The 72,089-nt window shown below is 42.6% G+C and overlaps 1 protein-coding gene and 1 long non-coding RNA gene across 3 annotated transcripts; one reads left to right on the top strand and one right to left on the bottom strand.

Annotated features, from left to right (window-relative positions):
* Positions 1-8,022: 8,022 nt before the first annotated feature.
* Positions 8,023-13,259, bottom strand: CDKN2AIP (CDKN2A interacting protein). 2 transcript variants are annotated; one of them, XM_081045973.1, is made up of 3 exons: positions 12,744-13,259; positions 12,192-12,291; positions 8,023-11,726 (listed from the first exon to the last, which is right to left on the bottom strand). In XM_081045973.1, exons 1-3 carry the CDS (start codon positions 13,013-13,015, stop codon positions 11,718-11,720), a joined length of 381 nt encoding a protein of 126 aa, XP_080902099.1. In that variant the 5' UTR covers positions 13,016-13,259; the 3' UTR covers positions 8,023-11,717. The 2 variants fall into 2 exon arrangements, with proteins under 2 accessions (XP_080902099.1, XP_080902098.1); XM_081045972.1 differs by having other exon boundaries at positions 12,161-12,291; positions 12,744-13,220.
* Positions 13,260-31,460: 18,201 nt separating this feature from the next.
* LOC308496650 lies at positions 31,461-47,725 on the top strand. The gene is made up of 3 exons (XR_013993209.1): positions 31,461-31,924; positions 32,820-32,913; positions 46,735-47,725. It is a non-coding gene; the product is annotated as an uncharacterized lncRNA (long non-coding RNA).
* The last annotated feature ends 24,364 nt before the right edge of the window (positions 47,726-72,089 follow it).

Below are 72,089 nucleotides of genomic sequence, written 5' to 3'. Positions count from 1 at the left end.
CTGAAGGACAGAAGCCCTCAGGCCTTCGAGCCATCAGGGTCTTAATCTTAGACTCTCCAGTTTCTTTCTAAGTTTGTTTTTATTCATTCCCTTCATTGTTTTGGATAACAGAAAATAAGTATAGATTGAAGTGAATTCAAAACCGTTTTGGATATATACAGTACTGCGTTACTCTTTGAGTTGTGTTGGCTTTCTATCTAAAAACATGGAAACTTCAGCATTTAGAAAAGCAGTTACTGTCGTTATTTTTTTGCAGGAGGGGTGTGTGTGTGTGTGTGTGTGTGTGTGTGTGTGTGTGTGTGTGTGTGTGTGTGTAATTGGCTCATATGGTTTTGGAGGCTCAGATGTCCGAGGATCTGCAGTCAGCAAACTGGAGACCCAGAAGAGCTGATGGTGGAAGTTCCAAGTTCCAGCCTAAAGGCAGGAGAAGACTTTTGTCCCAGTTTGAAGACAGTCTGGCAGAGAGCAAATTCTCTTACTCCACCACTTTGTTTTATTCATGCCTTCCGTGGACTGGATGAGGCCCACCCACACTCTGGAGAACAATCCACTTTCAAGGTCTCCCAATTCAAATGTTAATTTCATCCCGCACAGGCTGTCATGCGGGGCGGCCTGCGGGGTCTGTGCTCCGCTGCCCACAGATATAGGAACCCAGATATGGTGAGGCCAAAAAGGAACACCCACGGAGCCATAGATAGGGGAGTCATACCACTATATTTTCGCTGGTGGCTGGGTTGGAGACATAGGAAGCAGGAGCCACATGATCTGCAACCTGCTGTCCGCTTTTCTCTGCCAACCAACGTCACTTGCTAACTGCAATCCACCATGCGAACTGCAATCCGCTCTTGCTAGCTCAGCCACCATCTTCTTGCTAGCCTCCACTTTTCTGCTAGCGTAGCCACGGCAGTTATGTTAGTGGCCAATGGCTCACTGGTTACAGCTGACGGCCACCTAGCCACAACTGATGGCCACCTAGCCACAGCTGATGCCATCCAATCCCAGTTGATGGCCATTTACTACCTGAGCCAGCACCTTTCCACGTGAGGCCGAGAGCCTGGAAACTGCACTCCTGGCTCTGTCCCCACATAGGCACACCCAGGATAATGTTTAATCCAATATCTGGACACCCCATGGCCGAGGCAAGTTGACATATTAAATTAAACATCACAACATTATTATATATATTATTCCCAAATTTAGTTGATTATCTTCTCACTGTGTACCCTTGAACACTTAAACATGTTTTAAAAGTGGTAGAATAATGAAATAAAGATATTCTTTCCAAATAAAGATATTCTTTCTTTGAACTACACAAAGTTGGGATTTTTAAATTTGGGGTTTTTTTAAAATCTCTGATTTTAGAATTATACATGTTATCTGGAGTGAAATATGCTGTCATATTCCTCATGAACACTTCCCTTTGATCTCTTTAGGACACTTGTCATGCAGGGTGTCACGTGGGCTCTCGGCTCCCTCTCCCCACATAAGAACGCAGGATATGGTAAGGCCTAAAAATAACACCCACGGAGCCACAGATAGGGGAGTCATACCACTACATTCTCACTGGCGGCTGGGTTGGAGACACAGGAAGCAGGAGCCAGAAGATCCGCTATCTGCTGTCCACTTCTCAGCCAACCAACCTCACTTGCTGGCTGCAATCCGCTGTTCTAGCTGCAATCCACCATCCGCAATCCACAGTCTGCGCTTGCCAGTCACAATCCGCTGCTAGCGTAGCCACAGCAGTTATATTAGTGGCCAATGGCTAACTGGTTATAGCCGACTGCCACCTAGCCACAGCTGATGGCCATCCGATCACAGTTGATGGCCATTTACTACCTGAGCCAAGTGAGGGTGAGAGCCTGGAAACTGCACTCCTGGCTCTGTACCACAACACCTGCAATGAAATTTTAGACATTTAACATTAATGTGATTTTTTAAATGCCTAGGATGTATTTAACTGTTATGTCTATGAAGAACGTACAATTGTTTTAATAATTAGATGTCCCTTGGCTATTTGTCCAGCTATACTTGAGAGCTATAAATTCAAGATGTGTGTTGCTCAGCAGTGAGAAGTTGACACCTAATGTGTGAGGTCAGTCAGGTAACAAGTAAATGAAGTTAGCCATGGAGCATTTATTTCATAGCTATTCCCACACCCTCTTGCCTCATTATGGCAAAGTTGTGCTTCTACTGTCTTCTGTGCCCCAAAAGAGGTCTTGAAAAACTGTCAACACCTTGTTTGCCATTGCCTTTGATATTTCACTAGTATTACTTCGCACTTAAGAGAAAATTTTTCTTATTGAAGGATATCCGGACTAGCAGGAGGCTCCCTTATTAGACCTTTAGGATTACATGGCAGAGACTATTGGTGATCTGACATCATTTAAAATAAGTGTAGACGTCTTACAGCAATTATCAAGCTGCATTATAGAACTCATTTCTAAGCTGTTATCACTTTTGCTAGTGTATCTTCCTTAGTAGCAGGGCAGTCTACACTTGTCATTTATGGAGTTAGAAAGCCAACATTCTTGATATAAATGGTGGTGCTGGTGGTGGTGGTGATCTTGGTGAATTCAAACCTCTATGCAGTAAGCAGGATGATGGATTCCCAGCGGTATGTATCCACATCCTAATCCCTAGAACCTGCGAATATGTTACTGTCACACGGGGCCGGCATGCGGGGTCTTAGCTCCCGCTCCCCACATAAGAATGCAGGATATGGTGAGGCCAAAAAGGAACACCCACGGAGCCATAGGTAGGGAAGTCATACCACTATATTCTCTCTGGTGGCTGGGTTGGAGACACAGGAAGCAGGAGCCACACAATCCACAGCCCTCCGTCCACTTCTCTGCAATCCGCAACCCACACTCCGCTGTGCTAACTGCAATCCGCACTTGCCAGTCACCATCTTCTTGCCAGCCCCCATTTGCTGCTAGCGTAGCCACAGCAGTTATATTAGTGGCCAATGGCTCACTGGTTACAGTTGACGGCCAACTAGCCACAGCTGATGGCCATTCAATCACAGTTGATGGCCATTTACTACGCGAGTGAGCACCTTTTCAGGTGAGGATGAGAGCCTGGAAACTGCACTCCTGGCTTCGTCCCCTTACCTTACATGACAAAGGAGAATTAATGTTGCAGACAGAATTAATAAAGTTGATCAGATGACTAGCTAATCAGGTAACTTTCAAATAGGGAGATTATCCCTGTGAACCCAATGTAATCACAGGGGTCCTTATAAGTGGAAGAGGGAAGCAGAAAAGTCAGGGTCAGGAAGAGATGTGACAGAAGTAGGATCAGCGTGGTACAGTTTGCAGCCTAGCATTGCAGATGGAGGAAGAGGGTCGGGAGCCAAGGAATGCAGGCAACCTCTGGAGTCTGGAAAAGGCATGGAAACAGATTCTCCCTCAGTCTCTTGAAGGAACACAGAGCTGCCAACACCTGCATTTGAGCCCAGGGAGACGTACGTTGGACTTTTACCTACAAATTTGTATTGTTGAAGCGACCAAATTTGTGGAAATTTATTACAGCCGTAATGGAAAATCAATACGTTGTTAGTTATTTTAGTTTGTCTGCTGTAGGTCAAGACTCAGTAGGGAAGCTTTGCTTTGATATATGGTAGCATGAATTCCCTTAGAACAAGAAGAGAGAGATTTTTAAATTCTAAAAAACCACCAAAATCTACAAAAAATTCATAGATCTGTTTCATGGGAACAGAGTTGAGCTGACTTTGTATTATTTTCTGTGTACCACTCTTTCCCTCTCCTGCTTTATACTGACAGAGATCAAAAGGGGTCAGCGATTTTTTTTTTTGCACTGTTCTCCCAGAATCAAATCACACTGAAATTTATACGATATCTGACTTCTGAAGTACTATCTGCCATGGTTTCAGAAAGTAAAAATCTTAAAATCTTTACTCATTTATGTTAGCTCACATCCGCAAAAGGTAACAACCAAGAAAAAAAAAATGAATGGAGCAAAGAAAAAGATGAAAGGGAAACTGAGCATGAGGGTGGATTTAAATCTAATGTACAGGAGCAAACTTGATGTAATTAAGGGACTTTATCTGTAGGAGAGAACACAAAGCAGACTCTCTGTTTTATTCCACACCTGAGCTGACATAATTCTTCACCTGCCTAGTTCCTTGAATTCCCCCCAAGGTTTGTGAATAGAGACAAATAAATTCTTAACCTAACCCAAGTAGCCTTACTTCAGCTGATTATGATTTGATTTTAGGCAATTGTCTTGAAATAATGCCTCCTACAAAATGGCAAAGTAATTTGTGACAAAGTATAGTGCCCCCAGCATCATCAAATAACTTTAGCGTATGCTACCCCCAAGAAGGTTGTTAGAATTTATATGCTACCCTTCCTTCATAGAACCACTAATATTTATTTCAAATTATTTCTTAAAGTAAGTTTTTCCTACTGAGTTTACTCATACAACCATCGCAGGGATTCCAAAAAGGGCCACCTTGTTCCACAACTCCAAGGGACATCATTCATTGTATTAAATGACATCCATTATATTCCATGTGAATGGCGCCCCCTTGTGTTGTGCAACTCAGTGCTCTGTATTTAAGTCCTGATGCCTCAAGTGTTTCTTACTCAAGCTTCTTAGTTTTGATATCTTGGACCTTCCTACTGAGTGATGCATTTGTTTAGTCAGGGGGTAAATAAGGCAAGCTCATTAAATGAAAATTGTCATTACTCCCACCGCTGCAATTCTAACACAGTTCACGTGAAGTTCGTGCTTTCAAGGGCGGGACCCACATCTCAAATGCGTTTTCCTTCTTTACCCACCTCTCAAAATCTACCAGTCCTGGAATGAGGGGATTTTTCCTTCCTTGCTATTCCTGATAGGGACTTTTGTAAAGTCACACCGTCCTCTCTCCTTCCCTATACAAGCCATAATGGCAGAATTACTGCTAGAGAATGTGAATTACAGGGGAAAGGAATGAATATTTTCAAAATAGTATTATATATTTTTCTTGTTAATTGCATTCAAAATTTTGAAATGAAACAAGGAGAAAGGTGCACATACTTTATCCCATACTGATTCTCAAATTTCAGGTTACTGATCATGTGTGATAATTCCCTTATTAAGTATGGCACTCTAAAGTGCACACAGGTAAGATAAACTAGAAATGCTTCCATGGACCTCTATTAGTTTTGATTTTATGATAACCATTTTTTCCTTAGATACTCAAGGAAAAAAATAATATACAAACGGTGATAAGTAATGAGACAGAATTCATCTTTGTTTCAACTACTGATTACATCATTGATTATATCATTCATTGCTTCTGTAAACTGTCCTTTTGCATTCTACAAATAGAATATCTAGAAAATATTTTCCCTTGATTATTTCAGATATATTTGAGCAGTTCCCTTTAAAGTTTACTTCTTCAGAAGCTTCCTAATTTAAATAAAATTTATCAAATTTTCCTCAGAACGTTATTACAGTTAGTATTTTCTGGAACATAGGAAACAAATATGTGACAGCATGTCTCATTGGTGTTCACACATTCAGTGCCTCGAATTAGTCTTCTATAAGAAGACTAGGTTTGAGTCCCTGCTTCAACATTTACCAACAGGTTTCCCCGAAAATAACTGGACCATCAACTCGACTACATCTTTTGAAGGAAAAATTTATGTCTTATTTTTTTATGTCTTATTTTAATGTAATATATGACTGGATCTTACCATTTTTGCTCCAAAAGACGCATTGGAGCTGATGGTCTGGCTAGGTATTTTGGGGGAAACACAGTTCTGTGACTTGAGGGAAATAATTCATAAGGGTCATCAGTTTTCTTATGTACAACATAGGATCAATACTAACCCACCTGTTTGTGGAAGCTTACATAAGACATGTAAAACCATCAATATATTGTAGGTACCCAATAAATGGTAGCTATTCACAGTGAGTTCTTGCAGTGCTTATAGCTCTATTTTTTGACCTAGGTAAACATTATGCGGGCAATGAATAATTATTGGTCTTATATATATGGGCTTCCTGGACTATAATACTTCATTAAAAAACAAATGGCAGCTATTTTTAGTGTTATTTTAATGTTAATTTATGTGATGGTCCCTTAAGTCTGACCTGAATCCCTACTAACAAATTCTAATATGGCATATTATCTTAAAAATAGGTTTCATTATGTAGTAAACAGGCGGCTTTCTGCCTACACCCACTCGAATACCTGTTACAGGAGGAAACTGACTATCTACACTGGGCCTCCTAGTTGCTAACCCCCTTCTGCTCAGTCCAAAGAAGTGCAGCAGGAATTTGGGAAAGTAGAAGGAATTCAGTACTGGGGTGTGGTCACCCTTCTACGAGCGGAGGTCTGCTCCTACCTGTTTTACACACACAGTGCTTCCACTTTTCTTTAATGAAATATGGCTGAAAACCACTGATCACATATTCAGAACTCAGTCATGAAGAAAACACTAGGTGATTGCTCTTTTTGTGCATTTGTCCTTACATTCCGTTCAAGTTACACATATTATATATAATAGTTCCACTTCTACAGTAATATAGTTCAGCGTTATTTACTGTTGATGTTGTTAGTTTGGTTGCTTCCTAACGACTTCCAAGGATTGTGATTCCACTCATTTCAAAAATCACCTATTGCTTCCTGTTAAGTGTTGACATATAAAATATCTAGGTTTTACAAAAAATAATGTCCTGTAGGTAACTCTTCCTGTTTAGTATTATTATTTTTTCCCTTCCAAGTTTTGTTTGGGACCTTGTCCACTAAATACTCGTACACTATTTTTCTTACTGTATAAATAGCAAAGAAAAAGAGAACTTTAAAAACTGATATTCCTTTTGAGACAGTGATCTTTCGTTTTTTTAAAGAAGGGAAACAGAAAACTGGAGAAATATTAAAGCTGGTATTAGGATGGTGTAAAAGTAATTGTGGCTTAAAAGGTTAAAAATTGCAAAAACCGCAATTACCTTTGCACCGACCTAATAAGTGGAATGGTTCTAGCTGGGATAGCAAGTAAGTTGTGTTCAGAAAAGCCAGGAAATGTGAAATTTTTATTAATGTTTTTCTTGCAGAGGGATAGCGGTAAAATAGCTTAACCCCCCTGTACTTAGCTGTTTTTGTTTAAATAGTAGAAAGCTACGAAGGACTTTTTAATTCATCAATCACAGAAACATTTAAAAGTCACGCTGAAATTTGCACCCATAGACTTGCCAGTATCTAGGAAGTGAATCAATACAGGACTCGAGCACAATTTTTGAGGACAAAGTCTAATTCCCCTTAAACTGCAATAATACAGTTGTAGGACTGACTTGTTCCCTAGTTGATGCTTGCTTTGGGTTACCTTCTCACTGCCATTACTTAGGAATCCTAACAGCAAGGGGAAAATAGTCCTTTCATACATAAACTGGAGCAGGCTGTTAATAATACATTATCAAGTCTTGGAATTATACATATTCATATGACAATTATCCTAGCAGCACAGCACCTACAAGGCCCAAGAATTTGGGTTAAAAACTCATGACAATACCAATTCTTCAAAATCCACTTTCTAACTTTACCATAAAAAAGAAAAAAAATCCCAATTTTAGTCCATTAAGAAAAATTAGTCTAAGGACCTCATCTCATCTCGATTGGAAAAAAAAAAAATCAGGGACCCGCCCAGTGGCTCAGGCAGTTGGAACTCTGTGCTCTTAATGCCAAGGGCTGCCAGTTCGATTCCCACATGGGCCAGTGGGCTCTCAACCACAAGGTTGCCGGTTCGATTCCTCGACTCCCACAAGGGATGGTGGACAGCGCCCCCTGCAACTAGCAACAGCAACTGGACCTGGAGCTGAGCTGCGCCCTCCACAACTAAGATTGGAAAGACAACTTGACTTGGAAAACGTCCTGGAAGTACACACTGTTCCCGAATAAATTAGTCCTGTTCCCCTTGCCCAATAAAATCTTAAAAAAAAAAAAAAAATCAGTATTTCCCATCTTGGTAATATATTTTATTCACTAAACTTGATTGTAAACTTTTTTTTTTTAACAAACTTCAACTGCACCCATGTGGGATAATTCTCTTGTTGAGAATATTCAAGACATGCAACTACAAAGAGAAACATTAAACAGAAGAGCTCCCGATGTGACTCATTTCAAGCAAATGAGGCTTTGGAAAGATGTGGTCACTTAATAAAACTGGTTGAAAATCAGTCTGAGGGGGAATTTTCAGAAATTTTAGTATTTGGAGAAGTGAGAAAAATAAGCAATACAACACAGTTAAGGGCTCAGATTCTGGAATCAGGGCTTGAATTTTTCCAGATTCTTCATCTGAAAAATGAGCCAAATGGAGAACAGCTAATCATAAGGCTGTGAGGAAATCAGAACACATATAAAGTTAATAAACTACGGTATATTGCACTATACCGAGCATTTTAACTGTATTATCTTGTTTAATCTTCACAGCTCTCTGAGGCAGCTATCAGTCCTATTTTACAGATGAAGTTAAAAAGTTAAACTTTCAGAGGGAGCCTAGATTCTCTATCAAGTCACAGATTCCAAAGCTTTTCTTCTGCAGTATACTATCTTGAAGAATTGTAAAATACACATTTCTTTTAAATCATAGATCTTTAAATTTTGATTATTTTGTAAGCTTTTAATAAGTTTATAGCAAATAAGTGTTTATAAATTAAACAGTATTTGTTTTTTACACTAAGCAGCTTCCTCCAATTCTACCGTATCAAAATTACAATAATTAAAATATTTTCAATAACCTTTACATTAACTCAAAACAAGCCAATTTAGGAAATTACCAAACTACCTAATTAGATACATTATAGAAATGTATTCATCCTTTGTAATATTTGGCTCCCTTTTCTGGCAATCATTATTCCACAAAATTTACATTCCAAGACTGAGAAAGGTGAGTATTAGCTAATTAAGAGTGCTTTCACAACATTCTTGTTATTGCTTCTCAACCCATTTACAGAAGATGACTTAACTTTGGTACTCAACTTAACATTCTCAAAAGTCACTCATTTCTAAAGGTTATCTGATGAAATAAAAACTGATGAAATATTTCAAATAAATAGAAGTATCCTTGTCAATTTCTAGAATATAAAATAGAAATAATTTCTACATACTTAAATTGTACCACTTATGTTCAATTTTCCTATTCCAATACAACTGACATGTGAAAGGTCATTTCTTAATCTATGTAATCACCATTACTGCTCAATATGCAGCATCTAGAAAGCCAGGAGAAACACTAGAAAGATAACGAAACATCTTGGGTCAGAGTCTGAAGAAAAATGGAAGAGAATATACTACAGTAGAGTAATGCAATCAGAATCACACAAGACACAAAAACAGGATTCCAGGTCATTACTCATAAATATAATTCAATTGAGCAGGCTCATTAAAGAGCTAAGCATGGCTCACTATTCTTCTGAGATTTGTAACCAAAAATCCCCATCTAGATCTTGATTTGCAAACCATATCTTCTCTATCCACTAAAAGTTGTATGTAAAGTATGCAAAATTACTTCGTTGTAATTTACAATGACTAGTATTAAGAAGCCTATTTGCAGGAACTGGTTCTGCATTGGGGGAAAAAAAACACAACTTCTTGAAAAGGTAAAATAGCTTAAAGCATTTAATATCTAAACAAATCAATCTGTTAACAGCAGTAGTCACAAAATATGCTTAATATAGAAACCCACATTTATGTCTTTTAAGAAAAAGTGTAAATTGTATTTTACCTCAAAACATAAATTATTAACCCACTTAAAGAATCTGCAATGGTCAAAATCATGGTGAATTTTAAACAACTTCAGAATAAAATAACCTTAAGTACTTTATACTGCTTTGTATCTTAAAAATGCTTACAACTTCTCATAAAAATAGTCTGAAGCAACTATTTTTTCTTTTATTCTTTAACAGACAGGTTCAACATTATGGGCAACATTCTTAAAATCTTAAGTATCACAGACTTTCAGATAGTCAAATACTATGGTCCCCATTTCTTTTGATGTGGTTTATTCCACTAGGAAAAAGAAAAGCATGGTAGACAACTTAATACGTTTTTACCAAATCGATAGTACAAAAGTTTTAAGACTCTACAGAACTACACATCGTACCTAATGTATCATTAAAAACAGAAGACAGTATTTTCTTCAGCAAATAAAACAGCATACTGCTATGCTGTTAATGCCTATCTTTTAATGTGTACTGTCATTCATAAATTATTTACAACTTCTACTCTGTGAAGAGGACTAGAATGTAAATTTTCTGCAAAACTGGAAAAAAGCAATACAAAATTTGTGAAAGCCTGTGTATATTATACAAAAGTAAGCCAGTTTTTCTCTTCAAATATCAGATATTGTATGAGTGATATTTTGCACGTTATTATAGTAATTCTTGAGGATGTTTTAATGCTGGAGGTAAGTTTACAGGCCTTGATTCTTCATCAAGGAGTACTAGGTCTTCTATTTCACTCCCTCTATATTTCCTTTTACATATTTTTACTACCACCTTTTTCTTGAGAAATAGCTTCAGTGCTTCTCTTGATGCAACTGCTTTTGCATTTTCTTTGCTTTTCCCACAGCCAGTGCCCAAATACACAGACTTGCATCTCAATTCACAAACAATACTTTCTTGAGAGCTCTTATTTTGAGGCAGATCTGCCAGTTCTTTTAGTGGGACAAAAAACACATCCAGTGTTGCTTTCAGAGCCTCGATAGCTGCATTCAGGAGCTCTCCATGATTCACATTGGGACTAAAGCCACCTACGGCTACCAACTTCCATGCTACTGTTTTATACAGTCTATTGAAAAAAGGTTGCTTCTGTTTCACATCTTCATTGGTTAACTTGCAACAAGAGAATTTGACAGAACTCTCACTTGACTGGGAAGTACTTTTAGAAGGCAACTGCGATGTGCTAGATTGAGAACTACCCTTAGACGCCAGCTGGGACACACTTGCTAAGGAAGTGCTTTTGGAAACCAGAGATCCACTGGTCTGGGAGCTGCTCTTGGAAGCTAACAGTGATGCAGCTACCTGCGAAGTGCTTTTGGATGTCAGCATTGGTGTATTTGCTGATGTGCTGCTCTTGGGAGTTAGTAAGGATGTGCCTGATGAGGAACTGTTCTTAGAAACCAATGATGAAAGACTTGCCTCTGAACTGGTTTTGGAAGTTAACCCACTTGAAGTTGTCTCTGAACTAGGTTTAGAAGACAACAATGGCAACTCTACTTCTGAGCTTCCTGAGGAGCCCAACAAGGGCACCTCAATCTCTGAGATGCTTGGAGAAGCTGAGACTGAAGAACCTTCCAAAGCACTTTTAGGTGATCCACTTTGTTGTTTGGAGTCAGTGGACTGGCTCACATGACTATTCATACTGGATTTCAACAATGAAGAAACAAATAATGCTGAACCATGTTTATCTGGGGCTTCTGATTCAGAAGCTTTTCCAGATCCTGCTGTTGTTACCTGAGAGGAAATGCTGCTGCTGTTTTGGTTGGAAACGGATCGATCTCCATCACTTGTAGAGCTATTCTGACTCGAGGTGCCAGAGCTCCGAGTAGAGTTCCCACTACTCTCTAATTTGGTAGATGACCCGGTACACGATGAGCTGTTTTCCTGCTGAGCTGATGCACCTTCTGTTTTGGCAGAATTTTTTGCATGATCTTGCTCAACTGCAGAATTGTTTTTTCCTTCTATAACTCGTTTTTTCGTTGGCTCTTCTACCCCTTCTAAAAAGAAGAAAAACAGGTACATAACTAAGTCTACCTCATACATATTAGCTGAAAATTTACAAGACAGACATTCATTAAAATAAAGGCACAAGGCAAAAATATTTCAGGACTAGTAGTTTCTTTAAAAAGTGTGGAATAACTTCATTCATTTCTTAAAAACAGCATTGAACAACATCGTTAATTTCTAATATTAAAAAAAAATCAACAGCATACACAACATCTGATACATGAAAAGCAAAAGCAGTTAAAGGCAACTGTTAAATTCAGAGGCCAAAACACAGACACACACTTTAGGTTCAACATTCCAACTTGATTAATAACATTACACAAATTCCAGCTCGTTAAAAAAAATTAGTAGTAACAATAATTCCTAATTACATCAAACTTATATTCTAAACTCCTATGTATGTTCACATCTATGATCTGCTAACCATTGCTACTTGATATCCCTCTTTTCTTCACCTTGGCAACCAGTTCGTCTCTTGTTGTATGGACTGGCGCATCTGTCACTTTGATGCCTTCGGCCATACTAAGTATTTTGTCCATAACTTTTTGAGGATACCTGAAAAAGAAGGAAAAGCCATTTTTTAAGTGTTTTTTTTTTTCCCTAAGCTACTACTTTTGGTACGAGAAAACGGGCGGCCAGAAGCTGCGTTTCCCGGTGGTAACCAAGCACGTGTACCAACCGCCAGGAACTGCTTCCTGGAACCCCAGGCACAAACGCCCCAGGATCTGGGGGCGGGGTCCCGCCTGGTCCCCCATCAATGTAGTGTCCAGCCGCAAGAGCGCTGTCCGACGTCAATTCCACCAGCAGCGCCCCCACCCGAGGGGGGCACCCAGACCGTAAATCATGTCGGCTTCCGGTAGAGACGCCCTCCGCACCCTTAGAGGGCGGCCGGTCCCCCGATTCCCGCGCTTCACGGCTTCCCCTCCCGGGGAGAGTTCCGGGCCGCAGTCCCGGGGCCGAACACAAAACCCGGAGACGTGCCTGGGGACGCTCGCTTCCTCACTCACCGGCAGCCGAGGAAGACGTGGTTGGCCCAGGCCATGGAAAAGGAGACGAGCTGCTGCAGCTGCCTACTGCGGGTCCCGCTCTCGGCGTCAGCAGCTTCCTCCGTATCAGCGGCGTCGGCGCCGCCCGGGGGGGCCAGCTCCCCGGCGTTACGGAGCAGAAACTCTCGGCGGTGGCGCCAGTGTTTGTCAGTCTCGCCGTCGCTGCGCAGCGCTTCCACCCAGGAGGCCACCCGCGGGTTCTGGCTCAGGTACTCCGACACCTCCTGCGCCATGTTGTGCCCGCAGGTCGCGGAGGCCGCGAGCAGACACTGCACCGGGGAAGAGAAGGTGCGCCGGCGAGCGGCTCTGTCACTGCGGCCTGCAGCGGCGGCCCTCCAGAAGACGCCCCTCGGGAGGCCCAAGACCTAAACAACAGCGCCCCGAGCAGCTGAACCGCCCACTTCCGCCCGCCGCCGGCTCCTTCCCTTTTATAACCTCGCCGCCGCCCAGCGCCCCCGCGTCCTTCCGGCGCGGCTCTCCCAGGTCGCTTTGCGGCGCCCGAGCTGCCGCGACGCTGCGGCCCCGCCGGGCGGCTGGGGGCGCGTCCTCCGGGGGAGGGGACGGGAAGGAAAGGAGGGGGTACTTGCGCCTCCCGCCCCAGAAGGGCGGGCCGCGAGTGGGTGCCCGGGGCGCCCCGGCCCTCGGCGGGCCTGCGGACGTTCCAGTTCGAGTCTGTGACGCCGGGCGCGCTGCCGCCGTCGCCCTCCGCCTCCCGGGCCCGCCGCAGCGCCGTGAGTCGCGGCGCGGAAGGCCCGACGGAGCGGCGGGGGGCAGTGGGACGCCCGGCGGCTGGGTCAGGACGTCTGCGGCCGCGGCGCGTCCTCTCCGACCCGAGCCTCCGAGCCGAGGCGAGGGCGTCCTCGCCCCAAACGCTTGTTTTGAGTTGAGCCAAAATAAACAAAAGCTCGCCTCCATCTTTTGTGTCGGGAAACAGCTTCCAGCGCGGTGTTTGAATGCAGACCCGTGAAGCTCTCTGAGGCCGTTCAAGTCTCTAGGCATGTAGGAAGGAGGGGGTGCGTGCCCATAGTGGTAACAATAATAAAGACAAGGAAGTGGAGCGCTTAAGCCAGTTCAGGGTTGCCCTGCGGAGCCCAGTCTTTGAAACTCGTTACCCCGCCGTGCAGCCCAGGCGACCCCTGCGTCCTCCGGTGGGTTTTGGTCAAGAACACACCGCGCCCAGGACCTTCTGCACCTGTCGCATTTCCTTGAATTCACAAGAATGCCCAACTGGACAAATAGCCAGGAGAGGCGGCGTGGCAAAGAACCAGTTTGTCTTCATCGCCCCAAACCTTTAGCTCTGAACTATTTTTTTCCTTGCATTTTTTTTTTTTCTTCCCGCTTTAGAATGTCCACACATAATACTGCCGGCTTGGTTATTGTTTTGTTCCCAATTTCAGGTACATGTGTAATTGAAGTTTAATACAATTTAATAAGCTAAAATAAGTGATAATGATAAATGACGAAATGAAGTATGATCATGATAAAAATGAAATATGATCATGATAAAAATGAAATGATGATAAATTACGAAATGAAATCGTTTCTCTAACGATTTTGATTTTAAAAGGCTTGAATCAGAATAATCAAGAAAAAAGGTCACTTTAGATACGATTAAGAAACGAAGCCATGTAACTGATATACGTGCTGTAACAATAAAAATGTAGTATGTGAAAATAATACTGCCCACTTTCCTGCAGTGCCGATCAAACTGCATAAAAACATAGGCATAAAGAAATTTTGAAGTTTGGGGTTTTGTTTCTAGTTTATCTCTTCTTTTCAGGGAAAATTGCTGAAAAATTGTAGAGGGGCGTGAAAGGGTGCAGAAATCCGGCAATTTAAAAGACCGAACAAATTTTACGATCTTTCACGAATTCTTTGGCAAGGGGGAGATAGCAACTAAAAGAATCGGATTACCTACCTAGATATTTGCATTTTCAACCAAGAATTTTCTTTTTTTCTTGTTGCATTGTAGCCTTCCCCCCCTGGGCTTCATTGCCCTGAAGGGAGAGTAACTAGAACCTGAATTTCAAAATTATGATTATGATTATGATTTTAAGTCTTTTTCCAGGACCCATCAGCTCCAAGTCAAGTAGTTGTTTCAATCTAGTTGTGGAGGGTGCAGCTCACAGTGGCCCACCGGGGGATCAAACCTGCGACCTTGCGCTCTAACCAACTAAGCTAACCAGCTGCCCCTCAAAATCATTTTTTAAAGTAGGATAATAGCAATATGGTCTGAAAACTGGAGTACTTACTTGCAAGAACCAGGTGCCTGACAGAAAAGATGTGTATTTTTATCTTTGATTCTTATAAAGTTAACTTTGTATGTAAAGATTTAGGGTACAGACCTCAGACCACATAGTAGAGAAAAAGAGCATTTATTAAAAAAAAAAAAGACAAATACCTTAATTTCTTTCTGGGTTGGAGGGATTCAGACAGAAAAGGTGAGAGGAGAACTTGTGAAAAATCAATGGGAGTGGGGAGTGGGGAGTGGGGTGGAGTGGGGGAGGGAAGTGTTGGCTCTGCCTGGACAATTTTGTTTTAAATTAAGCCTTAACATTAATAACTGTCAATATGTTTGCTGCTGTGAGAATTAAATAAGATTGTGAAGTTATATCTTTCATGGGGTTTGTTTCTAAAATCATGTAAATGAAAGATACAATTCCACTGTATAGGCTCACCTCATTTTATTGCACTTTGCTTTATTGCACTTTGCAGATACTGCATTTTAATCATTGAGGCAAGACCCTCTGCTAACAAAAAGATTACGACTCACTGAAGGCTCAACTGATGGTTAGCATTTTTTAGCAATAAAGTATTTTTTAATTAAGGTATGTACATTTTTATTAGACATGATGCTATTGTACACTTAATAGACTACAGTATAGTGCATAACTTTTATATGCACTGGGAAACCAAAAATTTCATGTGACTTGCTTTATTGCAACATTCGTTTTATTGCGGTGGTCTGGATCCAAACCAGTGTCTCAGAGTTATGCCTGTACCTTCTTTTCCTGTGGCGTAGTGATTACCTGAATTTTAGAAAAGCTTCTTGAACAGCTGATGTGAAGAAGTAGAGAACTATGGACTTGATAGGTTCGCAAATGCTAGTTTGATTAATTTCAGTTGCAAGTGACGATTTAAAATGGCTTTTGGTTAAAGGAGGAATTTATTGGCTGTGTTATTGACAGTCCAGGGAATAGACTGTGGAATCCAAGGACCCAAACAACACACTGTATTAGGAAGTCTGTTTCTCTTAATCTCTAGACTTTGCTTTCTCTGTGTTAGCTTCAGTCTCCAGCAAGCTCTTCCTACCTAGTGGCAAGGTGATTCCTAGTAGCCCATGGCATATGTCCTCCATAGCTCAGCAACCACAGCAGAAACAAAATTTATTTTTCCTGAGTTTCTACCAATGTCTTAAGGTTCTGTTAAGAATCCGTTGGTTCTCATATGACTTCGCTCATTTTTGGGATATAAAACTGAAAGCAACAAATGGACGAAATAAGCAAACAAACAAGAAACTCAGATAACAGTATAGTGGTTATGGTTACCAGAAGGAAAGCGAGAGGGAGGGAGGTAGAAAAGGATGAGGGAGTCAACTATATGGTGACAGAAAGAGATTTGACTGGGTTGTGAACACACAATGCAATCTACAGATGATATAGAATTGTACACTTGAAACCTTTATGATTTTATTAACCAGTGTTACCTCAATAAATTTAATAAAACTAAAAAAAGTCCACTGGTTCTGTTGGATCATATATGTAGCCCTTAAATAAGCTTTATAGCCAGGGCCATGAAGTATTCTGATTGTACAGGTCTGAGTCATGTGTTCGCCCTAAGAATAATAAAAAATCTGAATAGGGTCAATATCATGCAAGGAAAATAACAAACTCAACAAAGCGAAGAATTTACACTCAAGGAAATGGAGACAACAGACATGTGAACAGAAGAGTCACCAAATACTGGAAAAGATTTTAAGGTATCATAGTAAGCAGTTTCACATGACACAAGACAAATTCTCCTGTGGGAGAGGTGGTTAATCAGGATGATTTCTTTTTTTCCACATTTTTAGCCAAAGTGATAAATCTTTTTATAGCACTTCTTATATTTATATAGTCACATAAAGAGCCTTCCTAAAAACAATTTCATCTTTAGTCTTCATGTCCTTCCTAATGCCAACAAGATAAGATACTCTTATATGTACTTTCCCATTCCTTTGTGAAACTCCACCTGTGCGTCCCAGAAGGTGGGATATTTAAATCTAGGAGAGAGAGACAGAGATTAGAGAAGAGTTACTGTTTGGAGAAGTAAGTACAGTTTAAGTTCCCATAAACAACTTGATCCTGGCTCTTCAGAATCATGGAAAGTTAGAGCTGGAAGGGGACTTTAAGACTATTTTGTAGATGAGGAAGCTGAGATCAGAGCCGTTAAGTGATTGCCTAAGGTCAATTGTTTAATGGAAGAGCAAGAATATGAAACCAAGGAATGTAGTCTACTGACTTATGGTCTAGAATTTGTCTCCTCTCACATTTTGCTCCTTGCAGTTTAATCAGCAATATTGATTAATTCACAAGGTGTAGTGGCTGCAAAAGAAATAGGAACTGAGCTAAAACTTAAATCCAGGCACTAAGATTACGACATCAATAATCCATTTAATTATTGGGCAATTTGGAAGTTAGGAGCAGAAAGGATAGGAAATTTGTCTTTCCGTTATACTTAGGGCTCCTGTACATAGGTATATGATTATGTAACAGCAGAACCTGCTCAAAATGGCCCTATCCTGTTTAACGAGATGCTGAGTTGCTTTTCAGAGACAGCAGACCAAAATCGCATTATCATGCAGCTGAAGCATGTGCAGAGCTGAGAGCTTTGACCTCCAGCTGTACCTGGAACCAAAGTCTCAACCCCTCCCCACACATGGAACCAAAGGACCAGGATATAACTAGAACTTGAACACTGGAACCCTTTCAGAAGCAAGGCTGCCCATTGTCTAGGAAGATCTGGGGTTGATGCTCCTTTACCATAAATGGCCAAGTTCCAAGATCCTCCAATTACCGTGTTTCCCCGAAAATAAGACCTAGCCAGACAATCAGCTCTAATGTGTCTTTGGAGCAAACATTAATATAAGACCCAGTATTATATTATACCTGGTATTACATTATACCTGGCATTATACCTGGTATTATATTTATTATATTATTACATTATATATTATATAAGACCCTGTCTTATTTTATAGTAAAAGAAGACCAGGTCATGTTAATTTTTGCTCCAAAAGACACTTTAGAGCTGATTGTCCGATTAGGTCTTATTTTCGGGGAAACATGGTAAAACTTGACCGACCAGCAGTTCTGCTGGTTCTCACTGGTTCACACCAGTGATACTAATGTTATAAAATAAAATGGAAAAATAAAGCAGAGGGACAGAAAAGTGTTCAGCAAGTGGTCTAAACAAAAATAATGTGCTGAAAAACCTTTGATGGGCTACCAAAGGCAATATTTTAAAACCGCTATCTTCTGTACAACTGTTGGTTGAATAGGATGAGTTTTCAAAAACCTCAATTAATTTTAAAGAAGGAAACAAAGTAAGTGTTTTTCTTCTCATCAGGGAAGGCAATTTTGATGTTAAACACCTCATTGGTGGTGGTAATACTATGCAGTTAATTTTAAAGATGGGAACAAAAGAAGTGTTTTCATTCTCACTAGGGAAGGCAGTCTTAAACACCTCATTGAGGGTAGTACTGCCAGGCTCATCTGGGAGTTGATAATAGCTCCTCCTGACAAGACAATACCGAAAACACAGGGTGAAGCCTACCAGCCCTCAGATGAGTTTTCACCCCCACCTACTAGCGAAGGCACATTTTCTCTATTTCCTGAAAAGAGTGTTAGAGTGCAACGCAATCCAATTATTTTTACAATGTCAAGTCCCATGGAAATGAATTCAGGAGCTTACTCCATTGATTTCAGCGGGACTTGGTGTGGTAAAATTGATTCCACAGGGCTTTGATACAGAGCGAAGAGAGCAGCGAATTTTTATTCACATTTATTTATTTTTCCAAGCTAGAGTTTAAGAGGATCAGAATGCTCCTTTTATCCCTGCCATATGAAACTAGAACTAGGAAATAGAAAGGGAAAAAAACCATATTACCTCCATGGCTGTGACTTTGCTCGTTATTGTGGGGAAAAATATGATTGCTCTTTTCAGTAGACACGTGAGCGGCATCAGACACTTGCTGAAGGCTTCAGCTTTGAATGACGACAGGAGCTTGAAGTGTCGGGCTGACCCACTGCCCAAAGTGGGCACTGTTGTTGCCTCAGTGGCTCTGGACCTTGTGTCACTTTTGGTTGTCTTGAAAGACAGAGAACGTATGAGAGCATTGTGGTTCAGAGAGGAGATGTAGTCTACCCATTTCTAAAAAATCATTAGCGAATTACTTCAATTCCCTATGACATCATAGTTTCAAGGAATTCTGTTACTGGCAGACGCTTAGGGATCACTGAGGCTGTTTCCTCATTTTTAGAAACTTTGAAACGATCAGGAGACTGAAGCTCGAAGAAGCCACCGAACAGTGTCTAACACTTGATTTCCAGGCAGGCATTCTGTCTCCAGCCTTGGTTTCAAGAAGAGAGGAGGTTAGCGTCTTACACTTGACATCTCTGGGTCAGACCCAAAGAAACCCCATCACTTCCGGGTACAAGCTGATTTATAGTTAACTTCATGTTAAGAATTCAAGTGCCTGAAAAGGTGAGGAGAAAATGGAGTACAAAGCTGCACACAGCATAGAGCAGAGGAGCACGTCCGTTTACAGTGACAGTGGCCACCCAATGTGTAACGCCCTTCCTTGTGCCTGAACACCTGGTGTGGATGACACCCACTGCCTTGAGATTCCACAGTGAAACCCACCTGAGCCCATTGGGGAGAGAGTGTGCTGCTGGGAACTCTACTGGAGTCCCCTTCCTTCAGGGGGGCTTTCACATCCAGGAACTTGATTCTTACCAAGGCATCCTTGAGTCGTTCTGTAAGCCAGAAGTAGGGTTTGAATATGTTAAGGGGAATTTTTATACAGGAAACTTGGCAAAGCAATAAGGCCAAGTGCCCTGGTATTGAAATCTTCAAAAAATAAAAGCACACTAGAAATATAAAGTATATTATTCTATTTATTTTGTTCCAGAATAATATGTAATAATAATATATTACATTAGCTTTTGCCATATTAGGCCATTTTTTTCCTCTGGGTGTAGTGTTATCTCTCCCAATGCAGCTGAGAACGAACTTCAATAACTTCAAATGTTAATATAATTTTTCTGTGAACTTTATCACATTACTGCCTATAGGATCTGCTCTTGGATGTTTCAGTTTCCCTTCAGGTTAGTGAGAGACTTTCATCCCTTCTTTGTGATGGCCCGGCTTGGGAATCCAGGAAAGCTGCTGACGGCTCCAGGCTTTAGTTTTTTATTAGCTTCAGTCAATCTGTTTAGTGCTCCATTTTCGTGCCTCCTTCGAAGACTCATGAATTTCTGCTTGGCAGCGAATGCCACGGCCCAAACAGTGTAATGGGCCCAAAAGCAGGAGTGCAAAGGAAATCACACCAAATAAAGCCTTCCTCTGAAGCAAAGGTTGGGACTCACCCCAACTCTCCTGGACTTTCTCATAATTCTTGATTCAGCTGGGAGGAGCGGCTCTGGGGAGAGAGCTATGTATTCCTACGGGCTTGCACTCAAATCTCCTGACCGCCCCCCTGAGGAGTCGATGAAACCTCAAGCCTGCTCCTGGGGGCTGAGAAAGCCACCCTTCCTAGTGCAGGCCCACGGAGCCCTTTGTCTTAGGAGCAGAGGGTCCCTTCTCCTTGCCCCTCTCACCCTACTGTGATCATGCATACAGGAGAAGGCTTTGCTAGAAAGGGACCAATCTGTAAGTAGCTAATGGCAAGGAATAAAGAGAAAAGCCAAAGCTCTCTTTCTCCATCTGGAATTTGGAGAGATTGGGCCAGAGAACCCCTGAGGTCCCTTTCTTTGAGTTTGTAAGATTGTAGGTCTAACTTTGCTGGTTGAAGGTGGGGTCTGTTTGGCGTGGGAGGGTAGTAACGGGATTGGCTTTGCATACTCATTTAACACACCCTCTCAGTCTGAATGACCTTAGATAAGTATCAGCTGGCACCTGGGCTTGTGTCTAAGATAGAAAGGAGTCAAATTTTACATACAAATATATAAAAATCCTGAAATGAGTTTCTTCAAGCCTCCCAGATTTTATTACAGTAATGTGAATTAAAAACCTTCCCCAGGCACCGCTAAACACAACTCACCATTTTCTTAGAGTCTTAGTTACCATCATGAATATCTGTCATTGTCCACTGGTATGTTAGTGGACCACACTGTGGGGCTCCACTGACGTGGTATTCCATCCACTGTCTGCAGTGGGTGAGACTTTGTGCTTAGTGGTGGGGTTACAGACATGGCTGAGGCACTGTCTCTACTTTCAAGGAGCTCTACAGTGTGGAAACAAGGACATATATATTTTAAAAATATACAAAATACTCATAAATATCAAATGGTCAGTTGTTTTAAGAGTTCAGCGATGAGAGAGACCACTGGGGTACCTTGGAGAGAAGCTCTAGGTCTGGACCTTGAAGGATCAGAGCAAGGGGAACACAGCAAACAGAGGCTCAGAGAGAGGAATTTGTTAGAGATGTGAATGACCTGGTCTACCACAAAATAGCTGTGTGACCTTGAGTTAGTGACTAACACTTTCTGAGCCCGGCTTGCCTCCTGTGTAAAAGGACAATAGTGGTGACAATCTCATAGGGTTGTGGTGAGGATAGAATGAGATAATCCACACAGATCTCTTAGGATAGTGCCCAGCACTTTGTGCATACTCAATAGATATTTCTATTAATAATACAGACTATTTTTTATTAGCTTAAAGAATGCATGTTGATGAGAACTTGAATTAGGAGCTAACAGGAAGAATCATTGCTGAAGTACGTGGCCTTGAGTGGCTGGGCTTCTGTCCTGTTTGTTTCATCATCCCGTTGGTCAGATACCAGTTCTTGGCGCCCTCAGTGTGTTTGTCTGTAAACCTTGTTGATCTTTGAAATTGCTGAACGCAGGTCTACAAAGTATAATGATGTGTGTTGTTGTCCGCTTTCTGATAACAGTTCCCCAACTTCCCTGGGGTTATGACTCCTTACCTCCTTGCAGTCCATGTGGTCTGTGTGGGGCTGACTCCAACCCCTGGACGCAGGGAACAAGTCGCTTAGGCCTGGCTGTTGAGAGCCAATTATAAGACTTTTTCTGGAACAACTAGGAAAAGGATGTGTTTACCTGTTGAATGCATAGAATGCAATCCTGAAGTTGCCGGCAGCTATTGAAGCCAGAAATTGGGAGAGTGAGGGAAAGTCCCGAGCGGCTGTTCTGTGGCAGCCGCAGAGATTCCGCAGTGAACCAGTCTCTGCTTCACCATACATATCCATCACGTTAAGATAGACAGGTTGGTGGATAGGTGGGTGGGTGGATGGATGGATGGATAGATAGACAGACCGACAGACAGACAGACAGACAGACAGACAGATAGAGAGATAATGTCTCATAGCAGGAAATTCTATGAAGGGAGAGGGAACAAAAGAAGTATTAGAGTTGGGCTATTTTAAATGGTGTGGTTAATAAACCAATGAACTTTTTTAAAAAGCCAGTTTGGGTTGGATTCCTGTCACTTGCAAGCAAAAGATTACTGATTGATACTCTGTATAACCAAGATTTTCAAACTGTGTTTTAATCTAGAATAAATTATGAAGAAGGACCTGAGAAACTCTCTGGTATGATTTCATGGACATGTCTGTCAGCACTCATGTGCGCCAGGACGTATGTATGAAGACGTCATGGCAGCATGTTTTTGCTGTGGGTGAAAATCAGATTTACCATAAGCGTCCAGGAGTAGGAATATTGTTCAGTAAATTCTGGTAATCCATATTATTAAAAATAATGAGACTGTTATTTACAGATTGATAGGGAACGATATCCCTGAAAAAAACATTTGAGGTGCAAAATCAAATGCATAACATGATTCCATTTTTGTAAAAAAAACTTTTTAAAAATTGTACCCAGAAGTTATATGAGCAACAGATATAAAAAGGCAATTCACGGAGGAGTGGAAAATGGCCAGTAAATATGTGAAAAGAGGTTAAACCGTACTAGTGATCACATAAATACAAATTAAAACAACAGTGGGATGATTTCTTTTGCTCCCAAATTATCACTCTTTACAACCTTTTCCTACATCTGTGTCAGTGAGGAGGGAAATAGAGTCTCTCATACATTGTCGGTAGGACTCAATTACTAAAACTTTTGTGGAAAATACTTATTAAAAATGTTTAAATTCACATACCTTCCAATACAACTTTACTTCTGAAAATTTATCTGACAGAACTAGAAGCTAGTTATTTCCTAGGATACAACCGCCCTGTCTTCCTCAGTTACAAATGCTGTGCTGGCACATGGCCACCACTCTCCATTGTTCCTTAGAGTTAGGTGTGGTCTCACACTCCAGTTCTGGGCAATAATATCTATGCAGAAGTCGCAACTTCTAGGAAGTGTCCTCGAAGTCACGCCTCTGCTTCTTTCTTCTCTCTGGAATGTGGATAGCAGGCTGGAGTTCTAGCGACAAGGTTGGGCTATGAAGTGTCCTTGTGTCATGCAGGGTGGCATGCAGGGTCTCAGCTCCCGCTCCCCTCATAAGAATGCAGGATATGGCGAGGCCAAAAAGGAACACCACGGAGCCATAGATAGGGGAGTCATATCACTATAGTCTTGCTGGCAGCTGGTTGGAGACATAGGAAGCAGGAGCCACACCATCTGCAACCTGCCGTCCACTTCTCTCTACCAACCAACCTCACTTGCTAGCTGCAATCCGCCGTGCTAACTGCAATCCGCTCTTGCTAGCCCTCCTCCCCCATTTGCAGCTAGCGTAGCCATGGCAGTTATATTAGTGGCCAATGGCTCACTGGTTACAGCTGACGGCCAACTAGCCACAGCTGATGGCCATCCAATCCCAGTTGATGGTCCTTTACTACCTGAGCCAGCACCTTTCCACGTGAGGGCAAGAGCCTGGAAACTGCAGTCCTGGCTCTGTCACCACACCTTGGGAATGACAGCCATGAATGTCGGGACTAGCAAGGTAGAGATAACCTGGGCCCCGGCTCATGGAGTGCCATACCAGCTTTGACCTGACCACTTTTAGACTTCTTGCACATAGAGAAAATTATCTACCTTGTGTCATGCAGAGTCTCAGCTCCCGCAACCCACACAAAAACGCAGGATATGGCGAGGCCAAAGAAAAACAACAATGGAGTGATGGATGGGGGGTTCTTACCACTATAGTCTTGCTGGTTGAGACACAAAAGCATACTTCCGCCAGTACCCCAATACAAAGTCTTCCTGCACCCTCATCTCGCTGGCGGCCAGGCGAGACTCAGGAAGTAGGATTAACATGATCCGCAATCTGCTGACCGCTTCTCTGCCAACCAACCCCTTAGCGTAGCCACGGCAGTTATATTAGTTGCTAATGGCTAACTGGTTACAGCTGGTGGCCACCCAGGCACAGTGGGTGGCCATCTGATTACAACTGATGGCCATCTAATAACAGAGCCAGCACCTTTCCACGTGAGGCCAAGAGCTTGGACACTGTTCTCTGGGACTCTGTCCCCACACCTTGGTTCAGTGACAATATTTGTGGTTTTATTTTACTCTCCAAACCCAATCCTAATGAATTCAATACATAAAGATTTATGTACAGGGATATTTATTGAAGCATTCTTTAAAATACTGAGAAATAATAATCTAAAGGTCTGTTGACAAGGCAAAGGTTGTATACATTATGGTCCTTTTCTTATTCATTTGGCAGATAGTTGTGAGCGTCTACTCTATGTCTGGCAATATTCCAGTCTCTGGACTTATAACAGTGGACAAAAGAGACAACACTGTCCCTTCATGAAATTTACATTCGAGTGGGGGAACATCCAAATTAGGGTAATACTATGAAGTTTTCAAAAAGAAAAAGCTATTGTATTTGTACCACAGTTCCCAATATACCATTTGTTTCAAAGTTACAGATCTATTGTATTACCTATATTTCATATTTTCTATATTTATGATGCTCTGGCATTTGAGGTCTTGCTGATCCTGGAGACACTGCTCCTCCCAAGGCTAGCTGACTCCTAGAGACAGCAAATGATTCCTCTTCACCTTTCACATGCAAACCAACCAATTCAGAGCCCAGACCACAGACTGCCTCCTTTAGTTTAAGAGCTCTCACAGGTTGAGCCACTATGCCCTAATTACCCCAGGGCCTGGTACCAGCCAACTAGGGCCGGTCCCTACATCTCTTATTCACACTAGCTCATCCTAAACCGGCCTAGCCTGCTTACACTGTCTGGCCCATTTCTTCCCACGATAACCACAATAAAGACTCTTTCCCATGTCTTCCCTTTCCTCTTTCTGCTTCCTGACTCGTGTTTTCCCATAGGGCCCTGGGTGGCCTGCTGTGCCCCTTCCTTCTGGGGACTGTGAGTAACAAACTGTCTTTTCAGTAGCAGTCTTATCTGTTGGCCTTACCAGACCTGAATAATAATAAAATCTACATTTTAAAACATATGTATAGTGTTATCTCATTTTATATGTAGAAATCTATAAACGCATATGTATTTATATATGTTTCAAAAAATTAATGGAAACTCATGGAAAGAGGTACAAAAATTGGTAACAGTAATAACATCAAAAAGGTAAGAAGGTGCATTTCAATCATGGGAGAATAGGAGGCAAAGACTATTCATTTTACTTTAGGCGTTTCAATATTAACTGAATTTTACAAGAAGCATGTGTTACTTTTGTAAGGAAAAAATATATATTTTTTTCATTTCATTAGTCCACTCTCTTCTCACTTCCTTCCCATTGTCACACCTGAGCTCTGCACATCTGGAGCTTCTTGGAGTTTTGCCAGGCAGCTCAGCCATCTCTTGGGCCACACAACTCCTCTGGATGGCAGCTTTCCCCACGTGGCCTTATACTCTTTCCACCTTCTACAAATTCGTTGAAGTCTCTGGTCTGCTGAATGACCCTCTCTATATCTTTGACATTGTAGGATTAGTGCTATTTTTTATTACTTGTAATAATTTCAATGGGATCACCAGAAGAGAAAGAATATAGAATCATGGAAGGCTGAAGATTTCTTTACACAGTAAGTCTCGGAATAAGTGTTGATAAAGCCAGTATCTCATTACATATGTGCAAAAATTTGGATATGGAATGGCACCCATAGCCAAACAAGGTGGAGAGGAATAGTCCTGCCCTTGATGGAGACCCTCACACTGGGGTGGGTCAGACCCTGGAAAAACAATGAAATCTTCACTTGCTTGGGGCCACAAGGAAATTCAGTCCAGCTGGCCAAATGGAAAGGGAATATTTGGAGCCTACCTGCGTAGAAAATGACACACCGTATCTTAGTCTGTCCGGGCTGCTAGAACAAGATTACCACAGGCTGGGTGGCTTAAATAAACATTTATTTCTCACAGTTCTGGAGGCTGGGCAGTGCAAGACCAAGGCACCTGCAGATTCGGTGTCTGGTGAGAGCCTGCTTCCTGGTTCATATAAGGCCATCTTCTTGATGTGTCCTTACATAGCAGAAGGGGGGAGGGCGCTCTCTGCTGTCCCTTGTAAGGGCACTAATCCCTTTCATGAGCACACCACCCTCATAACCTAATCACCTTCCAAGGCCCCATCTCCAAATACCATTATATTGGAGGTTAGGTTTTAACATATGAATTTGGTGGTGGTGGTGGGGGACACTTACATTCAGTGTATAGCACATAGGTGGGGAAAAGGAGGGGGTTTCCAATAAAACTAATATCCCATCAGACCATGGGGCACAGCAGTTCCAACTCCAGGGCAGATGGCTTCAGGGAGTCCAGTCTGGGCTCAGGCAGCATATATGGGAGAAGTCTGCCCAAGTTCAGGGGCAAGCAAACACTCTTAGGTATGGGCCTCATTTAGTCACCGATGTTTATGGAGCTCCTGCCCTAAGCCCAGGGACCAGGCAGAAGCCAGCCAGTCCTCCTGGTGATGACCTACAAGGAGTATGCAGCAGCTCCCTGCATCACAGCTCCTCAACATGGAGTACCGCCATCTGGCTCCCAGAGCACAGACAAGATTCAAATGACAGCTATGCCAAGGTCACCAGTCCTGTGACCTTCAGCCAACAACTTAACTTCTCTGAGCCTTATTGTTCTTGCTTCTAAAATAAAAGTAATGAAGCTCGGCTCATAGGGTTGTTGGGGCATTACGTAAAATAATACTCTGTACTGAGCAAGCACTCAGTCATGTTACAGAGAGCTCAGTTGCTTGCACCTGGGCTCTGCGTAGCTGGGGAAGTGGACTGGCTTTCCTGTCAACCGAGTAACTGGCTTCAGAGGCTGGGCTATGAGACCTTTGGAGACTTGAACAGCTCAAACTACACCGAGCTCAACTGGGCCTGAAGGCAGTCAGCAGATTTGATTTAGAATATTGCAAAGATGGGGAAAATGTATCTGAGGCTCTTTGAAACTTATTATTTTAACCTGCCCATATATGTGGAGTGAGAAGGAAATAATCTCGATGGCTCCCAGGTCCTTCCCCGCGTGGTACACTTCAGCAGAGCCCAAAGAAAATGCTGACGGGGCCTTCTGCAAGTGAAGGGTTGATAAATTAATAGTGCTGTGTTTATCTCGCCCCTCTGATCTCAGGATTTCAAAGGATGTTAGACAAATACCAAGCAGCAGATAAGATTTTTTTCTTTATCTTCCAGATGGGAAGTTGGACGCTCAATCAACAGGCAGTAATGGAACCAAGTCACAGATGCGTCAATGCAATGGTTTTCAAGCTTGAGTGTGTGTAAAAATCACGACAAAATTTCTCAAAATGCGCGCTCCTGGGCCGCACTCCAAGAGGTTCTGGAAAATCTGGGCTTGGGCTCTGGATTCTGAATTTTAAACTGGGCTTTGAGATGGTACGTTGATCACACTTTGATCAATACTAGTGAGAGTCGGAAAGTGTGCTTTCTATTTGGGACTTAGCCCCTGAGTGACCAAGCAGGACGTTTGTAGGCATTTTATCCAGGAATAAAATTTATATAATTTATACCACAACTTTTTGCCTTCTGGGGCGGATAAAGGCTCAAAAGAATACAAACTCAAGTGTCTTAGGCTAACTTAATGTTTATTAATGAAGCAAAACTGATTTCTCCTAAGTGTGAGGCTGTCCCCTCTGCAGCAGTACAGGAAATGACCCTGCAGCTGCTCCAGCCAGGCATCCCTGGCTCAGGTTATATGGTAAGTGGCTCGGAATAGCAGGTACGGGGGGGTGGGGGGGGGTGGGGGGGGGTGGGGGGGGTGGGGGGGGTGGGGGGGGTGGGGGTTTACGTGCCTCTTCCTGCCGTTGGTGGCTCCAGGCGTTCCTTTGCACTACTTCCATCTCTGCCTCCATTTTCACATGGCCTTTTCCTCCTCTGTGTATCTCAAATCTCTGCCTATTACTCCTAAAATCGCATGATGACTTCCCTATTTCCCCCAAAATAAGACCTAGCTGGACAATCAGCTCTAATGCGTCTTTTGGAGCCAAAATTAGTATAAGACCCGGTCTTATTTTACTATAATATTAGACTGGGTCTTATATAGCATAATGTAAGACTGGGTCTTATATAACATAATATAAGACGAGGTCTTATATTAATTTTTGCTCCAAAAGACACATTCGAGCTGATTGTCTGTCTAGGTCTTATTTTTGGGGAAACACGGTATGGTCATTTTAACAATAGACATTGTCGTATATGATAGCACAAGTCTCTACTCTTATTTTTCAAAACTGTCTTCTAGGTGAATTTGAGAGTCCGGTGTTTTGAGTCTCATTTTTGTCAAGTTTATTGCCACCACAAATATCCACTACCACCCACCTCATTTGAGATGTTGAGTGAAAATCAACCTGATGAGTATCCCATCAGATTGTGGGTCATATAGAAATTAATTTGGGAAGAACTGCCATGCCACAATACTGAGCCTTCTCATCCAGAAAAAATGGTAAGTCTTCTAATTTGGATTCGATCTTCATTCGTATTTCAGCTTTTTCTCCCCCTGCCACCTTTAGATAGGTATGGGGAGTGGTCAAGAAACCTGTACTCAGGAAATGTCGCATCCCCTTTTGTTGTGGGTAAAGGGTGAACCATCAGGACTGTCTTTCTCCTTGAGAAGCCTTCCCTGATGCTCTATTCTCCATCCACCCTTACTGTTTCTCCCCAAAGCATATAGACCAAGCCCCCATTTCCTCTCAAAATCAATAATAGGAGGATTCCCTATACCTGTCCACCCTAGAATTTTAGCCAAAGAGGGCACGTGGGCTGCACAGCAAAGGGAAGGGTGCATATGAGACTTTGGCTTGGGACACATTTGCACCGATTCTTACTGTTGTTTGACATGCTTTTGCTAGTATTTTATTTAAATTTGCGCAGCTATTGTAAACGATATTGGTCTTGCGTGAGTGAAGGCGAGGCAAGGTATTTATCAGCGGTTGGTACCGGGGTTATATTGACTTCAAGAAATGAACTGGAAAGCTTTCCTTCTTTTTCCATGCACCGTAGTAATCATAAAGCATAAACTATTAGTCACAACCGCATGATCTGGCTTCAGTGAATTTGCACAAAAACGGTACAGCAAAGGAGCAATGAGAAATAGTGCTGGGGGGTGATCTTCTGGACTGGCGGACAGACTGTTCTGCTTCCAGATGTTTGCCGTGTGAAACAGATGGGGTCTCTACCTTCCCAGCTGGCGTAGAGGGTAGACTCCACTGACCTCTCAGCTCGCTTGTCAGAATTTTGCAGAAGCCTCCAGCACACATCTGATACGCCACGGCTCCTGAGCTGTCTTTATTGGGGCTCCGCTCTGGGGTGCAGAGGAGCACCGAGGGGCGATGAAGACCAGGCCTCGCAGTCATTTGAATTGCTTCATCTGCCACGACTGGGGGGAGTGAACGAGACTGATTCAGAGGCAGCAGCTTCTGCGTATGGGGGGTAAGATTGTGTTGTGCAAGTGCAGAGTTTCATTGTTGGCTTTAAAAATAATGCTCGCAGACCGTCTTTTCAAAAAAAGGAGAAGGCTATACGATGCAAGGGGATTAGACTGTGAATCTAGCTTTCTTTATCTTTGCAAAAGAGGCGGTTTCATTTGAAAGGTTTTATCGCCAGCAGGTTGACAGGCTGCTGCAGTCACTATTTCCATTTAAATGGAGCTGGAAAGTAATAAAAACCTCTTCCTGTTTTATAGTTGCACCTGTGCCTGCTGGATCAACCAGATATCATGTGCTGTGTGGGTGATGAGAATGAATGGAGGGAAGAATGAGAAGCACAAATGAGGGGTAATAACCACTCATCAGCTCTTTTCATGTAGAACCTGATTTTATACGTAATATCTAAATACACTATGTAATACATAATATGAAAATATACATATGAGAAAGAGAGGAAGTGCCATTTCATTTAATAAATTCTACTCATTTCAATATGTGGACACGTTAACTAACTTACATAAAGGTTTCTCTTTTTACATTTCACCTCTGGGTTTATCAATTAAATGCCATTCTGACATGGTTTTAAATGACCAGATGAAGATGTATCATCAGATTATAACGTGGCTGGAATAATACTGACATAGAAGTAATTGCTTTTGACAGGTGGTCCCGCAGTTCCGTGATTAGACCTACAAATTCAATGTCAGTGAGCCATCTGTAGGCAGCTGCCCTGTATCTCAATGGAGAATTACTTGCTTCGCTGAGATTCTAGTTTTTCTGAAGCTTAGAGATGCTAACAGCGAGGGACCAAGGACCCCTGACAAGGACCCTGTGATCGCCTGTCCAATATTATTGTGTCCATTTAGTATCCGACCATCTTTAGAGGCAAATGGCACTTAAGGGTGAAGTGAATGTTCTTAATTTTTTTGGTGTTGTACAAAGGAAGAAACAGAGTAACAAAGTCTTGTGAATTAAAACAAGCAAAAAAATCTCAGTAGAGCTACAACATGCAACTGAGCAAAGCATATTTTCTAGACCAACAGCTTCCTGGCAAGGGTCCTGCTTAAAGGATCTTTAGCAAACAATCCTGAGACGACATGTGCACACAAGGGCTGCAACTGGCTCACGAAGACTGATTAGTGGGCTATAGTTTGAGGTAATGAAGATTTGTGTGGGTTCATTTGTTCAAGAAATATTAATTGAATGAATACCTCCTGTGTTCCAGTCTCTCTCTAGGTGCTAGTGATGCAGCAGGAAACAAAACAGACAAAAATGTCTGCTCTTGCGGTGCTTGGGTACTAGTAAGGCATACAGACAATACATAAGAAAGGTAAATAAGCCATATAGGGTAGTGCTGTATTCTGCACGGGCAGTGTTTCATTCTTGGCTTTAAAATAACATTCACAAACGATCCGTGCTGAGGAAGGAAGTAAAGGAGGGAAGGGAAGGGGCCTTGGGGGGGTGTGTGTGGTAATTTCAGATAGTGTCCAGGAAAGGCCTCGTGAGAAGGGGACACCTGATAAAAATCTGCAGGAAAGGTGGAGGCAGTCACGTGGCTCTCCCTCAGGAATGAAGACTGCCCAGAGCAAAGGCCCAGGGTGGGGGCATGGCTGGAGTGTTGGAGGAAGTGGAGCGAGTGAACCAGGGGGAGAAGGAGGAGGAAAAGGGGTCAGAGATGTAAAGAGGGTCCAGAAACGTGGGCTTTGTGAGTCTTGTATGGACTTGGATGTTTACTTTCTGTGAGAGAGGAAGTCATATTGGAGGGTTTGGAGCAGACAAACGACAGGATCTGATTACATGTGCCCAGGATCACGGGGAGTGTGGTGTTGAGAAGACATTGAAGCAGGCACGGGTATAAGCGGGAAGACCAGTTAGGAGGCTGATGCAAAAATCTAGGGGGCAAGAGATGAGGGTGCCTGGAGTGGAGTGGTAGCAGGGGGATGGTGAGGAGTGGTAGATGGTGGGCATATCTTACAGGTTAAACTGATGGAATTTGCGGACCGGATCAGATGTAAGGGATGAAGGAAAAACAGAAGTGGAGGATGCCTGTATAAAATATACATGGTAATAGATTTTATTTTATTTTAAATATCTATCTATCTATCTATCTATCTATCTATCTATCTATCTATCTATCTATCACTTATCTATCTACACACACACATTTTTGTCTGAGCAACTTGAAAAAAAAGCTGTCGTTTCCTGAGAGGGAAAGATTGCAAAGGAACAGGGATTTTGTGCGTGTGTGCGTGTGTGTGTGCGTGTGTGTGTGTGTGTGTGTGTGTGGTGGTGTGGGGGGGCAAAGGGGAGAGTTCATAAAAATGAATTCAGGACTTTGGGGCATTTTAAATTTCAGATGAATACTAGACAACCAAGTGCAGACATCGAGTAGGCAGTTGGGTATCTACATCTGAAGTTTTGGGAAGAGGTTTGGATAGACATGTAAATTTCAGAGTCAACTGAAATCATCAGATAGATGGTAGATATTTAAAACAATCTGACTTACTACACCATTGAGGAAGTAAATGTATATAGAAAGTTCAAGTTCTCCTGAACATGTAGAGGGAAGAATGGCAAAGGAAACGGAGACAGAAGTTGCCAGATGAGTAGAAGCAAAAGCTGGCAAATGTGGTATCCTGGAAGCCAAGGGAAGAATGTCTTTTAAGGAAGACAGATAAATAACTGGGTTTAATGATGGCAAGTCAAGGAGAATGAGGCCTGAGATTTGACCATTGGGTTTAACAACATGGAAGTCACTACTAGGGATTCAGAACAGGGCAGGTGAATGTATGAATAAAACCAAGTACAAAGAGGCAGAGAAAAGGGGCAGATCACATAGCAGTACGCACTAGGCTGCTGTCCTGATTTGCGTAGCACCCATGCTCACTGTCCCTTTCTGAAACACAGTTCTCCCTCTGGAGACCCAGGCTATTCCTAGCACTGACTTCTGCCTTCCTAGGCTTGACTGGTCACGTGATGAAGTGATGACCCGAGAGGAAGGTCAGCGTTCACACTAATGAAACTGGACAGTTTTGTTGTCTGAAGGAGATGAGGTAAGCGTCATCCTTAAACAGTTAGCACTGGGTAAGCTGGTCCCCTGGATTCCTGAGGCTCAGGGGCTGGGCAATACACGTTAAAGATATCCCAACATCACTAACACTTTGACTAAGGATTATTTTTGTTGAGTTCAGTGGTAATTTTTTTTTCCACACTGAATGTACAAAATTCAGAATTTGTTATGGTTCTGGGCACTGGGGTCAACAATCAACTGTATCATCCAACGGACCATGAAATCTCCCAACGAAACTCCTTGGGAAGGCTCTTTAGGATCTCTGCTTTCGGGCACCAAGAAAACCGTTTCCAGACCGGTACCTGAACCACGGACATTAAAAAAATATTTGTCCGAGTTTAGATAATTTCACTCAGATTAACTGTAGTCTCTTGGTGTTCATTTTGTGCTAAGCTGTCTGAATTTTAGACATATTACAATGATATTTATTGAACAACTATTTGGGCCAGGTTGCACCTCAATGCTGGGAATGCCACATGAGTCAACTATACGCTCTTCCTGTCACGAGGGGTGGCCATGAACGCAGCCCTTCATGGTACAATTAGAGGCGCTAGTACGCTTTGCAGTAAAACCACCCCAGACTTGTTCTGGCTTACATCCTGTTCACTTTACCACTTCTTGAGTATGAAGAGCATTTTATTACCAATTTACCCAGCAGGTTAAATTAATATTTGCAAGATTCACAGAGGCTGAGAAGCTATGAACTTCCTAGATGTCTCGTCACTGCTGTGCCTTTTCCTAGTCAACTTGGGACTGCTCAGTAGTGACCAAAAATACTTAGCACAGTCATATATATATATATGTATACATATATATATATAGATATACATATATATATACATATATACATATATATTCAATATATATATATTCAATGGGAATCAAGATATTTTAAAGGATTTTCTCCTAAAAAATGGAAATTAGCAGAGCCCTTAAAAAGAGCCAGGAAGAAACACAGTGCTGCCTATGTGTCTGTCCTTGAGCTCAGTGGAATGAGGCCAGGTTGGCTACCTTGGTGAAAGGCCCTCTTCCCTCTCCTGGGCTGGCCCCTCCACCAGGCAGTGCATTTACTGGCATGATTAAGGCCAGCTGAGCTGCCCTTACCCCTTAGCACATCCCTGGGGGAGCTGTCTTCTCCAAGCCTCTGTCTGCAGACACCTGGGCTCCTTAGGTAGGTGTCCTCCTCCTGGGCTGGGAATGCTCTTCAAAGATGACTGAGCAGGGCTACTTGCGTTCTGTCCACTCGCTGCTGCCAGGCTGTGGAACAGGGACTTCAGGAGAGGCCTCCGGGTGGGGTGAAACCGCCTGGGCTGCGGAGTCACCTGGCACTGGAGACACTGTGCTCCACCGACCAGGAGCAGAGTCCGGTTCTATGTCTTCTTAGCTGTTTGAATTTGGGCACAAATCTGACACATCACCCAGCCTCAGTTTCCTCCCTCATCTGTAAAATGAAAATGGTAACCCCAGAGGCTTGTGCAAGGACAGAGGAGATAACGCAACACACAATACACCTTCCTGAAGTGCCAGCTTGGTCCACTTTGCCGTGTGGTCTTTATGTTCACAAACAGTCTGAGCTGAGAAAGGAAGTAAAGAAGGGAAGGGGACCTTGTGGGTGTGGGTGTGGTGATTTCAGATAGTGTCCAGGAAAGGCCTCGTGAGAAGGGGACACTTGCTGAATACCTGCAGGGAAGTAGAGGCAGTCACTCCTCCTGCTGGCAGGGGTATAGGAAGGAGGGAGGAGAGAGACACGGGCAAAGGGGTACCCCAGGAAGGATTCCATCCCCAGCCCCTGGGAGTGGCAGGAGGCTGGAGTGGATGGAAGAGGTGGCTAAACCTGTCATGTACCACGGAGGCTGAAGGGCAGAGAATTGCACGGTCTCCAAGGTTGTGCCACTGCCAGTGCATCGGGCTGGCAAGAAGCTATTTTGTGACATGGAACTTTTGGGAACCGGCATTTCCTGATACACGGTATTACCCCAAACAGAATGACCTCTTCAGAGAGGTTTTACCAGAATGTGTCCAAATGGAATATCTGTGAACTCTTTTGTCCCTGCCCTCCTCGTTACGGAGTTTTCAGTCTTGAATTTGGCCAAACCTTTCTTTTGAAGTGGGTTTTCCTGAATTCCTTTATGAGAAATTAATTTGATCATACAGCAGCCACTGTATAGGTTTATTTGGTCACCGCAAGTTTCCTTGGTGCAGGGACATGTGTCCCTACAGGATGACACAGGACAGTAAGGTGTCACTCATTACATGTCCCCAAACCGTGTAGGGAAGGGACATTCAAGCTCCGTGTTATTAAAAAACTTGAGAGAGAGAGAGAGAGAGAGAGAGAGAGCGAGAGAGAGAGAGAGAAGAAAAAGAAACACCTGTAGTAAGAGAGTTCTTTGTAATAGTATGGTAACCTGAACAGAAAAACCTTTGATAAACCCCTGGGAGAGCTTAAGTATTTCTCCTCTATCACTCGCTGAGTATGGGTGGCTGCAGGTCAACCCTGAAACTAGATGACCATCCCACCAGCATCAATAAAGCCTAATCCTGGAGGAAGGAAGTGGGGTCTGGTTTCCACTGTTGCTATAAAAAAATCAGGGCTTTGTTTCTCAGGATTGCTCTTCCAGTGGTTGTAACACACGGTGGTTTGCTTTGGCAGGAAAAGTACCTTCTGAAGACAAAAGGGTTGTTTTACCCAGAGCCCCTGTGAGCGCTCATGATGTTCTGCCCTGATGTCACTGGGTGGCGCTGAAGGAGCCTGGATGGCAAGGCCTTTGCTTCCTGCTTCCCTTGGGTCCGAACTGAATCCTGTCAGTCACAGCAATGATGCACCCAGGTGGCTCTGAGAGAAGGAGAGTGGGGCCAACTCCCTCTCAAAGCCACTTTTAATGTGGACAGTTGCTGTTTTCTCCCTCTTATATAAAGAAAGAATAAAAGCATACTTAGAAAAGATGCTTTTTACTTGGAAAATGCTATTTTTCTGAGTCCGTAAAAGATCATCTGCGTAAGTGTGCAAATGTAGCCCCATGCAAGTACAACTGCAAGGCACGTAGCCTTGGGGAGAGCTGAAGGAGGGTCGGCATGCCTCCCTGGCTCCCTCAAGGCCTGCTGATAGATCGCTGCAGAACAAACTGGCTCACAGCTTAACTGATGTGGCATTGTGTCCACCTTATTCAAAGTTTAATAGGTGCAGGGCACAAGTTCAAGAGTAGAGGGCAGAGAACCTACCTCTTGATAGAAGGAGTAGCAAAGAATTTGGGGCCAGGTTTGCAAATGGCACACCTAGGGTACTGCCAGTACCCATTCTCTCTCCTCCGTCCACATTCTCTTTGTTGCTCTCTGCCTCTATCCTTCAAGGTTGTGCTTGGGTGGGGACAATTGCTAGAGGTGAGACCAGAAGGATATGACCTCATACCCTCCTTTCTTTCCCCACCCCAGCTTTAGAACTATTTCCCTTCAGTCATGGCCAAGCTTGTGGATGAAAGGAAGGCTGCCGGGAATTTGATTAATGCCCCTTCTACGAGGCTGGAGAGGAGGGTAGGAAGACTAAATGCTGGAGTTTCAAGCAGCCACTTGACACTTCCATTTGGGGGCCAGAGGGATTATCTCAGTGAAGGAAAGGGTGACGATCAGAAGAGCCTGAGCTGATGAGTCAGGTTTTCCGAGAGGCCTTAGGCCCCGATGGCCTGCTTTACAAGCACAGAGCAGAATGCCTGCCACCATTGTTATGGTGAGAGGTGGATTATTATTACTGGGATGAGTTTAAGCTTCCGTGTCTTGTCCTTTTATTGTGCTTCAAAAGTAATAGAAATTAATAGTCATGATGCCCAGCTAGTCCAGGCCTTTTCCTCTGAGGTTGGTGACAAGGAAGTGAGATGTCAAGCCAACTAAGGTGGACATCTGTGCATCAGGTCAACTGAAGCCATTAATTTGCCTCACAAATGCTGCCAAGCCACTATGGGAGTAATGACTGTCTCACTCCAGACCCAAGCCAATTTTGAGCCCATGACCTTGAGTGACACAGTACCTCCCACAGCCATTCTATAAAGAGGAGAATGATAGCAAGTCAGTGGAGTGGCTCCTTCCAATTATGAAGGTGATGAAGGACGTAAATACTAAATACTGAAGCCTGCAGGGTGACGTGGCTTAGTGCCAACAACCACAGTGGTCTTTTCACTACGAATTTGACCAGTTAGACTCATATTCTTGATACAATCTTTGTCTTTTTGTGCAAGCAGTGAATTAACTTCTTTCTCACATACACACATACACCCTGCTGCCTCCATCAGACCAGGATCTCTGAATGGCCTTCACCCAGGGAGAATTTATAAGTACAGTGAATAAGGTGAACATTCACCTTAGAAGATTTTCTACCCAAGTGGACAGGAGAGTCCAGAGATGTCACTAGAAGTCAGCTTGGGATTCAGGAATTATTTCTTTGGGAATTTCTTTTATCTCCATCAAATACCAGAGCTTGGAGGACTGGGGAATGTTATGAGATTTTCAGCTGGACCCTGATGGATGGGTAAGATATTGATCATCAAAGAGGAAGGAAAAGAGAGCCCCTGGGGAGGATGGGCAGGAGACAGATGAGAAAGGAGACCGTGGGATGAGACTCCTCTGGCAGTGGAAGAGCTCACACTTTAGGGTCCCACTGACCTGGGTTCAGCTGTTGGTTCCATTTTTTGGTAGCTTTGGCAAGATGCTCTTTAAGTCTCAGTGTCAATATCTAAAAAGTGGGGGTTACAATAACTATTCCAATAGAGTTGTGAGAATTAAATGAGGTAATGTATACATGGCTGCGTGAAGAGTGGGTGTTAGGATAAGAAATACTATCAATAGTAATGAGGAAATAAGTGTGCCCTTGGAGGGCAGGAATCGGTCTGATTGGAGTACAGGGCTTCTGTTGGGGAGGAGACGAATATCAGTGTAAAAGATAGTGGAGTGTGACTGTGAAATTAAGCAAAGTATTGGTGCTAGAAGATTGGATGTACCACCTTCTAGATAAGTAATCTGAACCCCAGAGAATTGAAGTAACTTATCAAATGTGTGCTATGTTCGTAATACCACCTGCATATCTGGCCTTCTCAAAAATACAAGATCTTTGAGGGCAGAGACCATGACTTCTGTATCTTGGCAAGCCCCTGCAAAACCCAGAATATCATGTTGGTGCTCACTTCCTCCTTTTTGAATGAAGGGAGCATGAGTTCACTAAAGAAATTGGCAACTATACTAATGGTTTAGTACTACTATACAGTTCACCAGCTAATCAGATTAAAACTCATCTGTCTTAGAGTGTTTAGAGGTAGACCTAGTTGAGTCAAGTGAGTAGAAGAGATGGGTCCATTAACAGCTCTAAGATTTTACCTCTTTGTCCTTGGCACACGCATTGTGGGAGGGAACCAAAAGAGACAGAAGCTGGAAAAAATGGATAATAGCTGATGCCAGCTAAAATGTGGTTAAACAGGCACTGCAGTATGATTCTTATGGTATTATAATTTGGCATAAACCTTTAGGAAACCAATTTGTATTCAAACATCTATGGCCTTTGAGCCAATTGTTTCATACAAGTAGATTTATTTTTAAATGATGTCTGAATTAAAGGTGGGACCAAGCAGGGTGGGCATCTGCATGGAGGAGATGACCTGTGGCAAAGGTATGAGATATAACTATTAAGTTCGCAAACTTGTTGTAACGATGTTGCTAACATTTTTTTTGCTATTAGAGGGATTATTCATTATGAATTTGTACTAACTGGACAAATAGTTAACCAAATTTACTCTTTAGAAGTGCTGAAAAGGCTGCGTAAAAAAGTTAGATGACCTGAACTTTTCGCCAACAATTCATGGCTCTTACATCACGACAATGCACCAGTTCACACAGCACTGTCTATGAGGGAGTTTTTAGTTAGTAAATAAATAACTGTATTGGAACACCCTCCCTACTCACCTGATGTAACCCTCAATGACTTAGTTCATTACCCAAAGATAAAGGAAATATTGAAAGGAAGACATTTTGATGACATTCAGGACACCAAGGGTAATATGACGACAGTTGTGATGGCCATTCCACAGAAAGAGTTCCAAAATTACTTTGATGGGTGCACTAGGTGCTGGAGTCAGTGCATAACTTCCCAAGGGGAGTACTTGGAAGGTGACCATAGCGATAAGGTATGTAGCACATTTTCTAGGATGAGTTCACGAACTTAATTATCTGACCTCGTAGAGCAAAAGTGTGCATGTGTGTGTGGGGAAGAATAGAGTAGGGTGTTAGTACTTAATATGAGGTGAAGGGACATCCATGCAGGGTACAGTGTCCACTCCAGGGTATCACAGGTCAAGCAGTAACAGAGTGGAGGCAGTGGGCTATGGGAGATTGGATACGTAGAGGGGGATCGATGAAATAAGCAAATATAGTGAGGGTGATGGGAGCCAGGTTTCTCACTACTGGAGAGAGCAGTTATAACTATGAAGAGAGAGAAAACTGGATTGAAGCCTGAGGTGTAAAAGTGAAATGGAGATCTTGATGTGAACTCATGTGAACATTACAGGTGAAAATGCCCTCCCTTTCTTGTTTTAATGTACATTTTTAAAAAGATAAATGAGATTGAGCATCTTTTTCATTTGCTTCTCATCTGTTTTGGGTTCCTTCTCTATGAAAGACCTGTTTGTATCTTTTGCTTTAAAAGAGTTTTACAATATTAGTGAACTTAGCCATTCGTTCCTAATAAGTATCATGAATATTTCCCCAGGTTTTCAGTTTTATGTTATTTTATAGCCAAACAGATTTATTTTTTTAAAAATGTGTGTCACACCTTTTCATTTTTTCCTTATGTTTTCTGGGTTTTGCATCATGATTAGAAACAGCTTTCTCGTCTCGATTCCACTAGAATGAAGCACCCACAATTTTGTCCCACATGCTTGTGATTTCACCTTTCATGTTGAAAGTGTGATCCCTCTGGATGCTCTGGTGGAAGCCATGCCTGGGTAATTGGAACAGCTTGGCAGCACGACTTCCTCCTGTAAGGATAGGGGAGGCTGTGAGGGGAGGGACGTGGCCCTGGGCTCAGTTGCTGTGTGAGCTTCGGCCAGTTCCTTCACCTCTCTGTGTCTCCATTCCTCATCTGTAAAACGAGGATAACAATAGAACCCACCCCAGAGGTGTGTGAGGTAAGGAGTAAATAGGGTAACACACAGAGCTTAGAGCTGTGCCTGGCACAGAATATATACTTAATGAAGCTTAATATCGTGTTATCAATCACTAGGTGCCTATCTCTTAAGGACCGGTAAGATGATAGGCATAAATCTGGGCCCCCTGTCCACCATCCCAGCGGTGGACAGCGGACAGGGCCCTGGCAGGGCTTGCCCATGGGCTGAGAAACAGCCTCAAGCGCTGTCAGCAACTAGGGTGACTCAGGAAAGGCCAGGCGGCAGGGACAGGGCAGGCAAGGCTGCGAGAAGGTGGGTTGACAGATGGAGCAAAGGCTTTTAACTGCAGAAATCCAGCGCTCACTGTCATCGCTAGGCGTCTCTGTTGCCACTAGAATCCTGTGATCACAGACTTCCTCCCCAGCTTGCTGGCTGATCTGAGTGAAATCTCCCGGGTGTCCTTGCAGCCTCTTTCAGCATTGCCGTCCCAGTGGGCTCGGTGTGCTTTTTTAATAAAGGAAATTAAACACACACTCTTACATCTTCACACACACACACACACACACACACACACACAGAGTTTAAATAATTAACAAATGGAGGATTAAGGATAGAGGTTTCCTGGCGTTGGCTGGGTTGAAGCCAGCCACTTAACAAAGGGCAGGCTGATGAATGGCACCTGGAGGGCCCTAGGAGCGAACCACCCGGGACATAAGGATCTCAAGCCCTGTCTGGGCTGCTCTGGCCTTCACTGTGCTTGTGAGACCTGGGTGAGGGGCGCGGCCCAAGGCTCGGCAGCTGGCACTCCCTTCTAGGTTGGCTGCCCTGGGTCAGAAGCAAGGGCCAGAAGCTGTATTTGTGGCTTTGTAAGCCAGTAGTCCTCAGCCTTCCCTTCTTTCTGACGCTGAGAGGTTATCCTGCCCACTCTGCCTAGTGTGTGTCCCAAGTTGTGCGCTGTAGTCACAGCCAGCACTCCATCTTCCTTACCTTCACAGGAGGTGACCGGCTGGCCTCTTTCCTCCTTCCCCACCTGGTCTGGATGGTAAAGCGTACCCTCCTGGAGGCAGATGCCTGGAAAGCTCTTCCATAAGGGTTCCACCCTAATTACCCTCATTCCTCATCTCTCCTGGCTGATGTTGCTACCAACCAACTTGAGCAGCTCAGCCCCCTCACAGAACACAATTTCTGCTTCTGCTGCAGCCTTCACACCTGCCTACCTGGCCTCTCGCTCCTCTCTGCCAACCTGCTTCCTTCCCCTGCTCACATTCTCCACCTTCACTTGCCGTGCCAGTCTGAGGTGCTTGGCTCCAAGCGTCCTCATCAGCAGACACACTGGAAATGGTCCTCATGGCTTCTAGGTCCGAGAGGCTCTACCTGTGCTTCCCCAGGATGCCCGGCGATCCCTACCCCACCTAGCCTTTCTGGTCAACTCTTCTTCTAAAACCCTGTTCCAGTAGCTAAACTTGCTTTAAAAGTTGCCCTTAAAATACGCAGCATAAATCGGTGTAATGCAGGGTCTCCGGTCCCGCTCTCCACACAAGAATGCAGGACACGGTGAGGCCAAAAAGGAACACCCACGGAGCCATGGATGGGGGAAACATCCCACTATGTTCTCGATGGTAGCTGGTTGAGACACAAAAGCAGACATCTGCCAGTACCCTAGCGAGGGGTCTTCCTGCACCCCAGTCTCACTGGTGGCCAGGCGAGACACAGGAAGTAGGATCAACACGATCCACAATCTGCTATCTATGCTTGCTAACCGCACTTGCTAGCAGCAATCCACCGGCGACTTCTCTGCCAACCAACCCACAACAACCTTTGCCAGCATAGCCACAGCAGTTATATTAGTGGCCAATGGCTTACGGATTACAGCTGATGGCCAACTAGCCACAGCTGATGGCCATCTGATCACAGTTGATGGCCATTTACTACCCGAGCCAGCACCTTTCTATGAGAGGCCGAGAGCCTGGAAACTGCTTTTTGGGGCTTTGTCCCCACAGGGGTGAAATGTCTAGTACATTGTTTTGTACACCTGAAACTAATAATAATAATAAAAAAGCTACCCTTACACTCTTACAGTTTTACTCTTGCTTCTCTGCACTTCCTCAGAAACCTGTACCTCCGATTACTTCTGTATTATGACAGCAAGTTGGTAATTCCTGAGTCTCTTGTCTGCTCTGTTTTCTGGACCCAGAGATCCTTGAAGGCAGAGCTTGTACCTTATTTTATTATTTTAAAAGATATCTCAGTGACAGCTTACATGTCTTTGTATTTCCAGGACACAACACAGTACCTGACTTTTTTTCTGAACGAGTCTATAATTAATCACTAACTCCCTGACCATGTTTCTTCATCTCCAGAATATACCTTTAATCTCTTATATTTTATAACTCCCTTGCTTCACTCATCCTATTCCTAGATATCAGCTCATGAGAAAAACCAAATTTCTGAAGGATTCACATTGGGAGCGCTGAGACCACAGGGATTTTCTAGCGATTTATTCATTTGTTTCAAGGGTACGACTCTTTATTTATAAAAGGGATGTTATCTAGCTCTTGAACAGGCAAGAGGAACACATTCCGGAGGAGTAGATGAGGATACAGCCAGAAACGATTCCATGGTCAGCCCCCAGATCGCAAAACGGTGCCTGACACTTGCAGGCAGTGGTTGTCATTGTCTTCAGACAGACAAGAAAAGCAGCAGGAAGACAAGTACCATATGATCTCACTTATATATGGAATCTAAAGAAAAGACTATGTGAATGAACTAATCAGAGTCAGTTTTGGGGACGCAGAGAAAAAACCGAGAGTGGTTAGATGGGTGTGTGGGAGGGGGTTGGGGATAAGGGGAAAGGTGAAGGGATTTGGAAGCAGCTGGTAACCACAAGATGGCCTCAGGGTTTTTCTTTTGAAAATTAATTTGGGGAAGGTATTCTATAATGTTGTAAAGATTTTGTTGGGTATCCGATGGACATGCGTCCTATTTGGGAGACCACCTCAGGGATACTGTGGATACCTGATCATGGCATTGTACATCAGAAGCTAAACATTAATGAATGCCAACTATAATTTTATATATATAATGTGATGGTTCAGTGTGAGGTCGGAGGGATAGTGGATGGGGGGAGGGGGGTTCACAGTATGAGGGATATAAATGATGAACGTCTAAGTATTACCTTGTTTTGTACACCTGAAACTAATAAATAAATTAATTAATAAAAAAAAAAAAAGAAAAGCAGCAGGGAGCTTCTGTGACAAGGAAGGTACTGCTGGGTGTGAGAATGGCGTGGCGTTGGGTTCTTAAGACTAATTTCAATATTAGCCTAAGGATAACATTGTAAATAAACTAAGAAAATAGAATCATGCATTTCAGAACTCAATATAAACTATTAGTTTAGGTGATTAAGAATTGTCTGTGTCAAAGATACAACGCTTGTGGAACAGGAGAAGAGAACTGACTGGTCTGGAAAAAGAAAGTTAGGACACAGAAAGTGGAAATAGAAACAGGAAGGAAGTAGGAAGTGTCAGTTTCTTTAACCTGACACATTTTACCAAGGACAAATCTAATCTGTGCTTCAGGTAACACTGGGGGCTAAAACAGACTTAAATATCTATTTATAGGCTCCATATCACTCGTCTTTTGAAACCTCATTGTCTCATAGGTCTGTAACATCGCATCATGAAAAATCCTCATTCCAGAACTCTGCTAGCCTGCCCCATGCAGCTAGTTTGACTTGTGTTGAAAAATTGGGAGACCTTGGGTCACTGGACCCCTCATCCTGAATGACAATAATTGGTAGGCACTGAGTAGTTGCTGCCCCGTTTAGGTAGGGCAGCTTATCTCTAGTGGACAGGCTCCACTGGTCCTGTTGTCCAATACAGAGTCTATTCACTCATTTTTGCAACTGGCCTATAGGTTATCACAGAAACTGGAAGATCACAGGGAGATTTTATTTAGCCAGTAGTTCATCAGCTGTTTTTCACAAGGCAAAACTGTCCTTATGTAATTGTTTCATTTAAATGTGGACTATAAATGAGAAGATGGGTTCAGGAAAAATAAAGGTGAAACCAGGCTCTGCTACAATTGAAATGAAATCTATAACAGGAAGTCCTTTTCACAGTTGCATGTCTATGAATTTTATCTATGCATGCCATATACATGTTAGGTCGCCTATGTTTTATAACTGCATTAATATACTTGAACACGACTTTTTGTTGAATTATGTTATTCCTGCTTGCAAATCCGGAGGGTTGGTGTTAGGAGAAGGGATTTCCAAATTTGAAAACAAGAATTTTGGTATATTCTATGCTTTTGAAAAATCTATATTTATGCCCAAGAGCTGTATTTTTATTGTCGTGTGGAAATATATCTTGGTTTCGTGGACCAGGCTAGCACTAGAGTCCTACTGTATGAGTCAAACTTCTCCATGTAATACTTTGTCCTTCCTAAGGTGCTTTATAAGAAGTAGGTGTAATAAAGATGTTTCAAAAGTCTTAGTTATTCGTGGCCTTGCTCCCAAGCCAAGGATCTAAGAGTCCCTCAAATTTCACATCAGCCATTTGGAATATGAACCTTAAATCTCCCTCCTACCTTGGAGAACAGCACCACTGCCAAGACAGAACTGAGCTTCACTGAAATACTACCTGTGGGTTGTGGCATTTACCGTGGGAGATGTTTGCAGAGGCCAAGGCAGAAGAATCAATATGTGTATGATAAGGGTAGTTTTCAACAAGACAGTGACAGGAACGCTAACAAGGTTTCTTTTCTCATTCATTATTTAGGAGGCCTTTTGTCAGATCTCTTTTATTGCTTTCCCTTGGTTTGAGAGACAGTCAAAATAGGGGTTTATTAGAACTTGGTGAACCATCAAAAATTAGTTCATGAAAAGACAGCAGGAAGGTATGCAGTACAATGCGTTTGGACATAAAAAAAAAACTAAGACACAACGTGTCAATGAAAATGTTGAAAAGTGAGAGTTTCCTAGTTTTGAATTCTCCCAGGATTGCGTACATGGAGTTGTCTCATGCAAAAGTTTCGCCATTAAGGTGAGGCCAGTTACTGCAAAACTAGGACTTGGGGCATTCCTGAACAGAGACATGGCCCTCAGTTGCCTGCAGGAAGTGGGTTTTTCTTCCTGGGTGTCCTCAGAAGGAAGTCAATAATAACGGTTATTTATAGAGTTTCTCTGCACCAGGCACTGTTCTAAGCACTGTACATGTGTTAGCTAATTTGATCCTCACCCTAACACTATGAGGTAGGTACTACTTTAATCTGTACTCTATAGATGAGGAAAACTGAGACACAAAGACATTAAGTAACCTGACCAAGGTCATTTGAAGTGGAGAAGCCAGGATCCTAAACCAGGCACTTGCTCCAGAGCCTGGAACCCCGAATGGGTAGCAGGAATAGCAAGGCACAGCTGAAGCCCATGATCAGACCAGCCAGCTATTGGTAAAGGTCTGACCTGCGGCTTTAGGACCAGGGCTAGGCTCATAGAGTGGTGCCGGATGGTCGACACAGGTCCTGCTTGCAGATTTTAGACCAGACTTGTGAAGGAACAACACAAACAGAGGTTTCTTGGTGTTCAGTTTTTCTCTTAGGTGAATTGTCTGCACATATCCTTTGTCCATTTTTTGGTCCAGGGTTTACTGCTGATCTTAACAATCTGTCTATTGTCTCCTCCCTCTGCCACAAGGGCAGGGGTTTTTGCCCATATTGTCTACTGCTGCATGCATAACACATAGAAAGCGACTAGCAGCACATAGTATGTGCTCAAGAAAAGTTTGCTGAATGAAGGAACATTAACTCCTTGTCTGTCATTTTCAAGTTTATTGAAATGTGTCTTAAATTATCTATGTGCCCATTTACATTTTTTTTCCATTTACATTTTTATGTAGTCAATTGCATTGATTTTTTTCTTTTAAAAAATGTTTTTAAACTCCTTTCCCAGCCACTCGTCATATAAATATTTAGTTATTTTTTTCTGGTATTTTTATATAATTTTTTTTTTTTTTACTGCTTTAATTCATCTGGGCTTTGTTTTCTCCTATGGTGAAAATAGTGGCCATAAATAATTTCTTTCCAAATGGGTCCTCACTGTTTTTTTTCAGCACTATGTAGTGAAAAATCCACCCTTCTTTCCACTAGTTTGTCTGTCTACTCCTGTGCAAGTATTATATCCTTACATTATCGTTTGTGTATGTATATGTTTAACATATATGTTTACATATCTTTTAATACATGTCTGCTCTCATTATTCCTTTTTAATTGGATTGCTTGATATTATGTGTGCTGACTACAGAATTCGACATAAACATTAATTTAGGCATAATTGACATTTCATAATATTCACCTGGAAACATGACTAGGGAGAATTAGCTCTTCTTAGATTTCCCAAGAGGACTGCAAATAATGGCAAATGTGTTGCTTGCTTTCTGAAGGTTCTAGAGCCCAAGTCTGTTGGACTTCAATGTCCATGCTCTTAATCAACCATTTTTTACTTCAAAATTTCCCCCTGGATGTGGCCTGGACCTAGAAATGATTTAACTGTGTGGTCCTGGGAAGTCATTTCATATTTCGAAAATGAGAGCTCCATTAGTTTCTCAGAAATGAATGACTAAAAACTGACTTGAGTGTTCAATTGGCCCAAACTTACTTGATTCTAGGACTATTCCAAGAACTCAGCAACTTCTCAAAAGTGGAATGCATCCATGCAACGTGGGATGAAGCAAAACTAAAAGGTGAGATGCTGTCCGCACCCACACCTATATACCACACTCAGTCACTGACTGTGAGCTGCCTGAGGACCCAGTCATACCTCAAGGGTAACGACAGTTGAAAGCTAACCACCCAAATCCTGTGTTCTCTGCTGCAAACCCTGCAATCCCAATTACATATATATGATCTTTTCTTGGTATATTTTTTTAGTACTTCAACTTTTGAAGCCTTATTTATTTATTTTTAAAATCATAGCCGCTTTCCCTCAGACATTAGCGTGCTCCTATATTCTTCACATCTGTTGGTCGTTCTCCATTTTATAAATGGAGGACACCAAGACACAGACCCCAAGTGTCCTGTCCCAGCAGTAGAAGGCAGGAGTCCTGATTCAGAATCTACTTGCCAACCACTGAGCTCTTCACAGCTGCCATCTTGGTGTAGCCTGGGGAAATAATGAGGTGACAAAACTCCAGTGTGGACAAGTGCACATGTGCGTGTGTATAGACGCCCCCTCATATCAATGCCTATTTTAAAGAGAAAAGGAAGAACAAAGTTGCCAACTGATCAATATACTCGTATGATTATAAAAAGGAAAACCAAATCAATCAGGAAGGGAAAAGATCACTGCAACAGATAAGAGTCTAAGAGATGAAACTAATCCCACCTGGATATAACCAAATGCACAACCATTGCGGCTATCCCCCATGGTAAAAGCAAAACGTTTTTGACAATCAGATTGACAGTGGCAAGTCCTTATTAATGGTTCTCTTTCAAATGGGAGAGGTATAAAGTATAAAGCAGTGGGGGATCTATTTTGGCCAAGACGTATACTCTGCAATTTATTTACTGATTAGAAGGAAGAAAACAATTTGGTGCCTCTAAACTAGAAAAGAGAAAGGAAAGAAGGAAGGAAAGAAGTAAGGAGGGTAGGAAGTAGGGAAGGAAGGAAAGAAGGAAGGAAGGAGAAAGGGAGGGAAGAGAGGAAGGAAGAGAGAGGAAAAAAGGACAAAATTGTGGGCAGTTCTGACAAACTTAGTGAGGAAATGAAATAAATGAGAGATTTAATTTAGATAAATGTAAGGTAATCTACCTGGGGAGAAATAATAATCAGGAAATCTGTAAAAGAGAAGGCTGCTATTTAGGAAACAGCACAGTAGGAAAAAAACAACAGGGAGTAATACTAATAACTGTAGATATGAGCCCATAATATAGGTGGTATAAAAAAAGACTGATGCCACATGGCTATAAGCATAAAAGGATCTGTCAGAAAACAATAAAGTTGCTTCATGCTGCCTTTGGCTGTAATTTTCACTGTGATATGCTAACCACACACTTGAAGAAAGCAATGCTATAAAAAGATGAAAAACACTGTTGAATATTGAAAGCAGAAACTCTGGAATCCTGCATATACACTGAGGTGGGAATTACAATGGCTCAATCAGGTCCCATTTTTATTTGAAGACATCACATCCAATGGGGTCCCCATTTTTTTAGATACAGGCAGCTTGGCTAGAACTCAGGCAACCTTGGGACTGCCCAGAACTTGGGCAGCAACGAAAGTCTGATAAACATTTCACAGCGGGTCACTGTACCGGCCCTTATATACTTCATGTTCCTCTTTTTTTTTTTTTAATTTGGTCACAGTCATTAAGAAAAAATTATTTTGAAAGACACATTGTAATATGATTGTAGAGTTAAAAACAGGGGCCAAATAATATTCTAAACTTAGAATCTTGCTTAACTTCTCCCCCAAAAGAGAATTTAACCACAACAAAGAACCTTGGACTTGTTAGCAGAACACACCTTGGAGGCTTAATCTCAAGTGCCTGAGGCTCTCAGTTTTCTGGAAAACTTGGGTTGCCCTTGCATTGCCCCCTCCCCATGTCATCCCTCCCCAAGGGTTTCCTAAAGTCTGTGGGAAGGAAAGAAAGAGAGGACTCACTCCTTAAGCTTTGAGCATTTCCACAGCTTTTGTTCTCTCAGCTTTCAACGGGTTCTATCAGCATTTTGAGTGGGAAAGCTCTTGCTTGGGGAGGACGGTCTGGTACATTGCAGCCTATTAGCATCCCTGGACTCCAGACGGGAAATGCTGGTTTGTAATAACCAAGAGCAAATAAGAAATGCTCCTGTACATTTTCAAATACCCCTGGGGGGATGTATTGCCCCGGGTTGGAAACCACTGAGAGGTGATAGCACTGGGATAACAGACACTTCCCTGGGGGTGGGCCGCTCTGAAGTATACGCTCCAACCTCTTTGGAGTCTTCCGAAGCCAGACTCAGGGCTTGTGGAGATAGCCTTTGCTTGTCCAGGATCTCTCCTATGATTATTAAGTTGTGGTATGCAAGCTTCTAGCCAAAACGCTGAGGCTAAATAGGCACTCCATAAATAGTTGCTAATTAATTGCCATGTCTTGCTTATTATTATACACTCATTGAGACCAGAAATTTCACATCCTCTATGTTGTGAAAAGCCCTAGGAGGACTTAATATAATGTCATGCTGCTGATAAGTGTTCAGGAAATATTAATTACTATTGATGAAAGTAGTGACTACTTTAATTTAGATGCAAACAACCAAAAAGGGCTAAATACCCTTGCCTCCTTGCCTCTGTTGCATTTGGACAGACTGATTAATACAGTCTTACAATTAATTACTTGTCCTTCCATCTCTGGCACCTACAACTGAGGGCGTTCAGGTTGCTGAGCACTTGTGTGGGTGGATGAGAAGTTTTCCTGGGCTGTTGCCAGAGAGTCAGGCTATTTGTAGCATAGCAAGACTTTTAAGACATGGAAAACTTGGTAAATATGCCAAAGAAGGAGACAGGAACCAGGCCAGGTCAGGCCAGGCCAAAAGATGGGGCATCAAAGAGACTGAGAAGCCTCGAGGGCGGTGTGTGCAGCTGACTCCAGAAGCTGGGAGTTACTTTGAGCTGGCAGTGGCCTTGGGGTAGCGTTGGGGTCCGTGTGGGGTGCCCCTTCCCGGCCTCCACGACTTGAAGCCCCAGTTTCACCTGAAAATGTGATCACTGTCTTGCTGAGTGCAGGCGAGATGCAATCTGTGAGAGGCAGCTAGGATCAAAATTTCTATCATTCCTACTAAGTAAGAACAGGGGTTCTCACTCCTTGTCATGGGTAAGTCATGAAAGTTTTATTTCCTAGGATGATCAGTGAAGTATGTTGGATAAATACCATGCCCAGTGGTTTCTATACAGAAGCATGAGGCAAAAAAGTCCCTGGCAGGACTAAAACTTTACAGAGAATTAAAGCCACTCTGAGTTTAAAAACAAAAAAAATTCTGATTGTGATGAGCAGTAACGGTTTACCGGTGCATTTCCGCTGAATATCTAGGTGACCTAGGTTCATTTGAAGATTTTCGGATTATACTTATTTTCTTCAACTTTTATATGAGAGACTGTAACATTTGCAAATAGCTTTGACTTACCTGGTGTGACGCTCTTCAAATATCTGGCGAGATTAAATCCAGTCTGTTCTAAAGAAAAAGTACAGAAAGTGGAAGACTGTGTTTTAAGTACAAGGTTTACCTAAAACACAATCCATAACCCTTCAATTTATTTTCCCCCAAGTCCAAATGGCAATTCCTTTTTAATTAGCCAGGAGTGTTAAATAACAAAAGGGAGCTACATTTTCTTTTTCTTCCTTCCCAGGTGAGCAGGATTTAAATCAGTAAATTCTGGCTGTTTCTGTTTCCAGGAACTGGCTTGACAAGGACCCAAAGCAGGATATCTCCATTGATTTTAATGACTTTCCTAGAGGTCACTTTAGGGGACAAATTTCAAAGACAACCCACCTAGCAGTGAAAGACCACACTAACATTCTGGGTGATGCCCTGGGTACATTAATATGCAAATATGTGTAAGGTGAATTTTTAGGAAATGATATGTCAAGGCAAACTTGTCACTACAGAGTAGAATGAGGGCACCTACCCTCGACGACCTCTCTTTTCTGACCCCTTACATCAGGGCTCCTCTAGGTGGCCTCCTGGGAGCGTCCTTAGGCGGATTGCTCACATATTTGTAGGAAAATGCGTAATGTTTTGAATTCAGTTTGTATTTCTAGCTAGATCACAGGACATTCTAGTCTTAGATTTTTCCAATAATTTCCTTTGAATTACATAGACTTGGCTTTGAGTCTTGGTGCTGCAACATCTTTGTTATGAGATCTTGGGAAAATTTCACAAACCTCAAATTCTCTTTTATAAAATGGGGGTATTAATTCCTACTTCACTGGGTTGTGTGAGCATAAAGGATAATGTGCATAAAGCACGCATCAAAGGGTCTTGAAGACACATATTAGAGGTTCAAATCGTCAGCGAGATGATTCTTTCTCCTCTGGCCACAATTTCTCCCAGAAGTGGTGCTGCTGTGGCAGAGGCAGCTTGGGACACATGGGAGAAGAGGTGCCCAGAACGATGGCAAGTCCTTCTCAGAAGGACTCATAAACTTCTCAGAAGTTTATGGCAAAGAGCTACTTGTGCCTGGGCACACTCTGGAGAGAACAGTTTTCCTGCTGCTTCACAGATCACTGGAATGTGCGTACGGCAATGGGAGAACATCAGGGTGAGACAGATCCCGGAGGAACAACCTGATCAGGATCCTAGCGAAAGAGCAAATGAAGGAAGTGCAAGGAAAAATGACCTCCAATAACCCATATAACGCTGTACCACAATATTCTAATTTAGGATTTACCCCTTTCCCTATGTGTCCCTGAACCCCTGGGTTAAATGAGGAGACTATGTTACTCCCAGCTGAATTTCTAGTGCTTGCTGCAGTGCCTAGCACTTAATTATAGGTGCTTAATGATGACTGATGACTAATTAACTGAATGAATGACACTCCTAGCCTCCTGAGGACCCAAATTTGCATTTTCCTAGCCTCTGAGAAGAAGTGGGCATTTTGTAGATGTCAACTTTCCCAGAGTCTATTTTTCTGAGATACTGCCTGAAATCCTTTCAGATTCACTCAAGGTATTCCGCTGTAGCAGAAGAATGAGTGGAGGATCCCAAGAGAAGTTTTGATGCAGCAAAATGGTTTTCTGTGTGCCCTTTGTGGTGACATTCAAGAATGGTTTCCCTAAGGAATGAAATATGATGAGTAAACTTCCAGAACCTTAGAAAACATCAACAAAAATCCAGTTTCTCTGCCGTGTTTGGCATTTGGCTCATACTTTCTCAGCAGAAACCCTCATACAAGATTTTTCTTTAGCTTTTATCTTTTTGGTCTGTTGGTGGAAGTACTGATTTGTTTTGAGCCATGATTTCAAGACCGTGCTTCAGTTGTTTCCTATTTACCAACGAAAGCTTTGATATTTTTTTCTTAGACTCATCAAAAATGTGGGTAAAGCCATAGCGTTATCTGCAAAAAGACTTTGCTAGGATACAGGACTATTGCAACGCGTTATCTTTTAAGTGATTGACCAACTTATTTTAAATGATTCTTTACGATAGATAGTACATTTATACCTTAAGCAATCTTAGACAGGCAGTTGCCAATTTTTTTAAAATAGAAGCTTATAAACAAGCTTACTTAAAATAGCAATTTGTAAGACCCTGGTGGAGCTCTCACTTGAACAATAACCTTCTGTTGTCCACAATGGACCGGCAAGACAGGCCCAAACAACAGAAGCATATTTTTGCGGGGCTGGGGAGCTATCAGGAAGGAACTCTGCCTGGGTTACTGCTGGAGAACTGGTCTTGTGACCAGACAACCCCATCTGCAAAAGCTGGGGAGCTTCCTGGAAAGAGACCCATCCACAGGAAGAAATTGAATATGATGAGATTTTGAATGCCGTGGGGAGGAGGCTGTTCCTCTAAGCTGTTCCTGGCCCAGTCTACTTCACACACCCACCCACACACACACTTTGAGAGAGAGAGAGAGAGAGAGAGAGAGAGAGAGAGAGAGAGAGAGAGAGAGAGAGAGAAAGGTTATGAGTGAAAGAAAAAAGAAAGATCTGTTTGAATACACTCTGTAAGATAGTGGGGCTAAAACAATAGTGTTTTGAGACTCCCTTTGGCACAGTATAGATTGGGTACCATGTACCATGAGCACTTCGGCCATCAGCAACATCACCTGTAAGGAACAGTCCTACCACGTGGACCAGCAAGGCAAGGCCTGGTACCTGGTGGCACAATGGCAGCCTCAGCAGGAAGTGCTAACGATGGTGGTTTTTTCAGAGAGTCCAGGAGAGATAAGAAAGTCAAACTGGGTCTGTATTCACAGCTGAAGGACATGTGTGAATCATATGTCCCCATACAAACCTTGCCTCTACTCCTAATAATCTCAGTGAAAGATCCCACTCTTATTACCTTAAACAATATTACCTACTCAATGTTTAAAAGCCTGGAGTCTCCAGGTAAATAGCAATTACTGTAATTGTTTTTAAAGGATTAATTGCTAGAGTGTTTTAGAGAAGATTCCATGTCTTTTTTTCCTTTACAAACTGTTCAACGCTGGAAACCAGCATGTTAAGGAGGACACATTCCAGGAATTCCCTGCAGGGTCCTAAGTACCTAGAGCTAATGTTAAAAAGATCATTAAGAGCAGAGCATCCCTTCCTTCCTGGGGCTCATGGTAATTTGTGTTTAAAGACCTAGACTCTAGCAGAGTTAATATTTACAGTGAGGTAATATATTATTTACATGGACCCCAGACACCAAAACATCTATAAATTCACACATAGTTAACCTCCTTGTGCTCCTTCCTTTCTTTACTTATTAAGTCAATTCAAGACCTGGTCTATTATCTCATATAAAGTTCTTTCAATAATTTCACCCACAAGCCCTTTAAAAGGAAAATAAAAAATGAAGGACTGCCAAGTTCTCATTTACCATGAGGAACCTTCGCAGACTTCGGAAGTGGTTCTGGGTAAGGGAAATGATAAAAATGTGAAAGAGAAATACATTATTACCATTTTGTCCTTTGGAGTTAATACAAATTGCAGAGGAGGAAATGGATTCCAAGGGGTGAACTCTTCCTCCAGAACATAACAAACTACTCCTGAGGATTTCCACGGAGAAAAGAGTGTGCATACGATGAAAGCTAATCTAAAAGGCAAATGATACTGCTTAACAATATGTGCATAAATTGAATAATTACATATCGCACAATTCTTAAGCAAGTGTTCTCAATAAGTCATAAAATTCTGCACCTGCTGTCTTTTCTGTACCTCCTGCAGAAGCTCAGGTACTCCAAATTCAGGCTGCCTGAATGTCCAGGTGTCTGGGGAGCCTCAAGATTTTAACCCAGGCTTAATCCGGCTTGGGCTGCATGATCCACTTACTTTCAAGGGCAGGAACCAAGAGAATATCCTCACTTAATTACATAGCAATGAGAAACTGAAAGTGGGTGGTAATTGGGAAGGCCTGTTGGGATCAAAGTAGCAAACCAGTGTAAAAGCTAGAGTAGTCTACACAAGAATGTGTACACAAATGTTTATAGCATCACTATTCGTAACAGCCAAAAAGTGTTAACAACGCAAATATCCATCAACTGAAGAATGGATAAATATTAATAAAATGTAGTATATACATACAATGAAATCTTATTTAGTAATAAAAATAAATGAAGTGTTAATATATGCTGCAACATGAATGAATACAAATCACCTGTCATGCATGGTCTCTGGTCCCGCTCCCTGTATAAGAATGCAGGATATGGTGAGGCTAAAAAGGAACACTAATGGAGCCATGGATAGGGGATTCATACCACTATATTCTTGCTGGCGGCTGGGTTGGAGATACAGGAAGCAGGAGCCACACGATCCGCAATCTGCCATCTGCTTCTCTGCCAACCAACCCACCCCACTTGCTAGCTGCAATCCACAGTCTGCTTCTCTGCCAACCAACCAACCCACTGGCATAGTCACGGCAGTTATATTAGTGGCTAATGGCTAACTGGTAACAGCTGATAGCCACACAGCCACAGTGGATGGCCATCTGATTACAGCTGATGGCCATCTAATAACCGAGCCAGCACCTTTTTACGTGAGGTCGAGAGCCTGGAAACTGCTCTCTAGGACTCTATCCCCACATCACCATTATCATGAATAAAAGAGGGTTATCACTACAGAGCCTACAAACATTAAAAGAATAATTAGTACTCTTCTACTACTATTAGAATAATAGTAGTATTCTGAACAACTTTATGCCAACAAATTCAAGAATTTAGATGAAATTAGATAAACTCCTTGAATAACATATAAATTAACACAAGATAATACAGAATATTTGAATAGCCCTATATTTATTAAAGAAATTAAATGTGTTATCTGTTATCAAAAATTTCAGAAAGAAAACTCCAGGCTCATATTTTTTCACTGGTGAATTCTATCAAATATTTCAGAAAAAAATAATTCTTTTTGAGAATAGATTAGACAGAAACATTTCTAACTTATTTTATGGGATCAGCATAGTCCTAATTCTAAAAGTCAACAAACATGAAGGCTTCTGGTAAAAATGGTGGAGTAGGTAAATACTGTGCTTGCATCCTCTCACGACCATGTCAAATTACAACTAACCTATAGAACAGCCATCATTGACAATCACCTGAAGTCTAGCTGAACAGAAGTCCTATTGCTAAGGAAATGTAGAAGCCACATCGAGACTGGTAGGAGGGTCAGAGACACAGAATAGGCTTGTCTCACATCAAAGGATGGTGGTCAAAAATTGGGAGGAATATCTCAGCTGTGCAGGTTCTCTCTGAGGAGTGAGGGGTCCCAGCCCCACACCAGGCTCCCCAGCCCAGAGTTCCAGTGCCATAACTTCTGTCTGGAAAACCAGGGTGAGGGCTGGAGAGGCAGCTTTCTCCCAGACAGAAGTGATGGCAGAAATCATTGTTCCATTGTTGAGCCCTCCCTTCCCCCCAGCATGCAGACACAGGTGGCTGCCACATCCAAGTCTCCATAAAGCTGACTAACACCATTCGCCCCACCATGGTGTTTCCCTGAGACCCCACCCCACCCAACTTGCAGGCCCAACGAGACTGCTTCCAGTGGCTTTTCCATACAAATGGCCTGTCTTGGCTCATGGTGCAGACTTTCCTAAAATCTATCAAAGGTTCACAAACCCCAAACAAGTAGCATCTGGCCTCAGCATACTCTGTATTTTTTGCTAAGCAGACCCAAGCCCAGCACTAGTAGCAGCTGGCCTTAGTTCACTGCCAAGCCTCTCCCAGGCACCTCCAAGCCCAGTGTGGGTGGCGGCATCTGTAGAGTGCTTTGTGGTTCATTCCAGGTAGCCCTGGGCAGGGCACAGGCTGCAGCTTGGCCTGTGGCAGAGCCCCTGCCAAAAGGCCCCAGGGCCAGTACACCTGGTGGCTGGCAGTTTCGTACCCAGCTAGAGCACCACCTTCATGGATGACACACCCAAAGGGAAGAATGGGCAGGCACCAGAACCCAGCTAAAGTCAATTCTGCTCTGTAGGGTTAGCCCTTGCACAACAGTTCCTGCACTGTAGTCATAGCCACTTCTCACTACCAGTCAGCCCGAGGGTCAATCTCTCCCCCTAATGTGCCAACAGCAACTAAAGTTCAACTACAACAGGAAGGCACACACAACCTGCACCTTTAGCACCCAGCTCAGGTGACTAGGGAGACTGCACCACCGGACTCCACAGTGCACCTACTACATAAGTCACTCTACTGGGGAGACACAGCAGCCCTATGTAATACATAGAAATAAACACAAGGAGGCAGCCAAAATGGGGAGACAAAGAAAAATGTCCCAAATGAAAGAACAGAACAAAGCTCGAGAAAAAGAACTAAACAAAATGGAGACAAGCAATCTACCAGATGCAGAGTTTAAAACACTGGTTATAAGAATGCTCAATGATCTCAGTGAGAACTTCAGCAAAGAGACAGGAAACTTAAAAATGGAGATAGAGAACATAAAAAAAGAACCAAAGAAATAACTGAAATCAAAAATATATTAGAGGAGATCAACAGTAGATTAGATGAAGCAGATGATTGAATCAATGATTTGGAAGGGAAGGTAGCATAAAACACCCAATTAGAACAGCAAAAAAGAAAAACAATCCAAAATAATGAGGATAATTTAAGGGGTCTCTGGGACAACATCAAGCATGCCAACATTCGCATCATAGAGGTACTAGAAGAAGAGAGAGAGTAAGAAATTGAAAACCTATTTGAAGAAATCAAGACAGAAAACTTCTTTAACCTGGTGAGGCAAATAGATATACAAGCTCCAAAAGCACAGAGAGTCCAAAACAAGATGAACCCCAACAGGCCCACACCAAGACACATAATAATTAAAATGGCAAAGGTTAAAGACAAAAAGAGAATCTTAAAAGCAAAAATAGAAAAGCATTTAGTTATGTACAAGGGAGCTCCCATAAGACTATCAGTTGATTTCTCAACAGAAACTTTACAGGCCAGACGGGATTAGTATGAAATATCGAAGTGATGAAAAGCAAGGACCTACAACCAAGATTAGTCTACCCAGCAAAGCTATCATTTAGAATCAAAGGACAGAGCTTCTTAGACAAGAAAAAGCTAAAGGAATTCATCACCACCAAATCAGTATTACAAGAAATATTAAAGGGACTTCTTTAAGAAGAAGTGGGGGTGGGGGAGAGGAAGAACATACAGATGAATAATAAAATGGCAATAACTATGTATTTATCAACAATTACTTTAAATATAAATGGATTAAATGCTCCCATAAAAAAGATATAGGGTGGCTGAATGGATAAGAAAACAAGACCCTTACTATATGCTGCCTAAAAGATACACACTTCACATCAAAAGATAGACATAGACTGAAAGTAAAAGATGGAAAATGATATTACATAAAAACCGAAACAAAACAAAAAAGTTGCGGTAGCAATACTTATACCAGACAAAATAGACTTGAAAATGAAGGCTATAACAAGAGGAAAAGAAGGACCCAGTAATCCCACTTCTGGGTATTTATCTGAAGAAACTCAAAACACTGCTTTGAAGGCACATGTTTATCCATATGTTCATTGCAGCATTATTTACAAGAGCCAAACTATGGAGGCAACCTAGGTGTCCACCAATGGATGAATGGATAAAGAAAAGGTGGTACATATATACAATGGAATGTTATTCAATCGTAAAAAGAGTGAAATCTTGCCATCTGCAACAACGGATGGAATACAGGGTATTATGCTGAGTAGAGTAAGTCAGACAGAGAAAGACAAATGACATATGATTTCACTTATATGTGGAATCTAAAGAATAAAAATAAATGAACAAACAAAACAGGAACAAACTCATAGATGAAGAAAACATTTTGAGGGTTGCCAAATGGGAGGCAGGTTAGGAGCATGGGTGGAAAAGGGGAAGGGATTAGGAAGTACAAATTGGTAGTTACAAAATAGTCATGGGGATATAAAATATAGCATAGTTGATAAAATAATAGTTATGTATGGTATCAGATAGGTAGTACATTTATCAGGGTGATAACCTTGTAAGTTACATAAATGTCTAATCACTATGTTGTACAGATGAAACTAATATAATGTATGTCAACTGCAATTAAAAAAAATAAAACTCAACAAACACCAAAAAAATTTAGAGGTCAACATCTCTCATGAATATCCTCAACAAGGATAGCTCTCAAAAATCCTCAATAAGATATTAGCTAATCAAATCAAGCAATATATAAAAAGGATAAATATCATGACTAGGTAGATTTTATCTCAGGAGTGCAAGTTGATTTAACATTAAAAAAATCAATTTGTGCAATTTATTCTATTTATGGAATAGAAGAGACACACCATATGATTATTTCAATTTATGCAAAAAGAGTATTTAGAAAAAATTCAATACCCATGTGATAAAACAAAAACAGAAACAAAAATAAAACACTATTAGCCCATAAAGAGAGAAGGAAACTCTCTCAAACTGATAATGTACAAAAACCTTGATCTGACATCATACTTAATGCTGAAATACTGAATGCTTTCCCCCTAAGATCAGGAACAAAGTAAGGATGTCCAATCTTTTCATTTCTCGTCAAGGCCCTAGCCCTTGCAATAAGGTAAAAAAAAGAAACGAAGGGCATAAAAACCAGAAAGAGAACTAAAATTATCTCTGTTTGCTGATGCAAAGGGTAGTTGTCATATGAGGTACAAAATTACAAATAATCCACATGATTTTAAATACAATCTGTGGGAATCCTTTGCTGAGGCTTCTAAATTAGAGGCTAGTTAGTGCTTAGGCCTCCGAGGCTTCAATAACTGCTCTGTTTGGAGGTCTTCCAATTACAGAGGTGCTGCATTTGTGTGTGCTGAAGTCTTGGCCATCCATAGAAGCTGCAACTTTTGTCTCTTTCCCTGTCTGGTGTCTAACAGACACCAGAGAGGATTCCCTCTGTTGTGGAGGCACTGGCCCTGAATCAACTTCCAGACAGATTATTCTAGCGTTTTAGCTTGATAGGCCCAAATAATGTTATAGATTTTGCTTGAAAAAGTCACATGTATTTTAAATAAATTAAAATGGAAAACAGTTTTCTATATTTACCCAGATATTAACCATGTTTTTTCTTTTCATTCCTTCCTGAAGATCTGGATTTCCATGTGATACGATTTTCTTTTGCCTGAAGAACTTACTTAGAACTTCTAATAGTACAGTCTTCTGGTCTTCTGGCAATGACTTCACCTAATTTTGTTTTATCTGAAGATGCCTGCATTTTGCTTTCATTCTTGAGTGATAGTTTCACAAGATATAGAATTTGGGGTTTAATTTTTCTTTCAGCTCATTACAGATGTTCCCCATGTCTTCCGACCTCCCATTATTTTTGATGACCAGTCAGTAATTACTTGAATCATTGTTTCTTCATGTGTCATTTTTCTCTGTCTCCTGTCAAGGTTTTCTCTTTATCTTTGGTTTCAGCATTTGACTGTTATCCCTAGGCATGGCTCTCTTCATATTTATTTTGCTTGAGTTTCCTTGATTTTTATTGAATCTGGAAATTCACGTCTTTTACCAATTTTCAACCATTATTTCTTCTGTGTTTGGCCCCATTTTCTTTCTCCTTTCCTGGGACTCTAATTACCTGTATGTTTGGCCTTTAGGTATTATCTGATAGGTCTCTGAGAGTCTTAATTTTTTAAACTACTTTTTTTCATCTTTCTTATAGATTGATTAACTTCTATTGACTTGTTCCTCTGTCATCTACATTCTGCTATTAAGTCATGCAATGGAATTTTTTTTTAACTATCACACTTTTTTATTTCAGATATTACATTTTTCTTTTTATTTTATTTCAGATAATACTTTTTAATTTTTTAAAAAGAACTTTAGCTTGGTTCCTGTGATGGTTAATTTTCTGTCAACTTGACTGACTAATGATGTCCAGATATTTGGTCAAATGTTATTTTTGATGTTTCTGTGAGAGTGTTTTGGGATGAGATTTACATCTAAATTGGTTTAAAGCAGATTGCCCTCCATAATGTGGGTGGGCCTCATCCAATCAGTTGAAGGCCTGAATAGAACAAAAGGTTGACCTCCCCATTGCAAGAGGGAATTCTGCAGCAGACTGCCTTCAGATTTCATCTGCAACATGGGCTCTTCCTGGATCTATGGAATACTGACTTTGGACTTTATCTGTAACACTGGCTCATTTCTGGGGCTCCAGCCTGATGGTCTTCTGACTTGAACTGTAACATCAGTTCACCCCTGGATCTTCAGCCTGCTGGTCCACGATGCAGATTTTGGACTTGCTAATTTCCATAATCACATGAACCAATTCATTAAAATAAATATTTCTCTATATAAACACATCTTTTTGGTTCTGTTTTTCTGGAGATCCCTGACTAATATAGCTCCTTTTTATAGTGTCTATTTCTCTTTTGAAATTTTCTATCTTTTCCTTCATTGTGAGTATATTTTCCTTTAGTCTATGAGCTGCTTTAAAATCCTTGTGTGCTGATATAAACATGTTGGTTATTTCAAGGTAGATCTTTTCTCTTGAAAATGGCTCAAACGTTATTGTTTTTTGATAAGTTGAGTAACACTGGATTGTATCTTGAACATTGTGCACATTACGTTGTGGAGACTCGATTCTGTTACATACCTCTGAACAGTGTTGGTTTTGTTGTTTTGTAGAAGACCAAAACATACTTCTGTGTTTTTTAAAAATGAAATATAACAGGCAAACACTGGTTAATAACCTTATATAAATTTCAAGTGTACAAATTATAATACACTTCTGGGCTCAGCACCAATGTCTAGCCTTCGTATGTCACCCTATAGATGACCCCCTATACACATTTTGGTCTCCCAGCACTGCCCTTGCCCTCTGGTCACCACCATTGTGTTGCCTGGATCTATGGATTTTTTGTTTGTTGGTTTGTTTTGCTTCTCTGTTTCTTGGTTTCTGTTCTAATCCCACTTGAGAGTAGAATGATATGGTCCCTGTCCTTTTCAGTCTGACAGATGTCACTTACCTAGGTGGGCTGTGGGACTAAATGAAAGGGTCAGTTTCACAGAATAATTATCAGAGGCTTACAGCGAGCAAGGGCAGAGGCTGAAGCCCCTGGCAGAAAGTAGCCTGAAATTCCCAAGGCTGGTAATTACCAGGTAATTAACTTCTTTGGATTCAGACTGCAAACTTTGTCTCTTGGGCAGCAGCTGAAATCTCAGTTCAGTTCTATCTTTAACTGGGTCACTTTGGGTCTCCTATTGCCATGTGTGGTTCAGAATCAGCCAGAGATTTGGGCAGAGTTGCACAGTTTTACTGTTATTGTACTTTCAGACATTCCCTTCTTACCTTCTAGTGCCTGTGGTTGTTCCAAAGTCTTCCTACTGTCTCTTTAGACCAGAAAAGCAGCAAGGTTTCTATTGGAATTTTAGTATGGTAAGCAGCCATCCTGGTTTGCCCAGAACTGAGGGTTTTCCTGGAACATGGGACTTTCAGTGCTAAAACTGGGACATCCCTGGAAAAACTGGGTTGGTTAATCACCCTAAGTTTTAGCCACTCTGTAGGTTTCAGATTGTGGTTGAAGACATGAAAACAAAAACTCAATCAGTGCCAATCTTTTCTTCTAGACTCCTCCTGTTTTTGATCATTTCCCAGTTCCTTCAAAGTATTGTTTTTTTGTATTTTGTCCAGCGTTTATAGCTGTTGTTTGCTGGTCCTCTAGGAGTTTCCTCAGTCGTGACCAGAAGCATATCTCCCTGCACTCACTCTTACCTAACGTGCTGCAAACCTTATGCTCTCTTTTTGTCTGCCCGTCTGTCTCCTCATTCTCGACACTTCTTTCTGTTTCTCTTCTGAGCCATCTGCCCAGCCTCCAGGCTTATTATACCTGTGCCTTCCTTAAGATCCCTGCCCCTCCTGGCAGGTTCAGCATGGATTAGTGATTGACTCCAGTCAGCATCAGGAAGTAATTAGTGCCCACAATGCTTGGGCGCTGTTCCATTTGTAATCACATCTGACCTTTATCACAACTCTGCAGAGTAGGCATTATCCTCTCCGTACTGTACAAGATAAGAAAGTTAAGAGTCCATACAGTTATTCTCTAAGATTACGAAGCTGGCAAGTGGAAGAACTGTAAAACAACCTCGTTCTCTAATGCAGTGCTCAGCCCCTTCTTATAACCGATAGGGGTGGGGGTGGGGGTGTGGTGAGGCCTTGGACAGTGTAAACAGATACTTTCAAATTCTTAGCATCTTGAATTTTATCTCTGTTGATACTAACTTGCTTCCCTGATTATCACCAGTATTTCTGGCATCAGCTTCTCATTTCACACATGGGGGCTTTCCTATCACAGAGAAAAATACTGGCTGTTCAGTGTCAGGGTCCTTCTGGGTGGTGGGTCAGTAATCATCCAAGGTAGGGACAAACTTCTAGGAAACAAACACTTCAACAAAAGTTCCCAACACCCACCATGTATGAAACTGTGCTTAGGCAAACACTTTTTGTTTTTTTTCTTTTAATGACCTTATACGTAAAGAGAAGAGGAGCATTTTCTAGGAAGTTCACCAGCGAGAGTTTTAGTGAAAGTGTCTCTTGTGAAATGTCATGCTGGTTAATGCTACCATTTCTTTCTTCTTAGTGGCAGGTTGAATATATTCAGAGGGACCTTGAGAATTTGCCCCAAGGAAATGAGTAAATGCAGAATGCGTACATTTGAAAAAGAACTGCTGCTGAAACGAAGCTCATGGGAGGAGGGAACACGTGCTAACTGATTTCCGGATTCCAGTTAAGACCATGCTCACCTGGTCTGGTTTCCCCCATGACATTGTATTATAAACATTTTCAAGCATACAGGAAAGTTGAAAGGACTTTATAGTAAAGGACATACATATACCCAGCAGCTGGAGTCTATCATTAACATTTTACTATACATGTTTATCCCATCTCTAGCCATCTTTACATTTCTCTATTCATTTCTCATCTTAAAAATTTTGATGTAATTAAAAGTAAATTACAGACATGGGTGTCCAGGAAGTTTCTGAGCTCAGACTTCTTTCTGCTCAGATCACAGAGCAGATTTACATTTGTTTAATCTCTGCCTCTCTTAATCTAAGAGCTCATTTTGCTCACAGAGGGGCCTCTCTGAGCTCCTCCCTTTTGGGATCTCCTCCTCAGTCTTTCTGGACGTGTGGACCTGTGGCATGCCCATCACTGCCTTCTTTGATCACGCCCAGGGCAGGTACGCCTGGCCACCCAGGAGGGCCTCATCCCTTAGGAGGACACCTGCAATACTGTGAGAAGGATGAGCCTGGGGATTAGGCTATAGTATCAGAGCTCCTAAAATCCTTGGAATGTCCTAAGCATGAGAGCAGTGAAGGTGTCTTTTGTTAAGTTAATGAAGTGACTTTTGGAACTGTAGCTCAGGACTGGGGCTCTGGCCAGGGGACCCAACCATATGGTTAGACATTTGGAACTTTCAGTCCCACCGCCTGACCTTTGGGGAAGGGAAAGGGGCTAGAGGTTGAATCAATTGCCGGTGGCCAGTGATTTAATCAACCACGCCTATGTAATGAGAACCCCAAAAGGACAGGGTTTGGAGAGCTTCTGGGTTGGCCCATACATGGAAATTCAGGGAGAACAGTGTGGTGGGGGGTGCGGGGGACATGGGAGCTCTGCACACTTTTCTTGTGCACCTTTTGCCCTGTGCATCACTTCTTTTTGGCTGTTACTGGTTATACCCTTTTACAATAAACTAGTGATCTACTAAGTAAGATGGCCCTCTGAGTTCTGTGGGCCACTCTAGCAAATTAATCAAACCCAAGGAGGAGGTCATGGGAACCTCCAATCTATGCCAGTCCATCAGGAGCACAGGTGACAACCTGGACTTGTGACTGGTGTTTGAAATGGTGGTGGGGGCTAGTCTTGTAAGATGAGCCCTTATCCGGTGGGAATCTGATACTATTGCCGGGTGGGTAGTGTCAGAATTGAGTGGTAGGACCCAGCTGGTGTCTGAGAATTGAGTTGGTGGTGTGGAAACTTCCCCCAACATTGGAATAATTTCTTTTCTTTTCTTTCTTTCTTTTTTTTTTCAGAAGGGCGCAGCTCACAGTGGCCCATGTGGGGATCGAACCGGCAACCTTGGTATTATTAGCACCACGCTCTAAGCAACTGAGTTAACCGGCCACCCAGCATTGGAATAATAATTGATGATCAGAATCTTAGTTGTTGTCAGCACACTGTGCACAACACACCATGCACATCCCAACACACACACACACACACACACACACACACACACACACACACTATCACCATCACCAACATCAGCCCCACCAGCACCTACAGGATCAGAGAGCCAGCAGCTGGCCATAGCCGTGCAAGTTTCAGAATTTCTCCAAAGTGTTTTCTGATATTGGCGTTGGCTTATCTTCATTATTGGTGGCAGTAGGGAAATCTACAGAAATATTTTACTAATAAAGACATCCATCTGAATCTTATACTAAAAATATTCCCCAAAACCAAAATCAACACAAAAAAATTGAAATGTACTATAAAGTATCTTTCTTTTTGGGTCTGCTAGATGACTTTTATTTTAAATTGGTTGTTTCATTTTTCTCATTATGTTGTCGTCACTGCTAACAGAAGAGCAGCTGCAAACCTACGTGTTCCCATCACACCGTTTCCCTCGTTTTCTCTGACTGTATTTCTCTTTTCAATTCATCTCCATGGGCTTTTTAGCTCCATCTCCTTGATGGCCTCAATTCCATCATTTGTCCTCCAACAGTTCTTTTATTGTATCTCTCTTATTTCTAAAATGTTCACTACTCAAGTGTCCCAAACGTCTTATATCCCTAACGTATTCATAACCGATCCTCCTTCCCTCTTTTCCTGCTCCGACTCCTTGAGGAGCCAGGTGTATCTTTCCTGCAGACCTTGCTTGGAGGTGAAGGCAGAGCTGAGAGCTCCAACCCGATTCATTTTCTTTCTAATGAACCAATCCATTTACCTAGCCGATTTTACATTTCAGTTCTCAACCTCTACACATGGCCAGCCCTGTAAAGGAGAATTCTTTGTCAGAAATAGTCTTTCCTTTTTCTCTGAGACTTCAGCAGGGGATATCAATTTTTAGAGGAAAGGTAAACAACAATGTCGTAAGGAAGAAAGTTGCACTTACTGATTTCACTCATCTTGATTTTCTTCTCATTCACGCCCGGCCCCGTTGGAGGGCTTGTTCAATCAGCCTTTGATGACGGGAAAATGCCAATTAACAAAAATGATAAACATTCCCTAAGTCCTTAATAATATCTAAAAAGCACATTGTTTTATTCTACTCCTGATTCATTTTGATGGCTTCATGGGTTAATGGACCTTCTTGACGAATTGTTGAGCAAAAGCCTTAAATAAAAACATCGAAAGGTCCTTCATCTTTTTCTTCCCCAGTCATGGGACAGGTCAGCTTTGCAGCCCACTTCCTTCTCAGAATACTAAAACCATGTGCACTGAGCTCATCAGAACCGTGCTGGGCCAGGGGGCCTGACCACACAGCAGCCAGGCTTCCCTGCAGGGTACGAGTCCTTTTTCTAGTCCTGAACTGAATGCTCTTCATTTTTCGACAGTTCATGTACTACACTTCTATCGTATTTGGGTGCTCTGTTGAGGAGTCTCGAATTGGGCCAATGCTTTGGTTTACAAACAAAAAAGGTAAATGTTTTCTAAATCTTCCGTAATCTTCCATAATATCTAAATTGCGTAACTCTATTCTGCTCCTGACTGATTTTGATGATTTTGGGGGTTAATGGACCTTCTGAATGAACTATTGAATCATTAGACATAAACAGCAGAAGCTCCTCTTCAGAGGTGTTAGATAAAGAGGAAGTTTGACAACTATCTGGTGAAATAGGGCTATGTAGACCACCAGCCTGGAAAATTTAGTTTTCAATTCTGTTTTTCTTTGGTTATGTCCAAGGCTGGTTAATAGAGGCTAAAGCAGGTTGGGAGTGAAGTGACCTGGATTACTCTAGTTGAGATTTAATTTTTGCAGTACAACTATAATTAATGACATCTGATATCTGTGTTTGTTCCTGAAAGGTTGTGTGTGAATTCAATTTTGGTCATTGCATAATTTTCTCATTTACTTACACTAATAAATTTTAGGATACCTTACCTGGCACCTAATTATCTTTGAAAGGTAGTTATTTCCAACATTTTTCTTTCTGTTTTCCTGCTCAGAGGCTTCTGGTAAGTAGCTATTACCCTCTTAATGAATGCTTCCGAGTGCCTGGCAAGCCACACTTGGAATAAGACAACGCTTTTTAAGTCCTTAATTTATTTCTTTTAAACAAAATTTCTCAAGGTGGAGTTTTTCTAAGCAAGGCACACCTATGTTGAGCAACCTTGGCTAATCTGACTGCACTACAGGCTCTAGAAGGGGCTACCTTTGAGGTTGGCCTCTGTTCTGGTTATCGACTGCTGTAATGCAAGGTCTTTGGTCCCGCTCTTGGTGCATGGACAAGAATATGGTGAGGCCAAAAAGGAACAACAACGGAGCCACAGATAGGGGGTTCATACCCCTATATTCTTGATGGTGGCTGGTCGAGACAAAAACAAACATCCGCCAGTACCCCAACGAGGGGTCTTCCTGCACCCCAGTCTTGCTGGTGGCCGGGTAAGACACAGGAAGTAGGATCAACACAATTCGCAATGTAATCTGCTTGCTAACCGCACTTGCTAGCCGCAATCCGCACTTGCTGGGTGCCTTTCTCTCTACAAAGCCTCTCTCCAGATTAGCTTGGACCTCCTCACAGCATAGCCATCTCAGTGTAGCAGAACTTCTTTCTGGCAGTGGCTTCCCCAAGAGCAAGTCACCCAACACAGTATGGTAGATATTGTAAAGATTCTTCTGACCTAGCTGCAGAATTCACGTAGAATCCACTTAGGCTGCATTCTGTTGTTCATAAGCAAGTAACAGGACCAAACCAGATTCCAGGGGATGGGACTATACAAAGGCAGGGACATAAGAGTCACAGAGAGCCGTCTTATAGCTTAGCTATTATACCCTGCTGTAGGCCTATTACTATGTGTTTAATGTAGTCTCATATCAGTAAAATGGGTTAATTAGAGTTAAAGCTACTTTCAGTTGTATTCCCAGGAACACCTAATAATAATATTAATAGCTGCCATTCATATAGCAATTGTACGATCTCATACTGGAGATAGAGTTGTGCAAAAGCAAACAAAAAAATTCCTCCTCTCACAGAGCTTGCATTCTAGTGGGGGAGAAATGCAATAAAGTGAAAAAATACATAGTGTATATGTCAGATGGTGATAAATACTATGGAGAAAAATTAAGCGCAAAAGATTAGGAAACGTGGGTGTGGAAGCAATTTTAAATAGGCTCATTAGAGAAGGCTTCCCTGATGAGGTGAGAGTTGAGCAGAGATCCGAAGGAGGTGCGGGAGTGAGTCATGGCCTTATAGGAGAAGAGCATTCTAGTAAGGGGGCCATGGTGGCTGAAGCTCTGTCATGGGGATGGGACAGGGGTGAGGAGATAGGATCGGAGTGGGAGGGAGCGTGGGGATGTTGTGAGGGTCCTAAACGGTCTGAGTGTAAATTTACTCTGAGTGTACATGGGAAGCCATTGGAGGGCTTTGAGCTGAGGAGTGGCTTTCTCTGCTAAAAGGGAGCAAGGAAGGGCAGAAGCAGGGAAACCAGTAGGGAGGCTGTTGCAATAACCCAGGTAGGAAACGATGGTGGCTTGGACATGGGTGTTGGCAGCAGGAGTGGTAGGTAGTGCGATGTCATATGATGGATATACTGAAAATAGAACCAACAGGATTTGACTGGAGACTGGATTTGGAGACAGGCTCCAGAGAAAACTCTTCTGAGAAGTTTTGCTATAAATAGGGGGAGTGGAGAATCGAGATAGAGGCTGGGAGGTTTTCTAATTTTTCTTTTTTAGATGTGAAGAATGTTTGTACCCTGGCGGGAACGGTCTGGTAGAAAGGGAAAAGTTGTTGATACAGTAGAGAGAGAGGCTAACTGCTGGCATGATGCCCTTGCACAATGAGAAGGGTGGACTTAGGATACAAATGAGAGGTTGGGCTTAAACAGGTGCACCAACAGCTCACCCAGAGTAGCAGCGGGAAGGACAAAGTTTATGGGTTGGTGGGTGTATGTGGGCTGGCAGTTATGGGACTTGTCTTGTGATTGTCTCCGTCAGATCCACAGAAGAGGTTTTGGGGGTCTGGGAAGAAGACTATTTGCAAAACAGCCATCAAAATGAGGGCAGAGTGAACCCACGGGACAGGAGGCAGGGTCCCTGGGCAATGCCTGGGCCCATTGGAGCTTCCTGGCCTTTAAAGCAGGGAGGCAGCATGGTTTTTCTCCAGCCTTTTTCAGCTGCGTGGGTGCCAGAGTGTTGGTGGAGAATTCGATATGACCAGGGTAGGAGGCTGCCAGGTCAGTTCAAAAAAAAACAAAGAGAAGGGAAAGGGAGCTGGGAATATGCAAAGGAGGGCAGCTGACAGGGACTGGGGTTCTGTTAGTTAAGGAGGAAAGGGAGGGGTCATGAATGGGTAGGGAAACAGAGTTGAGGGTTCGGGAAGTTGTTAAACAAGGCCTCAGGGCCACTGAAGTTTCCCCACCCAGGTCAGTGGTATTTTTTACATCGTGCTAGCTCTTCTAAATTGTCTGAAAATAACTTCCGGGCCTAAAAGCGAAGCCAAATCACTTATGTCAAATAGGCCCCCAAACCAGGGAACAAAATCACCGAACGTTTAGGGTTTTCCCTGCCTGGTCACCTCTGATTGCCGGGCTACACGGACACAACAAGGCCTTTGAGAAAGTGGCGGCTGAGGCCCGGGCAGGCCAGGAGTGTGGCGCCACCTGCAGGCCGCTGAGTGCAGGCTGTGGCCCATCCAGCGGGGTGGGGGTAGGGGGTGTGGGGGGTGTGGGGGTGAGGGGTGAGGGGTGGGGGGTGGGGGGTGGGGTAGGGGGAGGCGCGGCTGCCCCGCTGGCTGGTTCGCCTCCAGCCCTAGCTCTCAGCTCTGGCGACCATACCACCCTTCCCGGATGGCCACCCTTCCCGGATGGCCACCCTTCCCCCTCCCAACCCTCCCAAGGGCAGCACTCCTCTAGCCAGCTGTGAAGTAAAGGTGGGGCCAAACTTAGTTCAGGCCCACCAGCGAGGGCGAGGGCAACTGGGGCTCCCGCGCCCTGCTGGCCAAGGACTTTGACGGCTGGGATTAGCTGGGGTGAGGCAGAAATCGCTGGTCCATTCTCCACCAACCTGGACTGCTGATTGGGAATCTCTTCTCTGCGCTTGGGGCACTTTTCCTGCAAACACTTGTCCACCTCTGTCATGTGGGGTCTCAGCTCCTGCTCCCGTCAGGTGAAGGCCGAGTATGGTGAGGCCAAAAAGGAACACCCACGGAGCCATAGATAGGGGAGTCATACCACTATAGTCTGCTGGCGGTAGGGGGAGACACAGGAAGCAGGAGCCACACCATCCACAATTTGCCGGTCCGCTTCTCTGCCAACCAACCAACCTCCACTTGCTAACTGCAATCTGTGCTTGCTAGCTTAGCCACAGCAGTAATGGCTAGTTGGACAGCTGATGGCCAACTAGTCACAGGTGATGGCCATCTACTACCCAAGCCAGCACCTTTCCACGTGAGGCCGAGAGCCTGGAAACTGCTCTCTGGGACTCTGTTTCCATAACTTCTGATTCAGCCTTTAGGTTTCAGTCGAGATTTGCTCTTCCTGGAAGGCTGTCCTGAACCCCTAGTCAGTGTTGCGGGCCCTGGCATCCTGAATTTCTCTCATTCTCCCATAGTTATCACACTTTTATTATTGTCTGTTTACTTCTCAGTGTCACCAACATGACCAAGAAGGCAAGGCCTCTATCTCTATTGTTCACAGTCGTATTCACAGTGCTTAAGACAATTTCTAGCACACACATGGAGCCAATAAAAAGGCATGGCATGGATGATGAGTGCCCCCCATCTCTACCACAAAGCCTCCCACCCCTTTTTCTTTTCTTCAGATGAGAGATTGAGTCTCTGTGAGACCGACTTGCTTAAGGTGGCATATATATTAATAGTTAAGTTGCAGACTTGTACCAGGGCCTCTGACTTACTGTTTCTCACCTTCATTACTCTCCGGTCTTGTGGCTGAGGATTCCAACTGCCGGCTCTCAAAAATCAATGAGCAAACTTGTAAAGAGGTCTTTGTTCTCCTCTTTGCTGCTATAGACCAAATTTCAATGCCAAACTACCCTCATGCTGGTGACCTCTGGTATCTGATGTGTATTCTGACCTTTAGTGACAGAGAGCAAAGAATATGGATTCCTGCCTCTGGATTTGATCTGAGAGAAAGTGACTTGAGATTGGTTTTAAACAATTTCAGGAGCTGGCTTTCTGGCTGTTGTTGTCAGCCTACTGGTTGTGTAACTTTATTGCTACTTTACATGTGCCTGGAGGGGTTAACAATGGGAACATTTTTAAAGTCTAAAAATAAAAGTCAATAAACAAATAATGAGGATTGTCAAGCTACAATAACTTGCACACAATTGGATCTTTTTCTGAATCCCAACGATTTATTTCCAACACTGACAACAAACACTGGAGCCATGGTTCAAATTGTCCCTGTTCCTCCTCCTCACCCCTAGTGCTGGTCTGAATGGTGGAGTGTGTGCTGCCTGGCTGTCAGCAGAGCCATTATAAACCACTTGCCCAGGGTTAGGTCTATCTTTGCATTGATTTGCTTCAGGCTCAGGCATGCTGTGTGGTTTTTGAGCAAACAAAACTCAAATTTTCCTGTCAAGAGTGATGGCACAAATAACCCAATCATCCGTGAAAAAATAATTTACAAAAACACAAAGAAAATACAATAATGCAGGAACTATATTGAAATTAATTAAAAACCTGAGACACTGCCCTTCAAATATGGCTCAGGATTCCAGTTAGCCGGTCTGCTTAGAACAACCTCTGTATTTTCTCACTGGGCCCTATCGCTAAGGATTTCTTGCCTCAAAAGAACAAAGCTCTACTTATAATTAAATCAAAGGATGATAATATTCTTCCATTGAAGTGTAAAAAATTCAGGAAGAACTATGGTAAAAAGCAATAGTCAGAGGTGCCCCTCTGGGTTTTCAAAGGATGATTCCTTTTTGTGGCAGCCCCCGTGGTCTGCATAGAACAGCTTCCTGTTCTACATAGTTTCTTTTGGGGTCTCAAGAGGTATAGCCACTTCTCAGCTTGTCACTGTGCTATGGATTAGAAAGGGGTGGGGGACATCTCAAAAAAAAAAAAAAGAAAAGAAAAGAAAAGAAAAAATAAAAGGAAAGGAAGAGGAGGAAGAAGAATATTATTGTGTGTAAAGAGGTGAAATCCACTGGAGTCACATGGCTTTGATGCCTCTGTTCATCCTCGTTGTGCCCAGGGAGTGAAACCCTCCATTCCCCCCAAAAGAGAAGTCTAGCATAAGCACCCACAAAGTTTCCCTTGTATCTCTTAGTACAAAGGATACAAGCTGGCATTTTCAAAAAGGGCATTGACAAAGGAAAGCAAAAATGAAATAGCTATGGAAAATATCAGTAGTATGCAAAATTCAGATTTCCCAAAGACAGATTTCTGATTCTACTATGATGATATCCTCACTCCACAGGACAGTGCAACTCCACAGGCCCCAGGGCTGTCCTTTTGTGATGGGTGCCCTTTGAATTCAGGTCACCCAGGAGCTGAACTCCCCTTGGTACTGAGGAAAGCACCTCCGCAGATGCTCGGCTACTGAGGTCTGATTTTTCCAGCTGAGGGATTCAACATACAGACCCTGAAGATTGATACAATGAACTGTTCACCTCTTGGTGGGACCTGTCAACCCCACCT

This window comes from Rhinolophus hipposideros, assembly GCF_964194185.1.
Source record: "Rhinolophus hipposideros genome assembly, chromosome: 4".
In the NCBI taxonomy this organism is placed as follows: domain Eukaryota; kingdom Metazoa; phylum Chordata; class Mammalia; order Chiroptera; family Rhinolophidae; genus Rhinolophus; species Rhinolophus hipposideros.
The sequence above is the reverse complement of the archived record's forward strand: the minus strand, read 5'-3'. Positions and strand labels throughout refer to the sequence as shown.

What these genes read in the sequence shown, in the direction of transcription:
- CDKN2AIP (XM_081045972.1), bottom strand. Translation starts at nt 13,015, where the DNA reads ATGGCGCAGGAGGTGTCGGAGTACCTGAGCCAGAACCCGCGGGTGGCC. An exon ending in CACGTCTTCCTCGGCTGCCG is followed by an intron (nt 12,292 to 12,743) that starts GTGAGTGAGGAA and finishes CTTCTTTTTCAG; the next exon opens with GTATCCTCAAAAAGTTATGG. An exon ending in AGGGATATCAAGTAGCAATG is followed by an intron (nt 11,727 to 12,160) that starts GTTAGCAGATCA and finishes TCTTCTTTTTAG; the next exon opens with AAGGGGTAGAAGAGCCAACG.